At 34.8% G+C, this 72,089-nt stretch overlaps 6 protein-coding genes across 6 annotated transcripts; 1 reads left to right on the top strand and 5 right to left on the bottom strand.

Annotated features, from left to right (window-relative positions):
- Positions 1 to 3,267: 3,267 nt before the first annotated feature.
- LOC111879666 (proteasome subunit beta type-3-A) lies at positions 3,268 to 5,154 on the bottom strand. The gene is made up of 7 exons (XM_023876129.3): positions 5,003 to 5,154; positions 4,375 to 4,556; positions 4,121 to 4,228; positions 3,941 to 4,030; positions 3,714 to 3,798; positions 3,497 to 3,591; positions 3,268 to 3,394 (listed from the first exon to the last, which is right to left on the bottom strand). The coding sequence occupies exons 1-7, from the start codon at positions 5,006 to 5,008 to the stop codon at positions 3,346 to 3,348; spliced, it is 615 nt and encodes a 204-aa protein (XP_023731897.1). The 5' UTR covers positions 5,009 to 5,154; the 3' UTR covers positions 3,268 to 3,345.
- An 819-nt stretch (positions 5,155 to 5,973) lies between these two features.
- LOC128126678 (uncharacterized) lies at positions 5,974 to 7,428 on the top strand. The gene is made up of 3 exons (XM_052764509.1): positions 5,974 to 6,651; positions 6,926 to 7,102; positions 7,180 to 7,428. Exons 1-2 carry the CDS (start codon positions 6,269 to 6,271, stop codon positions 6,960 to 6,962), a joined length of 420 nt encoding a protein of 139 aa, XP_052620469.1. The 5' UTR covers positions 5,974 to 6,268; the 3' UTR covers positions 6,963 to 7,102; positions 7,180 to 7,428.
- A 6,603-nt stretch (positions 7,429 to 14,031) lies between these two features.
- Positions 14,032 to 14,783, bottom strand: LOC128126677 (uncharacterized). Its single transcript, XM_052764508.1, has 2 exons — positions 14,617 to 14,783; positions 14,032 to 14,516 (listed from the first exon to the last, which is right to left on the bottom strand). Exons 1-2 carry the CDS (start codon positions 14,767 to 14,769, stop codon positions 14,103 to 14,105), a joined length of 567 nt encoding a protein of 188 aa, XP_052620468.1. The 5' UTR covers positions 14,770 to 14,783; the 3' UTR covers positions 14,032 to 14,102.
- Positions 14,784 to 19,389: 4,606 nt separating this feature from the next.
- LOC111879632 (uncharacterized) lies at positions 19,390 to 22,971 on the bottom strand. Its single transcript, XM_052764813.1, has 14 exons — positions 22,824 to 22,971; positions 22,076 to 22,532; positions 21,943 to 21,977; positions 21,784 to 21,862; positions 21,613 to 21,688; positions 21,356 to 21,439; positions 21,142 to 21,263; positions 20,954 to 21,019; positions 20,682 to 20,841; positions 20,402 to 20,585; positions 20,229 to 20,312; positions 20,007 to 20,123; positions 19,865 to 19,916; positions 19,390 to 19,764 (listed from the first exon to the last, which is right to left on the bottom strand). Exons 2-14 carry the CDS (start codon positions 22,457 to 22,459, stop codon positions 19,612 to 19,614), a joined length of 1,596 nt encoding a protein of 531 aa, XP_052620773.1. The 5' UTR covers positions 22,460 to 22,532; positions 22,824 to 22,971; the 3' UTR covers positions 19,390 to 19,611.
- Positions 22,972 to 39,309: 16,338 nt separating this feature from the next.
- Positions 39,310 to 41,505, bottom strand: LOC111879634 (MADS-box protein FBP24). The gene is made up of 7 exons (XM_052765131.1): positions 41,318 to 41,505; positions 40,717 to 40,783; positions 40,452 to 40,616; positions 40,217 to 40,258; positions 40,054 to 40,095; positions 39,721 to 39,973; positions 39,310 to 39,314 (listed from the first exon to the last, which is right to left on the bottom strand). The coding sequence occupies exons 1-7, from the start codon at positions 41,503 to 41,505 to the stop codon at positions 39,310 to 39,312; spliced, it is 762 nt and encodes a 253-aa protein (XP_052621091.1).
- A 3,140-nt stretch (positions 41,506 to 44,645) lies between these two features.
- Positions 44,646 to 46,796, bottom strand: LOC111879635 (MADS-box protein defh21). The gene is made up of 7 exons (XM_042896173.1): positions 46,369 to 46,796; positions 45,764 to 45,830; positions 45,499 to 45,663; positions 45,264 to 45,305; positions 45,101 to 45,142; positions 44,768 to 45,020; positions 44,646 to 44,683 (listed from the first exon to the last, which is right to left on the bottom strand). Exons 1-7 carry the CDS (start codon positions 46,572 to 46,574, stop codon positions 44,646 to 44,648), a joined length of 813 nt encoding a protein of 270 aa, XP_042752107.1. The 5' UTR covers positions 46,575 to 46,796.
- Positions 46,797 to 72,089: the final 25,293 nt, after the last annotated feature.

Below are 72,089 nucleotides of genomic sequence, written 5' to 3'. Positions count from 1 at the left end.
ACCCACATGGATGACACCGTTCCGGGAATACCTCTAGAGAGGAGTGTTGCCGGATGACCATGATGAGGCCAGAAAAATACGTATAAAGGCGCCCTCATACGCAATGGTGAACGGGGAATTATATAAGAAGGGATTCACGTCTCCATGGCTAAAATGTGTAGTCAAGCCAGGGGGAGAGAGATATTGCAGGAAGCACACTCAGGGCAGGTAGGCGCACACGAAGGGGCAAGGGCTTTGACAAGAAAGGTGCTACGGATGGGGGTATACTGGCCGACGATACATCAAGACGCGGTAGAAGTAACCAAGAAATGTTGGGAGTGTCAGTCTTACGCCCCAGTCCAGGCGAAACCCCCGGCACCGCTAAGCAACATATCCAGCCCATGGCCTTTCTACCAGTGGGGCATAGACATAGTGGGTCCATTCCCAGAAGCACCAGGGAAGTTGAAGTATATGGTGGTAGCCGTGGATTACTTCACAAAGTGGATTGAAGCTGAGCCACTGGCATGCATATCTGGGAGGCACATGATAAAATTTGTGTGGAAAAACATCATGACAAGATTTGGAACACCTAAGGTTCTCATCAGCGACAATGGTTTGCAATTCGCTGAGAACCCATTTAGAGAATGGTGCACCGCCAAAGGGATAAGCCAACGCTTCACATCAGTGGCACACCCTCAAGCGAACGGTCAAACGGAGATGTCCAACCGAACCATTGTCAATGGGATCAAAAAGAGGTTGGGCAAAGCAAAAGGGAATTGGGCAGAGGAGATACCAATGGTGCTATGGTCATATAGGACTACACCACGGAAAAGCACAAAGGAAACCCCTTTCAGCTTGACATGTGGGACCGAAGCCATGCTCCCTATGGAAGTAGCAGTGAATACGCTAAGGGTGGCCAACCAAGATGAGGAAAGCAACACACAAGACCTGAGGATAAACTTAGATATCCTAGAGGAGAAACGTGAAGAGTCGGACAAGCTGCGTATAAACATGCAACATAAAGGTATTACAACCAAAGGGTAAAGGAGAAGGCCTTCAAAGTGGGCGAGTATGTCTTGAGGAAAAATGAGGCCAGTCGGGCACAACCCCAGGGAAAGCTGGGCCCAACGTGGGAAGGCCCATACAGGGTCACAGAGGCAAACAGGAACGGGGCATACTTGTTAGAGACGATGGAAGGAAGGCCCATTCCAAGAACATGGAATGCTAGGAACCTAAGGAAATATTTTTTTCTAAGGAAGAGGAAAGATGTAACCCTATTTGGTTGATGTTCCATTGAGTATGTTGCACCCTAGAGTACTTAGAGTACGTCTATCCATGCTAAGTGACATGAGAATTGATACTCAATGTATTTCTATGTTTAAAGACATGAGTTTAGTACTCGACATATATAGAATTTCATGCATAAGTGACATGAGCTTAATACTTAGTATATTTAAAAAACCCGTGGTTAAATAATAATGCAATTGCTGATCTCTCATACTTAGTGAATAAATGTTGAAAATTTAAGATATATACATAGTAATAATCACACGTGTGTGTGTGTTAAATAATAAATCGTTAAGTATATTATACACATTAATCACCAAGTTGACCGGGTTTTACAATACTGCTCAGTTCAGTAAGGGCCGACCGGGGAGTACTCGGGATTCTACAACGCGCCTCGGTAAGTGGAGAGTAGTGAGTACTCGGAGGAGTAATCGGAAAACTCAACGAGTTTTACAACACTGCTTGTTGGGATTGGTGTCCGGACATAGTTTGATTTACTTTTGTTGTTAAGCTTGGATATGGCGGATCGTTTTGTGATAATTTCAGTTAGGGTGGAGCTTGGGAAGCCCCAAAAAACTGTTGTTGATTGGACACTTGTCATTTCACAAATTTCTTGTGTAACACCCAGCTCTGGAAATGTATTGTCCAACAATGGAAGCAATGTGTCGATTGTGCCCTGATAAATTCCTTCGAATAAAATTCGTATGTTTTTTATACGTCCACGTGTACAGACCTCATGTTGGTGAAATCAATCATTACAAATGGAACATCAGAAGTGTAGGAGAGGCCCTCGAAGTCATGTCCCCCGCTTCTGATCTTGATCTCATAGCCATATTTCTTGGCGCAGAATAGAGTAGTTTGGATTAGTGTTACTTCCACAGGTGTCACGATGACAGAGGGTTTAGGAGTGGAGGGTTTAAGGAGCCTAATGTTTTGGACAGCGACTTGCCAAATGGGTAGGAAAGAAGCATTGATAGGGGTGAAAATGTGTTGAGAAATGGAGGTGACATTGGTTGAGTTGGATTGTATGCAACTTATGAAATCTTTTGAACCATTAAGGGAGGATATATAATGATGCCATTGAAACAGAAAAGGAAAGAGTTAGAACCAAGAGGAACATAGAAGAGCTTAGTTGAGACTTCATCATGTTTTGTTGGGCATATCTATGGTAATTAATAGAATATTTATACAGAGAGGAGAGATAATAGAGGTGTGTCCAAATGGGGGTTAATTATAGTTTTACCAAGTCCACGTTTGAAGATTGACTTACCGTTTAATTTGTCATTGTCGTTGTAAACAGAAGTTAATATTGAAAACATCGATTGCAAATATATATACGACAATTAATCTCATTTTCAAATAAATTTTAGCAATAAAATAAAACAAATGGTCAACTCATGGATTTACTACTAGGAAGTAAAAAAACGTATATATTATAAGCATTGTAATACTAGAAAAATCAATCTGTTGCAATATTTTTGGACATATCAGTCTGTTAAAATGTATAAATTATCAACATGATGAAGAAAATGTCTATACTTCTACTCTTTTAAATGCGATTCTTTAACCTCCATTTATATATAACTATTTCTCCACATTTACAAGCATAGATACTTTTATTATTTAAATACATATTTAGACTTTAAAGCCTTTATTAGTTTTATCAACCTATAAGTTTAAATTACTTTTATGTATTCATAAAATGAAAATAGATCTACACATTTATGCGTGTTACATAAACCGCGAACAAATCATATATGTTATTGTAGTGTCTGTGACTCTGTTCTAATCCTCTCATAGATATTTTAATACATTTCTAATTAAGATAAATAATAATCATCATATTTTCAAATAGCTAATTTGTTTAAACTTTAAACCCAATGACTGAATGAGAAATGCATATAAAATTGCACTTAAAAGAGCATATACTTGGAGAGGAATGAGAATGACTGAAGATAAGCGTTACACAACAATACCATAAAAGTCTGAATATCGATTAACTTTTAAAATAAGCCACCAAATACAATTGAAATCCAAAAAGTTCAAGGGCTAAATAGGATTTTTTTGATAAAGAAAACTCTAATCCATTCTTCCTTTCAAGATCCTTTCAGTCACTTCAGTTGGTGTACTGCACCAAAAACCATATCAATGTCTTACACTCTTATATTATAAAAATAAAAATAAATATAAATATATTTAATAAATAATATAAAAAGATGTAAGAACTTACACAAGGTACACATGTCCTCCCCAACCACTCAAACAATCACGGTCTACAGATGATAAAAGAGCTTGGGAGATGGTCTCAAACAGCTCTTCATGTTCCTGCATCATATAACAAACAATTACATCATATTTGAAAAATATAAAACACCATTTTCTCAAATAACTTTTAAATGTGAAACTTATTAACAGCATAAAGATATATAAAGAATAAAGAAATGTACCATGTCAGGCTTGAACATTGACTCACAAGCACCATAAAGAGACTCTGAAGCAGTTCCAGCCACCACAAAATCTTTTGCAAGCTCTCTATCATTCATTTCCCAAAAACAAATTAATGTGTGTCTCGATTTACCATTTCAAAGAAAAAGAAAATAACTTTTCAAGAGTCTTAACATTTACTATAAAAGTATGACTAAAAACAGATCAGATGTATAAAAAGTAGACCTACTTTGCTCCAATTGAGTCCATTGTGCAAATAAATGGCTTGTCATCATCTCCCAATCCAGCAATCACAGGTTGACAGAAATAAGGACCAAACCTACACATAATTTAAGCTTAAATAAATCCAATCAATCTAACAATTATATAATTTTAGTAATTAATTCATTTACAGTTATTATATTCTAACCTTTTCTCATACAGAACAGCAGAGACAAGACTAGCAAAAGTTTCAGGCTTCATATCTCTTTCTTCCCGAAGTTGATACAGTTTGTGGCGAAACACAAGTCGCTGATGACTACAATAAGAAAACATCATGAAAACATAAGCTTCGTATTATATCAGGTGTCATGATCAAAGGGCTAGGGTTTGAGAATAACAAGATCAGTTGTCATGATCTTGTTATTGAGAAACGCTAAATCAAGGACTTTGAAGAATGCTTACAGTGTTTGAGCATCAGAGCCAAGACCGGAGAGACCCAGAAAGAGCTTATCATGGATCTTGAAAATTCTTTGGAAATCAGTTGCGATAGTTTGAAGCTGGACCCCTAGTCTCCTATCACTGGCGATAGCAAAGCAATTTTTTCCGACCATGGCCACCAGGGCGCTTCCATTGTACTCAAAAATCTGGAACAACAAAATAGATTAACCTGTAAGTCGAATTTTAACAACCTAAGAAAATTAGGGCTTCAAAGCATTTGATCCATATTAGAGTAGTGAATGAGTCAACTTGAACAATTTTTTTTGGCTATACAAACATTTTCACAAATAACAGTAATGGCGGAATACCAATTCAAAATCGATGAAACTACATGACGGATACCAGGATGATTAAAAGCGAAGAACAGAGATAGAGTGACAGAGGTAAAAAAAAAGAAACGATTCATCATCTGTTACATCTACCGAATTGACAGACTCGTTATTTCAGATAAATTCAGAAGAAATTTCTGTGCATACATAAGAAGGAATCGAAGTGATTAATAGGACGATTTCCTACCCATGAGAATACGAGGCTTTTGTTCTGTAAATTACATATTGAAACAAGTAATGCGTTTGTAAAGAAGAGAGCTTACCGACATCGAAAGGGGAGAAGATGATTTGGTGAAATTGAAAGAGGATTTTGTGTAGCAGATCGGAGAGTTCTTCACCTCGGAGGCTTTATGAAAAAGTGAGTAGCTTGGAGGACCGGCTACCCTTCTGATTATAAGAAATTTACAAAAGAGACCCTTAGAATTTGAGTTATTATATGAGTAAATCAAAATAAAACAAAAATATTTACATTTAGAAATAAAAAATAGAGAAAATGATAAAAATAGCCATTTACACTAATTGCATTACAAAAATAGCCAAAAAAATTAAAATTACAAAAATAGCCACTAATTTCGCAGATGAGAAGGTCCCATCTGCGAAATGACCTTCTCATCTGCGAAAGTACAAGCACCTAAAGCACAGTTGTGCTTTAGGTGCTTGTACTTTCGCATATGAGAAGTTATTTTTTTTTTTAATATTTTTGCTGTATATATAGGGGTAATTTCGCAGATGGAATAGGTCCATCTGCGAAATCCTCTCACTCTATCTGCGAAATGCTGTTTTTTTTGTATTATTATTATTATTATTATTTTTTTTTAAGTTTGACTATGAAATGAATTGGTTTGACTACGAAATCATGTTGCTATATAAAAAGTTTTGTAGAAAAAATATCATTTTGGTTGTTATTTGTTGAGGAACTTTCTCTACAATTTGCTCAAAAAATGATTGAATATTTGGTTTGTCTTGTAACCGATGGGAGATGGCAAGTTAATGGAACTAATCTGGAATACATATGTCCACAAGGAGGTATTTCTGAACTTGCTTTGATATTTTCTGAGTATATTAGTTATAGTGATTTTGTATCTTTGGTAAGAAGCAAAATTGGTTTGTTAGACAAATATAAAATTAGTCTTCGTTTCCACCATCCAGAATTAAATTATTATATAGCTATAGTTGAAGACATGGATATTAGAATGTTGATAAACGTAATCAAATGTAGTGGAGGAAGGGCTGTGAAAGTGTTTGTGGTGGTTGATGAAGTTGAGGAGGTTAATGGGGGTGGTGAAATTAGAAACCAGCTTGTTGGTAATTTATGCAGTTATAAAGGGAGCAACGATCCGATAGGTACTTTCAATACTCCTAGTGTACCTCAGTTTCACAGTGTTGCTGAAAATGTTAATGTTAGTTGTTCACCTATTCACTATGTGGATCCCGAGAATTACAAGTCTGTTGGTGATGATGATGTTGGTACATATCTTAATCATGTGGGTGGTCGTTGTGATGATGTTGCCGAACAAGAAGTTAAACTTATGAATAGGCGTGTGGTAGATAAAACTAAAAAGAAAAAAAAATCAAGTCAAAAAAATGAAAAAAATCATGTTTACGGGCATTATGTTGATGTTGGTGATGTATGTTTAGATATAACCGAGCTACAAAGCAATTCCGATAGAGATAAGTTGGGTGATGAAGTTAAAGCTAAGTTTCTCGATAACCTTTTTCACGGTATGCCCCCTGTACCAGCATGGCCAGTTGATATTAATGAAGATATCCCAACACAGATGGTAGACATGAATCTTCAAAAGATTCAATGTGAGAGTATATTTAAGAACAAAGAACTTTTAAAGCGGTGTATTGGTAAAAAATGTCTTCGAGAAGGTTTCCAGACGAGGACAAGTAGATCCACCAAATCAAGGTATGAAGCTGTGTGTGTTTTGAAAAATTGTTCTTGGTTACTAAGAGCAAAAGCAATTAAAAATTCTGATGGACTTTTCCAAGTGAATAAATTTGTTGATGTACACACATGTTCTTCAACATTGTTGCAACCTAATCATCGACAAGCAAACAAATATGTTTTGGGTGAATATGTTGCTGATGTTTTGGCTGAAGACTATAGTAGAGTTTATCGGGGAAAAGAAATTGTTAATGATATGAATGCTCAATTGAATATCAATATCTCATACCATCAGGCATGGCGTGCGAAGCAATATGCATTGTTGTCGTTAAGGGGTACGAAAGAGGATTCTTTTACCAAACTTCCGGCGTATTGTCACAACTTGGCCAAACATAATCCGGGTACTGTCACACATATTAAAACAGATGCTGATGATCGCTTTGAGTTTTTGTACGTCGCACTCGGTTGCTCGGTTAGTATTATCATATCCTAATTTAATTTTTTAATATTTATTTTGGTGTATTTGAGTAGATATACAATGTATTGTAGGTACGAGCTTTTGTCAATTTTTGTAAGCCGACCCTAGTAGTAGATGGAGCTCACCTAAAGGGCGAGTTCAAAGGTACCATGCTACTTGCAGTTACTAAGGACGGACAAAACCAAATATTACCGGTTGCATATGGTATATGCAAAAATGAGTGTACCGATTCTTGGACATGGTTTTTTCAAAAACTACATGATTGCATAGGAAATATGCAGGAGCTTACAATTATATCTGATAGGTCTCCATCTATAGCAACATCCGTTGCCAAAATTTTTCCTCACGCTCATCATGGAATATGTGGTGTCCATTTGTATTTCAACATAGTATCTAGATTTGGCAAGAGTAAGACGGTTAAAGGAATTTTTTGGGAGGCGTGTAGGGCGTACACAGTTGATGCTTTTGATGCTGCCATGGATGTTATGAAAAAGACAAAAGAACCAGTATGGGAGTACTTAAAAAGTATAAATCCAGAAACCTGGTCAATGGCACATTTTAAAGGGAACCGATACAATCTTATGTCGTCCAACAGTGCGGAGTCTATAAATGCATTATCTAGACACGCACGTAAGGTGCCAATACTTATGTTGATTGATTTTTTTCGTGCTACAATGCAACAATGGTGGTTTCAAAGACGTAACTTTGCAGGTATTAAGTAAATTTGTAATATTAATGTTTTATTAGTTTTGATGTTATTGATCTTAACTTCTTCATTTTGGCTGTTTTTTTAGCGGAAGCAACAACAACACTTACCCCTTGGGTGGATGAAGTTGTAAAAGAAAACAAGAAAACTTTTACCAAATGGGATGTTCGCATGATCTCAAATACGAAATGCGAGGTCAAAAAGGGGGCACAAAATGTGATTGTTGATTTTCAACATATGACATGTACATGTAGGCATTGGCAACTTGATTGGATACCTTGTGGTCATGTCATAAGATGTTTAACAGTGAACAATTACCAAGACTGCTCGAGGTTTGCATTAAATGCTTACCTTACCGAAACACTGAGGAAAACATATGAGGAATCAATAAACCCTCTGCCGAAGCCATCCGAATGGGAGATCCCCGATGATTTGATGATTGTTAAGCCACCTATAATGGATAAACGTCAGCCAGGCAGGCCAAGAAACACAGACCGCATTCTATCCCAAGGCGAGGGTCCAATTATAAAAGAGTGTTCTACATGTGGTCAACTAGGACACACGAGAAATAATTGTACTGGAAGGGCGTCCGGTAGCAGAGCAGGTCACATAATTTCTACTGCAGAAATGGCATATAATATTGGTGGTTCAGCGGGTTGCTCACAAACCTATAACGCTGATTTTGATATAAAACAACCTTGAAATTAAGAGTAATGACGAGTTATTAGCTTATTATGTATTGTAATATTTTTATTAACTCTTACAAGACATTGCTATGCTTTCATATTTTAGTTAAGTTTGTTGATTATAACAATGAATGAAGCCTTTATATTATAAAATATAGTTTGCAGATTTATTTTAACAGTTACAACATGTTATTTAAAAAAACAACAAACGATCCTTTGACAACCTAATCTGTTTCATGATAATATTACAACAACTTTGTAACTAATTTTTAAACTCAGGGAACTGCAACGGGTACTTCTCTTTCTCCATTGTTATATAGTTATCCCTAATTCTCATTTTGTCTTCGAAACGATCCTTTTTTACCATAATGTGTATCAACTGCTCATCCTTCTCAGCAAGCCGTTTTTCAGTCGTTTTGATTGCCTTCTTACTCTTTTTTATCCAATCTTTATGCTCTTTGATTTTGTTTTTATTGAGGTCAATCCATTCTTGAGCTTGTTTGCATTCCGAATCTATATCATTAGCAAGTTGAGTGAGAAGTCGGGATGACTCTTTCTCCTCTTCTTGTTGTGCTTCAGCCTTCTTTAATTCTTCAAAATTTTCATGTAACATATATGGCCCGGCTGAAGAGGGTGTAAAAAAAGGGTCTACCGAATCACAGTAGTAACAATCTACTTCGTTGCATGAGCAAATTTCGAATTTGTGTGAGGAACTCATAATAAAGTCGATATTGTATTAAACTGGAGCAATAAGTGGTATTTATACATACTAGACAGTAATGAGAAGTCCAACTTTGAAATGACTAGACAGTAATGACAAGTCACTGTAGTAACCTGCACATCCTAGTGGGACCCTTAAGTGACAAGAGATAAATGACAGTTTGACATGACAAAACACTGCATAAAGCTGAAAATCGTAGTCCAAATATAACCATTTCGTAGTCAAAGTATTAATTCATAGTCTATTTATTTATATAAATAGATGTTTAAGATCTATAAAACCAAACACCCAAATCACCTAAACGAAATGAATTCCCATTATTAGAAATGTCGTCGAATGCAACAAGTTCTTCGAATGAAGTACCTGGTTCCAATTCTGAAAGGCCATGGACGACAAACGAGGTGTTAGTTCTAACACGATGCTGACTAAGTGTTAAGGATGGTGAAACGTTACTTGCTCCCCCGCCTTGCCTAATTGGTGATGAATGGAGTCGCATCACATCTTTGTTTAACCATGAGATGGGAAAAGGACAAAAAAGAGAAAAATCAGATGTTGTTACTAAGTGGACGGATGTAAAGGAAGAAGTGACATGGTTCAATCGAGCATGTAGTTATGCGAAACGTAACAATGTTCGTTATCGTGACGAAGAAGAGTTCTTAGAAGTTGTTACAGAGTTTTACATCTGTGAGCATGACGGCAGAGACTTCGAATATGAGGAAGTTTGGAAGGTTGTTAGAGATAAAGAGTATTTCAAGTAGACCGCTCTAATTTGTGTTAAGAATAACCCATGGACTTGTGTTTTACGTTAATGCTTTGTCCGTATTATGTCGTTGTTTTTCATGTAATTGTTGTGATGTTTTTAATGGTTCATGGAATCCTTGTTACTAATGTATTCTAATATATTGTGATAACTAATGCAATGGCCATTTATTAACTCAAGTTAATCATACGAGTTGCTCACATAATAAACTAAAATATATTTTAAACAAATGAAATACATACGAAATACATGAAAATAACCTAGTACTCACATAATAAACTAAAATAGATTTTAAACAAACGAAATACATACGAAATACATAAGAAATACATGAAAATAACCTAGTACATGAAAATAACATAGTACTCAAATAATAAACTAAAATAGATTTTAAACAAACGGGATATATTTCAAAATATTCCAAGGGGCTTCAAACTGGAATTCCAACCCGTTACTTAATGACTTGTATTCCTCCTTAGCAACTTCCAAGATGACATCCTTAGTAGCATTTAAACGGGTGTCGTCAATTTTGATATAAAGATCGTTGAATAATAGAACTTCAGTTTTCATTTCATACCATCTTGCTAAGATGTCTAGTTCGTCACGATCGTTTCTTGTAGCCATTCGGTTTTCAGCATTGAAAATATTAGTTAAACGGCTCCAAAACATTGGATCGTTCAATTTGCTTGTCTCGTACACATGAATATAAGCATGTGTAAGAACCAAGAACTCTTCATTGCTCCATGATATAGAACTCATTTTGATTGAAACAAAGAGAGTAGAATCTAAAAAACAATATTTGAACAACTTTATTGGTTAATTTAATAAAGTATTGCATGTAACTTAAGGTCAATTTATAGTAGTTTCTACACAAAATCGCAGTCCAATCTTCTAATATGTCTGCAATTCATAGTCAAAATTAACTGACGAATGCAGTGTACTATACTTATAACACAACAGATCACTGTTCGAGTTGACAATTCATCCCCGGTTGAATGACAACACAATACATTGTTGCTTGAGTTGACAAGTCATTGCACCAGGAAAGTAAGGAGTCGTTATAAATAGATTTCAATATCCGTTGTAATTGTATTGTATTACTTCCCTCCTTGCAATTATGGACTCACCACATATATGGAGGAACGCAGAGGAGGTCGCTTTGGTTCAAGCTTGGATTACAACTGTAGAGGTGGATTTTCCACCGGGTCCCCCACAAGTTCGTGCTGGATCATTTTGGTCTCGTGTCTGTCATTTGTTTCACCATTTAATGAACCGCACTCAATATCGAAGAAGAAGAGATGTCAAAGCGAAGTTTCTGGATATGAAAATGAAGGTGAAACAATTTCAACGTATTTATAACGAGTTGGATAACGAACATGCAAATACGGATGAAGACATTCTACGGCAGGTGGCTTTGGAACTATACCGTTTTGAATATGATGGTAGCGAGTTTACCCACTTAGATGCATGGAATCTTTTAAAGAATGTCCCTTATTTTTAATATGCATGTTGGTTAAGTTAATTGTTTTTCGTTATTTAAGTTACTTGTTGTTGTATGTGTCTAGTCGTTACTATTTAATAAACGTCCATTTCTTTTAATGTATGTTGTTTCGTCAATAGCCAATATATAGAACGCAATAAAATATAAATGGGGTACATAAATAACTAATACATAATACGACATAAAATATAAACTGGGTACATGGATAACTAATACATAACACACACTAAAATAAAAACGGGGTACATAAAAAACTAATACATAATACTACATAAAACATAAAGGTGCTACATGAATAACTACTGCATTGAGGGAGGTAACAGGACCACCGTTTCATTTGGTATTTCCCAATGCACATGTGATGGTATAGTATTCACCAACTCAGATCCATATGCAAGTCGATACACATAATTAGTGAACTTGTAATCAACCATTCTCTGAATGGACTCAGATGTACGGGTTCTTAGACATGCTATAGCGTGGCCACATGGTATACCGCTTTTTTGCCATTTACCACAACTACATACCCTTCGTTCAACTTGTACGTTGTTGGTGGCAAAAGTGTCATCGACTTCAAATGTATCCCCATACAAACGTCTTGCATTACAATTATAAGACTTGTTGAGACTTTTTTGAACCTTACTCTCAACGTAAGGGGTCAACCCACCAGACAACCTCCCTGTAAAATTTGATATTTTAATAAAAATAGTAGCACAATAAAAAAACTAAATATAACAATCTCCCTTACCAGCCAGTTCGGCCCGTTCAGCATACTTTGATTGTATCAACGTGGTGGTTAACTCAATTATCGTTGTTATAGGAAACTCACGTGAGGATATAATTTGCAAAATTTCAGGGACGTCAATCGATTTAACATTGTAACGTATTTTTGGGAAAAATGCTCTTGTCCATTTTGAAATCGGTATATCGTCAAGCCAGTAAATTGGACTCATAAGCAAGGTGCAGAAAGGTGGTTTCCTACATGTACTTTGCAACCTTTCCAAACACAAGTAAAAATCATCAACGCTATATGCATTGCATGACTTCCAAAACAACGATTCGACTTCCGTATTGTTATGTCTGACAGACTCACGTATCTTTCGAGCTATATCTTTAGGACAATATCCAGGATAGGAATCCGGGTGGGCACTCTGAACACCATAGTCTATGTTATCACACAGGTTGCTTATGAAACCAACCTCTATGTCCTCACCTAAACAATCTCTTAACCTCATCATGAACCATCTCCATGATTCTTCACACTGTAAGGTTCCCAAACCAATTGCTAAGAGTAGTGGTTCATGATTTCCATCTAAAGCCACTGCGAAGTACATTGTTGTCAGAAAGCTCCCAAGAAGGGGTAAATAACCCACATATATCAGCGGTATCATGCACCTAAGGAAGGTACGAATCTACATAAAAACGAACACATATTAGTGATAAGTAAAAACTAATCGAGATACATTACCATGAAATATTATATAACTCAATAAAAGAAGTATGTTATACCACGCAACCTAAAGCCACAAAACAGAATTGAAAGCGGTTGGTATCGGTTTTCTTAATGGCTGTGAAGGTATTAGGATTTGTTCTTTGAAGGTTATGCAAGAAAATTGGTAGTTGAGAAAAGGTTCTTTCGCTGTAACTACTCATTTTCAATACCGATGATAGTGCTCTACAATCATCACACAAATGCAATATGAAACAAATGCAATTATAAATAGAAAATATTGTATCTCTACTGATCAAAATTCATAGTTTAACCTTTTAAATTCATAGTTCAACTTTTTGAATTCATAGTCAAACCAGTTCATTTCATAGTCAAATTTCACTAACCGACATGACAATACTACAGAATGTACTTGTCTGCATTTCATAGTTCAACTTTTTGAATTCATAGTCAAACCAGTTCATTTCATAGTAAAAAAGAATTGTCTGTAATATGATTTATTCTATAAATGGGTGTCACTCATTATGAAAAATTTAACTGAGAAAGTAACTCCGATTTAAAAGAAAAAGAAGGCTAATGGCATACTGCAATTGCGGAGGAGAACGTATCGTTAGGATTTCGGGTACAGCTAAAAACCCAGGAAGATTGTTTTACGTTTGCCCATATTTGGTATCATGTTGTTAACGTCATTCAAATTTAAACCCTCGTGTTTACATCACAAAAATTTATTTTCTTATTGTGAATATTAAATTTAACAGGGACCAAAATGCGAGTTTATCAGTTAGGTTGATGAAGAGAAGGACCAATCTTCTATGGTAATAGCTAAAGTAGCTAACTCTAATAAGCTCTTTCAATCAGAAAATAAGAAGTTAAAGATAGCATTGGTTTGTAGTTGGGTGTTGTTCTTGGCAGTTCTTGTTTACAAGTTGTAAGCTTTTCAATATTGTTTTTATGGTTTTGAAGTTGTTAGGTCAATAATTGTTGTATTTGTAACGTTAAAACAAATGTTGTAGTCGTTCTTATGTTGTATGTATTGATAAGTAATTAGTAGGTCATTAATTTGTTGTAATTGTCGTAACGTTATATTTTTTGCCATCCGTTGAGTAAACTGTAAAAATAAACTAATAATGAAATCCAACATTAATTTATATATACATTTATATAATCCAACTACATAGGACCAAGACTAGACCCCCAAATAATTTTTGCCATCCGTAGACGGAACTCTAAAGCTGCGTTCTTTGGGTCAATAAGAACACGTATTGGTTGACCTGAAACCAATTGCTCCATAAACATACAAAGAAAAACACCGCAATCTCCCAAATGACTACTTTGTTGGGGAACATTTTCTTCATAAATGAATTGCATATTCAATGGAATCCTTGGGATGTTCCTCCGGGCCCAATACTTAATCTTGTCCAAATAATTTGCCACCCGACGTTCAAATTTGGAAAAGATTCCTTCAGATTTGAATTTTTCATAAGCCCCTCTACCAAGACTGTCATAAATATGCACTTCCATTGACGCTAATCGTAGTTCCCCAAATAGCCAATGATTAGGGGATGAATGAATCGGCAATAAGACCTGTATAAGGATCAGAAAATAAAATTATGTTTATTTACATCACAATACAAAAACATAACAAAAAAACGATATTATTTTCAATATAAACTATTAAGTTTACCGTATCAACATTCCACCAAGCAACCATGAAGTTGGGGTACGTAGCAATACCAGCCATAAACGCCCTCCAGTCCTGTCCTTCTTCCAAAACATGAGAAACAAAAAAATTTGGAGGCATTATTGTATGTCGGTCGCTCTCAAACCGTCTCTCCATCAATAGTCGGTACCAAATGGTTATATGTTGCACACATGATAGTTTTGTTATTGACTAAAAAACAATTAACTTTTAAAATAATTAATTAACAATTAATTTACCGCTGACTCCAACCATCCGTCGTGTGTATGCCCAAACAATGAGCTCCAAAAATCTCTATCTAACACGAAATTAAACAAACGATGCTGGACATCATATGAATGCAATACATAATTTTGGATGACATCCTCACCGCCTGCTACGTAAGGTTGCAGGCGCAACATGGAGAAGTCATGAGCAACACCAAAAACTGGAGCAGGAACGGGGCTTGTTGATTTGATATCAACCTTCTTTTTTGTTCTTCTTTTTTGTTTCGGTGTCGTGTGCAACTAAAAACAATATTCAAATGTTTAAATCTATATCTTTCAGATAATTCACATAAACATAAAATCATCAGTTTATAAATAAAACGAATACCTTGGTGTAAGGAGGGCACAAATATTGTGATGGTTTTCGACTCCTCGGTTTATCGGGTGTAACTTCTTTGTCATCATCATCATCAAAATAATCTGCAATTCCCGTTATTATTAGTTTGTCTTCGTCCGGCACATCATCATCAAATTTGTTCCCCGCATTGTCATTCCTCTCCTCCCACTCCTACATTAAAAATAATACTTTATACTTAATAACGAAATACACATAATTTAATAAGCAATAATATCTAAATAAACAAAATATTTATATTAATGTAACTATAAGAACCTCTTTAACTTCACTATAATCATTTACATCAAACATATCATCATCAAATTTGTTCCCCGCATACTCATTCCTCTCCTCCAACACCTACATTAAAAATATAACTTTTTACTTAATAACGAAAGACACTTTATTAAAAAGTAATTATTAAAATCGTAAAGGTAACATCTATAACAACCTTGTCGTCTTGAATATCACCAAAAACATTTTCAGTTGTATTGTTTTTATTCATCACTTCATCTTGCACAACCTATATTTTCAAATATAAAATATGAACACAGGTATTCATATATGTTAATAAAATTTAATAAATAATGTAGCGTGTAACTAACCTGTTCATCATAATTTCTTTGTGACACTGTCGGATCATCAAAAATAATGTCGTTCCAAAATTGTTCATTATTCACTTCTTCAACAAAAACCTCTGTAGGTTGTCGGTTCATAAACACATGTTGCTTCAGTGCATGTAGCCGTTTCAACATCTCGTCTAGCTTGTGTTTCCCACTGCCCCGACCTCTACCATGAGAGCGACCACTGGACGACATACTAGACGAAGATTCGTCTTGTCTCCTAAAATGGTCCCGTACTGGAGATGGAACTGCTTTCCCTTCACCATATACATACTCTTGAAATGACATATAATAAGAAGATGTCATCTCACCATCACCCGGTAACATGTTTTGTCTTGGTGGTAGCCCCTCCTAAAAAATTAAACATATTAAAAATGCATATAAAAGTATAATAATCAAGTTTATTAATAATAAACGAAATATTTTTAAACTTGCATCTTTGACCAAATATTGTTCACGTCAACCCATTTCAATTTTTTTGTTCCACTCCATCGTTTCATCCGAGGCAAGTCTTTATTTTTTCTCGATGCAAATCCACATGCACGAACAGTCGGAATCATCTCATATATCCATATCTACAATTTTTTACAATTACAGTAATAAAAGTTAAAATTAAAATAAAAAACATAACAATAAAACAATTTAAATATAAGAAAATTTTTATACCCTTATTGGAGCCATAAATCCTGAGACGGAGTACTTTAAAGTTTGACCACGTTCAGAAAGTGATAAATAATTATGTATTTTATTCCATGTATCCTCAAGGTCAACATAAGTAAAATCCCAGAGATAACTACCCCAAGCGAAGCTAACAAAACAAAAAAACAAAATTGATTATTATATAAATTATAACTTTAATAAAATAGAACTTTTAACGTAAACAAAATATATCTGTTCCAGAGATCCAAATTCTCAGCAAAAAAAAACCAATCTTGTGGCACCCGATCATTAACTTCTTTACCCAAAAAACTTTCACACAAAACGTATATCAAACATACTCTAACTGCATCAACGTCGTCAAGTGCTAGGAATGTTCGATTTAAAATTAAAAGTTTCAGGTCGCCGATTTTCACCGAACTATTAGTATGGTCCGGAAATAGCCGTTCACGCAATAAACATCTTTTTTTACTGCTTATTAATTTTTCCGACCCTTTTCTCCCAATGTTTTTTGGATACTCCCCAAAATTGAAGCCGGTAATCAAACAAAACTCTTCCGGCCCATAAACCATTTTCGTATTGCCTACTCGAAAATATAAACGTTTTATTCCATCTGGAGATAAAACAGGGTCCGGCCGGATCTGATGAAGGAACATTTTATGAAACAATAATGCGTCCCCTTGTAAACGAGGGACATCAATAAAATAACCAAAGACGGTATCTCTGAAAATAGCACGTCGGGCATCATCTAAAACTTCAAATACTTCCCATATGTTACCGCTAGAGCCTTTTGAGTTCGCAAAGGCTTTCGTATTCATTAAACTAAAATCATGCTGCAAAAAAAACACAAAAACAAATTAGATAACTAAATTTTTTTTTTTAAAATATATGATTACGAACTGCAAATACAATTTCTTAATTACTAATATATATATATTTCCGATAAAAAAACAATAACATACACATATATAAATAATTTTCCAAGTTATACAACAAATATATTTACGATAGAAAACAATATCATACATAATTATATAAACATTTTATTAAACAAATTTTCAACTTAAACGACAAATATATCAACGACAAATTTTCAACTTAAACAAATTTTCAACTTAAATGACAAATATATAAACAATTTTTATCTTTCTAATTAAAACTAACATTTTATAACCATATAAACAAAAAAATTTAAAAATAAAACGACAACCAAATTAACAATTTTGCAAGTTATACGACAACTTTATACAAATTTTCAACTTACACGACAAATACAAACAATTTCTAACAATATATATACGACAAATTTTCAATTTATACAAATGTTATACTTATACGACAAATACAAACAATTTCTAACAATATATATACGATAAATTTTCAACTTATACAAATGTTATACTTATACGACAAATATATATACAAACGACTATTTTGCACTTTATATAAACAATTATACGATAATAATATATAAGATTTCAGGTTATACAACAACTAAAAAAACAACAAAAATAACAAATTGTAAACATTATCTACGCAGTCTCTACTTGCATTTAAACTTCAAGTATACTAAAAAAATATTAAAACTATCAAACACAACAAAATTACCCTTTTTTAACACTAAATAATACAACAAATGATAAAATAAAGAGATTGTTGACATTAAAAGAGTTAAAATCTAACAATATTTGCGGGATTGTTGACATAATCCTCCATTTTCTTCAAAAACTAGCCAAAATTCCGAGAGAAGCCCAAAGTTAGAGAGAGTTTTTGTGTAGAGAAGGGTGAAAAATGGAGAAAAAAAAAAACGTTTTTATACTCAAAATCGAGGGCATTTCGCAGATGAGAGCCATTTCGCAGATGGACCTCTCATCTGCGAAAGTACAAGCACCTAAAGCACAACTGTGCTTTAGGTGCTTGTACTTTCGCAGATGAGAAGGTCATTTCGCAGATGAGACCTTCTCATTTGCGAAATGGGTGGCTATTTTTGTAATTTCGATTTTTTTTGGCTATTTTTGTAATGCAATTAGTGTAAATGGCTATTTTTGTCATTTTCTCTAAAAAATATTAGTATTGAATTATTATTATTGTTATTAATTAACTAAAGATATGGATGTAAACTAATTAAGAAAAAAAATTCTTAAGAACAATTGTTTTTAGTTAATTTAAAAATATATTAATAGCAAATTTATATGATTTAAATGTTTGATTGTAAAATTCAATCCAACAAATAATGATTAATCATCTTATATACTATATATTAATATATTTCTTTTTGATCAAATTGCTTATCATGTTTATGTTTGGATTATGTTTCATCATCTTTATATTTCCATCTTGTTTTCTTTTATCAAAACTAATTTAAAATGTCTCAAAATCATTTCAAACATAAAAACAAGTTCTCTTGAGATATCATGTAAAAGAATTGTGTACAGTTATAGTTGTAATTTTGGAAGGATGTTTGACTATAGTAATAAAGACCTATTTGCCCTTGCATTCTCATTACAAAATTACACAATGACATTTAACTTCCCATTGTTTAGAAAATTGTCGCCTTTTTTTTTTTTTTTCTTATATCACAATCAGTTGATTCATATGACTATCCATTCCCATCACTTTTTGCGATTCTTCATATGATCACAACTAAAAATTCCATTTTTTCAACAACACACAATGACATTCATCTTCTCATCCTCCCTTAATGTGTCATAATATACATCAAATATTGTTGTAAAAAGATAAGACATGAATTCTGTCCAATTATAACTGCAATATATTTATCGCTCTTCTCGTTTTGAAATTACCTTTTTTTTACTTATTTGTGCAGTAGATATTTTGACCTTTTGAACTTGTCAAAATAATTGCAATTTTCATCTTTTTAAATGGAACAAAAAAAGAAGCAATTTTCGCCTATTATGTCAAACACATTACAACCTATTGAAAAATACAGTTGATCTACAAGTATATCTACGGATTCAAGCTAAAAGAACCAGCCAGTTTAAAAAACTAAAAACCCAAAACTCATAAAAGTAAAGTTGCAAAATTGGATTTTACAATAAAAAAAAAAAAAATTCTATTTCAAAGTTTAATTTATTTTTCAATCAGCATCTCCAAGTCCATCACTCCCATCTCCTCTTTTGGATATTGGTGCATAATTAGAACCCGGTTTCTTCCTCTGTGAAGCTATTTCTGCATTTTTCCTTAACACAGCACCTGGTGATGGATAAGGTCGCTGCTGAAACAGAGGCCCCTGAAAATGAAATTTCATATTATTTATTTTATTCATTAAAAAATATGACAAATACTTCAGGGGCAAAAATGGAACAAACAAGTATATAACAAAACCATACTGTTGCAGTTGTATCTGCAGCTCTTGGCTGCACTCCTTTCAGCCCAACCACCCTAAAAATAAGCAACACAAATTATCAATATCATCATTATAATTATTTTTATTTTTATTTTAATTATTATTATAATTATAATTAATCATACCAGCCACCACGAGGGGCATCTGAATATGCACTTGGATCCATGGGATCCACCTCATCATCCTCAGCAAAACCACGTTTCTTTCCCTCTTTTTTATTCCCTTTTCCTGAAGGGGGTTTCCTACAAATCCAAAGATTTAAATATATATATATATATATAATTATCACTTAAATAAAAAAAAATACAATAAGCTAGAATTTGAGAAAGATATAAATAATATAATACCTTGACTTAGTTGCATCATTGGAAGCTTGATGTTGACTTGCTGCAATCATAGACAGGTATTGAGATTCCGGAAGGTTGAGAACCCTAATTACAAAAACAAATTATAATAATTATTATTATTATTATAAAAAATAGAAGTTTGAAATCAAACATGATAAATGTGAGACAAGTACCGTGTGCAATGACAACAATACCCCCATGACTGTACAAGCCCTACCCCCCACCCACCACATCCGCAGCATTTCTTTATATCTACTGACTCCACCACGTTGACTTGTTGACTTAAGTCTGCTGCTTTCTTCTGTGGGTGTTCCCACTGTGATACGTTGGTTTTTGAGTTGTAGTAATATTTACAACCTGTTTAAAACAAAATAAATAAAATAATAGTAATTTGTAATATTTAGAAAGTTTAAATAAAAGAAGGAAGATTTATTATTTTATCATATTACATACCACTTGTCTCATCAAGTACCTCTTGCCAATCTTCTAGAAGGAATGAAGGTGATGCTGGCTGTGAGTTTAAGGATGTTCCAACAGGTTTTTCCCATTGACTTTTTCCAGACTTTTCATTGTAATAAAAGACACAGCCACTTGTGGGGTCCCTAGATTCAATCTGCAAGAAATAGCAACGTATTTACATCCATTTGTTTATTTTAATAAAATGCAGAAATAGAAATATCTGAAAATTTCAAAGTACATTGCTATTTTTTGTATTTAACACTCACCCATCCTGGTGGCAATGTAGAAGGTGCCATGAGTTCAGGTGATTGCTTGACTTGATTCTTCAACTTCTGCAATATAAGGTAGGAAGAAGACAATAAGAATAAATCATAATATATATATATATATATATATATATATATATATATATATATATATATATATATAAAGAAAAAGATAGAGACCAAATTACATTATCAGACTCATCTTTGAGAATTCCCCTAGCTTTCAGCTTTTGCTTGAGGAACTCAGGCAAATCATTAGGTTGTTCAGAAATGTTTTGGCCTGATTCGTGTTTTTCATTGCCATTGCTTCCTGTGGTTAAAAAAGATAAGAAATTTGTAGAGGTAAATATATGAAAATGTTAAAAAAGATAAAATATTTCCTTATTTCCATCATTAGCTTACCAGATGATAAAGTGTCTGGCTTTAAAGCACCATAATAAGCACCACCACCAGGTACTCCATATCCATTCCCAATTTCCACATTACCTACAACCAATGTAAATACTTAGAGTTTATATGTTTATTTTTATAACTACAAGAATTGGTTTGAACATTAGGCACCACAAACTTTACTACAAAAGCAAACCTTCAATCCATAGAGTTTGAAAGAGTTAATTTTTACTATATTAGTAAGAAAATGGACAAAAAAATGAACTTACCTTCTGAAGAGGCTGGTTTTCCACGCTTTAATGACATCTGAGACCGATGATCTGTTGTTATCTTTAACAGATGTTCCTATGTAAAGAGGTTTGAATAAAAATTTTAGTGAATCATTTGCGTAGAATATTAGAATGATAGCTATAAAATCTTAATCTTGTTGATGTGAACACCTTTATAGCATTAGGATCATGGCGTCCTGTAAAGATGTCTGAGTTCTCTTCATGTGATCCACCTGCAGCCCTTGCTTCTCTAGTTCACAAAATACCATTTTAACATTATGATTCTTTCCACATGGTTATCACAAGTTAAAAGAACACAATAAATTATACCTTTGATCAACTATGACTTTCTGCATCACAATGTCCTGAAAATACAATCAAATTGCTCCAGAATCAGTTAAAGAACCATAGAATGATAATACGAAAAGAAGGGAGTAAAGTAAAAGTGTATATTTGGCAATACTTGTTCACGTAGCACAGCATCCTGGGCTGCAGTTTCGATGTCAGTGGGATTTCCCAAATGCTGCTCTCCATTTGAAGCTCCACTTATCTGAGAAGTTTCAGAGCCAATAGTGGCATTGAGGGGAGTGGGAAACTGAGAAGATAATGGAGGTGTATACAGTGCTTGTTGAGGTGAACTATACTGTGGATGGAAGTTTCCAGAGGGAGGAGTGTGGGCCACATTAGAAGGGTGAATAGGGTAACCATATTGCTGGTGACCATTAACAAAATTTTGGAAAGATGGAGGAGGATGATGAGCAGATTGATTTGAAGAGACTAACTGTGGTGAAGAATTCGGTAAGCACTGCACACCAGGTGGGAGAGGTTCTTCGTAGTTGTTAGCCATGAACTTCAGAGGTTAATATGAGTGTATGGCAGAGTTCTTCAGCACATTGAGGTAGCAATAAAGCAGAACTCACCTGAGAAACATCGTCAAGAAAAAGTTTATCACTTTCTTGCAGAAAACAAGAAATGCGTAAATATACTATAAGAGAAATATTCACAAAATACAAGCAACTCTAATTTCAATATCTAATTCATTCAACGTTACTACTCAATACCCCAGCATCAACCACAGTCCAAAACCCTAGGAGAGAAATAAACATTTGATGATTTTCAAATTAGTTCGTTAGGGAGTTATACTACGAGATTTCGAAACAATTATGAACGTAAACTAATGTTTATTGAAAGAGTTGATACGCAACACATACCTGGATGTCGATTGCCGGAAGCAAGAGAAATTCCGGTTGGAATTCTTCGGGTAATTTTGCGGCAGAATTTGTACTCAGAAATCGCCGACGAGACAATTTGTTCCTTTCGTAAATTCCAATATTGGCCCCTGTAAAATAACCAAAGTGCAAGATAAGCCTCCTTCTAAAGATTTCAATTTTTTGGTCCAAGATATATGTCAACACTTCCTACCTACGTAAAAATTTATTTAAAGGGTATCCGATAAATTGGTCATTAAAGTTTTTATCAATTCGGAATTAAAAAATGTTAAATTATACTTTATAAAAAAATAGACAAAACTTCAAAAATGGTCCCTGTGGTTTTCAAAAATATTAAGTTTAGTCCTTAATTTATAAAAATCTCACGGATGGTCCCTGTGGTTTCAAAACTTTTAATGTTTAGTCCTTGGGTCTAACTCCGTCAGCTTTCTACCGTTAAGTGAGGGGCATTTTCGTCATTTCAATACACAATGACCATTTATGAGGTTTTCTCTATTTAAAAAAAGAAAAAAAATATAATTATTTAATTAAAGGGCCCTATCCTCTCTCTCTGTCTCTCTCTCTCTCTCTCTCTCTCTCTCTCTCTTCATTTGCTTTTCTTTTTCGTCTCTCTAAAAAAACATTCAAGAAACACTTGATAGGTTCCTTTCTACCCCTCACAATTGAAGTCCTAACTTAGTTTAGCCTCACCTGCATTTCTCTCTTCATCAGTTACCGGCCAAATAGATTGAACCATTATAGCTGCCTTCAACCCCTTTTCTGCCTAGAAACTGTAAGCACATCAAACCCCCGCTCAATCCACAAAGCTTGAAGAACATAAACTGCTGCCAAGATTTGAAGAAATCCGAACGACCTTTGTCTGAATTTGTGAAGGCCTGAGAAAATTACTGTGAAGATCAGAGAGAATAATTGTGGATTACTTTTAAAAAATTACTTGAAATTTTGGGGTTTCGTATCCACAAATTATGCAGTGTAACTTGCGATTTTCTGTTGACCAATCGCGACCTAAATGTTTCTTAATTGAAGATTTGGCTTTATGAGATGATACAACAATCTTCCATGGACGATGCGATGGAATTGGTGGGATCTCCAGCGATGGTTGAGCCAATCACAAGGGGAGGGAGAGACACCAATTTGTGGTGACAGGAAAACGGAAGGGCCCAAGCGGAACGGTTGTCGATCAAGGGGGTCCACCACCGATGCTCAATCGGATTAAAGAATGAAGAAGAATGGAAGTGACAGCTGTCGTTGATTTCTTCTTTGACTTGGGCTGCTCCGACAATTCTCAATTATATTACTTCTATCCGACGATGAAACTCGAAAGGAGGGGGCAACTGCAGTCGCCGATCAAAGTAGGGTGTTTGGGGGTTGAGCTTCGACGGGAAAGGTGGAGAGGGGGTTAGATCAGAGGCGGCAGTCCCCATTATTCTGCTTCTTTTTTCCGGTGAGCCAAGGAAGAAAATAGGATTGGGGTTTTTAGCGGCTGTGAGGGGGTGTTTGGGTGGAGCCTCTTTGACATGAACAGTGGTGGAGAACGAGGGAGGTTGTTGCCTCTACTTGACCAGAAATACAACCTCATGTAGAGGTTTCTTCCACCATGAGAGAGAGGACGGGGCCCTTTAATTAAATAATTATATTGTATGAGAGAGTTATGATTTTTATACGGACTTTAATAGTTTAAACCTATAAAAATATAATTTTAACTATTAAAGGAGAAGGTTTTCCTTAGGGATACCCCCCTCCTTCGAAGGCTCTTCCGCATAGTCCTGCGATCCACAAATAGATGCCTGGGACTATGCCTTCCTAGCCGCATGCAAGGAATAATGTAAACGGGGTGGGTGAACCCTCATAGATATCAGGTGCCCACATATATAGAGTCAAAAGAGATATAGAATCTGAAGGGGAGGGGGTTTTCTTCGCTCGAGAGATGGAATAGATAACCCCCCACAAGTTTTGAATTCGCCTTGTGAATTGATATAAATTATGACATGCATCTCTGAGTAGAGTTGCATGGCCAAACATCATCCCAAAAACGAATCAGCTTACCATTACCCAACCAAAGTCTAGCCCAAGTTCTGGCTGAAAGTCTTTCTGTATCAAATAAGACCTTTCTAGATGCATGATATTTAAGAGGTGGGTTGGTCAATCCATTTTTTCCATTAGAGAGGTACTTAGCAGCCAAATATGAGCACCGTGGCTTTTTATTTTTATTTTTTATTAAAGTGAGAATTAGTCGATGAAGTCTAAATGAAACTTGTAGATATCGTCGATAGCTACGCGCAGGTATAAAGAACGTCAAAAACGGAGCTTGTATGAAAAACTACAAAATTTACAAAATCTGCATTTTGCACGATGCGCTTCTAGAAGGTGGCAACGCAGACCACATAGAAGCTGAAACGTGACACAAAAATGGATGGGGAAACGTCACCTTATGTGTGTGACGCGTAGCTTAAAAGACACAGTGCGTCCCCCAAAAATCGTCTATAAATAGGATGAAATCCCCCCTCATTTCTTCCACACCTCCAAAACTCTCTTTTGGAATTTTTACTTCTTTGGTCCAAGTTTTCCCTAGATTCTTGAAGTTTTAGCCGAGCCCTGAGTCATCGAAGAGATAGAAGTGTTCGGGTCGAAGTTCTGCCCACGACCTTTCTATTTTTCGCTAGAAACCCTTTGTAGTTAGGCTCACTTACTACGCGTTAAGTGTAACTTATATTTATATTTATAGTCATTGTTATGGATATATAAATAAGTTTTATCAGTAATTCCAGTTATAATGTTGATTGATCTACTTAATGTTAGGGTGTAAAGTTCTCCTTGGATGTGGCTTACCTTCTTGTAATGTGTAATGGGTTTAGCTTTTCCTATAAATAGGAAGTGAGTGACTCCCATTTTATGTACGACCCATTTGGAGAGTTTAGTTTAATGAGAGAAATAACAATACCCACTTGTACTCTTACTATTGTAATGGAGCATAAAATTATTTTATTTACTCTTTGTGTTCTTTATGTTTGATTGATTCACTTGATCTTTACTATTCCCCACATGTCATCATAATCCGGGTCACTACAATTGGTATCAAAGCGGGTATTCTTGAAGTTCTCAAGAATTGATCCATGATGAAAATTTTTGATTTGGTGAATCTCAAATGGGTGTACGTTCTTCATCTTTGAGAGAGTTTTTGTTTTAAAAATCGAAGTTATTCCTTGATTTGATTCAAATTTTGATTTTCCCTCTCTAGAATACTTGTTAATCTCACTTTCTCTCTCTAGAACTTGGTTCATGTTCACTTTCTCTAGAGATTTCATTCATAATCACTTTCTCTCTAGAAACATCAAAGTTCTTGTAACCATGGTGTATTTGGCTTATGGTTCTTGGATCGTGATGATTAAATATGTCAAATACAAAGTCAGTGAGAAACAATTTTATGGGTTATTATTGAAAGGCGAGTTGATTACATGGGAAACTTTGATTTCTTATGGAGACTTGAAAGATGATCATGGAAAGTTGATATTTCAACCTCTTTTGAAGATTGGAAGTTTGATTGAAATTTCCACGAATATGTTCTCTTGATCTGAAAATCAAAAGGAAGGAAAAGAAAGAGAATTATTCAAAAAGGAACGTGCTTCTCTTATTGAAGAATGAAGACCCAAATGATCTTCATGTTCTTAAATTTTTTGAAGTTCAAGAAATGGGAATTCAATGTGATTTTCATGAAGATTTGAAAGTTTTTCGTTCAATTGGAGTTCAAACCGAAGAATGCATGAATTCTTGTGATTCATTTCAAGGAATGGTGCCATATAGAAAGCCTTCAATCCAAGAAGTTCACATATATCAAACTCAAAAAGATTTGATTCAAAATTGCAAAGTTGAAGTTGTCAAGAATGATTTTGTTCTTAAATTCAAAACTTCAAGATCTAGAAAGATGAAAAGGAAGAAAAAGAAGAAGAAGATCAAAATCAAGAACAATTGGGTTTCTAAACATAAATCTTCAAAAGTTGTCTTGAAGCCGAAATCTATGAAACAAATTTGGGTTCCAAAGCAACAATCATCAAATGTTGCATTGAATTTGAATTCCAAACCCAAAGTTGTCGAAGATTCTCATGAAGATGATGTTAGATCTTGGAAAAATGAGAAGAACAGATTGTACAACATGCATCGTGGGTGGTACAATGTGAAGATTGGAGATTTTCTTGTTCCAACTAAAGAACTAAGATCTTCCATAATCGATTCGAGTATTGCAAATGGAAAAAAAAATTATCAAGACGGTTTCTCAAATTCTCAAATGGATTCCGAAAAATTCATGTTGAAATTGATACCTTGTTCTTGAAGATCCGTTGATGAACGGTCCAGGTTTTCTCCAAATTCAATCATAATTTTGATTCGTGCTTTCGTTTTTTATTTTTGATCGTCTTGACTCGTTGGATCAAAATTGTTTCAACCCCATTGATGATTCAATGAATTTCTTTTTAGATCAAATCCAAACATCAAATTTGATTCAATTAATTATTGAGCCCAAACAAATCAAATGATATGATTACTGTTCATCCAACCAAAATTAGACGAAATCTCATAATCTGTTACTACCCACTTAATCCAAAATATGAGCCCAAAAGTCATTCGATTTACTGTTCATCATTAAACACAATTCGAAATCCAGTTGATAAAAGATTGAGAGCGATGTTCATTCAAAGCTCGATTTTGATTGGAGTTGCATCAAATCAAATTGTGAGGTCTAATTCCGACTTCATATCGATTGGAATAGAATCGAGTTACTTGATGTTATTGTCTGATATCGAATGGGTTAAAATTGGATGAGTTTGACGAGAACGAGCTTTGTTCATATTTGGAAACTGATTTGGAGTCGAATTCTTCTACATGGTGAAATCGATTTCGATGGTGAAAGCCTTTAGCTTGGATTCAATATAAAAGTTAAGAATCGAGTTGATGAAGAGTCAGAATCAACTACTTGGAATTGAAAACGATTGGTGATTGAGAATTCGACTGGTATGATTGGAAGTTGAATTCGAAATCGAAAGTGAGTTGATTAGAGTCGATTGGAGTAGTTCAAGGTGTGAATCATAGTTTCGACTTATGTTGAATTGTATCAAGTGGATATGGTTAAATCGATGTCGACTGATGTTGGTTGTTAGTTCGAATCAAGAGAAATTAGAGTCAAAATTGAAATGGTGTTGTGTCAAGTCAACCAAGCTTTGTTTGGAGTTGAAATCCATTTTGACAGATGTTGGTTTTTTTAGAGTCCGAGTCATTTTGGGTTTGATAGCTGAATTTGCTGATGATTGGACTTGAACTTAAATTTGGCTGATGGATGATGGTAATGTTAATTTGCGTCGAATTCACTTTGGTATTAGCTTGTAAGTCAAAAGCAAACATTTCGAGTCAAATGACTTGAAGTCGAACTGACAAATGGCTTTGGAGCCGAACACCTTGAGGTCACTGTCAAATTCGTCTATATGGTGAAATCGATTTCGATGGTGATGGTCGAAATTGAGTTCGACTGCTATCGGCTGGTTGAGTCAAATTGAATTGAATTTAGTGAAATCGAAATCGAATTGGAGTTAAGTCGAACTGGTATTGCTTGGAGTTCGATGTGTTTGTTTGTTGGAGTAGTTCGAATCGTGTATTGGGGTGCTGTTTGGAGTAGATGTCGAATTCGACCCATGATGTAGTTCTTCGTTTCAATATGAAAAGCGAATTGGTGAATAACAAGTATTTTGATTCGAGTCCTTATACTTTCAACAAGTTGACATAAACTAAACAATTTCGATATGGGGACACTTTTTTGAGAAAAATGAAAAATTTTCATTTCGAATCCCTGAAGTTTCAGCAATTTGATAGATTTTACACAATTTCGACATTGGGGTATAATTCTGAGAAATGGGAAAATATTTTGAATCTGGTCCCTGCAGTTGATGCGAATTATCATTTTGTGCACAATTTCACAATTGGGGTAAGGTTTCGCAATGGAAGCTGTTTTGGTGCAATGTGTCACACCTCAAAACCGAGAACGGTGGAAACGTTCTGGGGTGGAGGACGTCATGTAATGTATCACAACAATGTAAAGTAGTAAACAAGCAACAACATCATCCATTGCATTAATAGTATAATTTTAATTACAAGTGTGTTCTTTCATAGTATAAGACAACATAATGACTAATCAAAATAAAAGAGGAGTCTTGGCTGTTCCGTCTTCATAAAACCTGGTCGTTGTACCTGTCTATTTGTGACCTGAGAATACGAGTTATTTTGAAAGCGAGTATCATCAATAAAGCTGGTGAATTCATAAGTATTAATGTGTCTTTGATTTGTAAAACTGTGAACTAAAGACTTGTAACATTTGGAGAAAAGTTTGTATAAGTATGAAAATGTTTGTAAGTAATTTTAAACGTTTGAAAACCCTAGAAAATCCCTATGATTCCTACTAGTATAAAAAGTAGTCTTCTACCAAGACCTAACTGTTTTGAAAGTAGTCTTCTACCAAGACCCAACTATTTTGAAAGTAGCCTTCTACCAAGACCCGACTGTTTTGAAAGTAGCCTTCTACCAAGACCCGACTGTACGACCATTATTATTATTATGTAATCTACCTCATCGATTATGTGAATATGACACATGGTAAAGGTATTAATAATTTATTAACTGAAGTTTTATCCTTTTGTAATTGTCGTATAAGTACTGTAGTATTTGTAATAAGTGACTACTTTTGTACTAATTTGCCTTAATTGAGGGTTAAGGCATAATGTGATGGCTAGATCCCATACTAAACGCTCCCTGTCAAGAGATTTTGGGAACCAAACGCGACCGCTGCATGATTGCAAGCCGTGAACATCCACATTACTATGATCATGTATACCTAATATAACTATCACAAAGTATTAGTGATTCATTGGTATAGTTAGATCTAGAACTTGTTCCATGCTATAGCACCTTGTTATGTCTGTTTTGTTATCGTGTATTGTAAGCGTATTTATGTAAGCGTATCTATGTAAACGTATTTATGTAAGCGTATCTATGTAAACGTATTTATGTGAGCGTATCTATGTAAACGTATTCATGTAAGCGTATTCATGTAACATGTAATGTATTAGTATAGACTCATGAATGAACTGACTCTTGTGTGATTCCTTGCACTATGAATGGTAAGTAGTATCTCCTAGCTATGCCTATTATAGTTACTAGTAATGTACGAGTATAATCGGACCTTTGCTAACCAAAGGTACTGAACTGACTAATGGTACCTTTATACCTATATATGTATACATGATATATAACTAATATTTAGACGACATTCGGACGAGCAACCGCTGCCCTAAGACCACATCCCAACGAGGAAAAGGAAATAAAGCGAGCTAGTCGTCCTAAGTCCTTTAAACATTATTTATATAACTATACATATCTAGGCATGCATTTTACAATTTAAAAACATAAATGAAGTTTTGTAAAACCTTTGAAAAGTTTAATACTAAGAAACGATGACTTGATGTCAGTTTATAAAACGATTTGAAAGTATTTTGTTTGATAAGACAGTTTAAGTATAAGGAAAACCTTTGTTTGAAAACACATTTGTAACAGAGTTTGAAAGGAAACTTACAGTATGTAAGACAGTTTGATAAAGAGTTTTAAACATGTAAAAACGTTTAAGAAAGTCATTTGAAGAAATCTGTTTGGTAAAACAGTTAACGTATAGTAAATCCATTTGCAGGCTAGTTATTAATCACATGTGATTGATATAATAACTAAACATGATTCAACTTGTATCCCCCCATAAAGCATTTATAAACATTTAAAAACGTTTAAAAACATATAAAAGGTTAATTAAGGGGTATGAACTCACATGCAGTGAGTGGTTTGTTCGGAAGTGTCGGACAAGGTGCTAGGTGTCAAGTGAGGACTTGAACACACACAATGGTCCCAATAACATATAAAGACATATGTATATATACAATTAGTGATTATAACACTAATTAGACAAGTATAAACACCCTAATGTGTGGAAAACACTTTGGTCAAAGTGTTAGGAGGCCATTGAGTTGCAAGAAAGGAGTGCAAGGCATTGTTATTGGTTTTATAATCCATGGACCATACTTAATGGAGTTTACGGCCCAGGGGAGTTTACTCCTAGCGATAAACTCTCTAAAGGGTCTCCATTTGAGGCTTAAAGCTATGATGTATTAAGTGGTTAAGTGTTTCAAGGCTAAACAAGAGGCTAGGTGAGTTTAAGGTCTAAGAATTGACCTCAACTTGAGTTTACGGCCTGGAGACCACTTCCCCATGAGTTTACGGCCGTAAAATCATGGTATGAAGTACCATTTCGATGTTTGAAGTCCCTAGTTCAATGGTGTATGGTTCTAGACTAAGTTCTGGGCATAAGGAAGGAGAAAAGGGCATCATTGCACCCTTATAGGGAGTTTACGACCTTGGGAGATCCTTGGCAGTAAACTCTCATTCATCCAATGATTCTTGATGTTTCTAAGCTCTAAACATGTTAAACCTAGTGTACAACAAGTTAGAACAAGAGTACTTACGATCTAGGAGCTTGAATGGTCGGTTTTGGCCAAGAACACTAGTGTGTGTTCTTGGTGTTCTTGGTGAAACTTGAGGATCTACACAATTGGAATGATTTCACAGATGAAATCATGTAAGATCACTAGTTCATGTAAGATATCAACTAGTTAGGGCAAGAAACTTACGAGTTTTGAAGATTGGGGATGAAGATCGGGATGATACTTGAGAGGATTTGGGAGGAAATCAGCCAAGGAAGTGAAAGAATGAAACAAATGGCCAAAAATTGACCATATAGTGTGAGTTTACGGCCCACATGGTGGTCGTGAACTCATGGTCAATGTGATTAAGGCTCGTTCTTTGTGTTATAGCTTTAGCAGATAAACCCTGACACTTATCCCTTAAGTGTACAAGGCTCAGAACGCTCAAATAAACTCCTAATTGTGCTAAAAGATAGCAGCAATGAGTTTGACTTTCAATGAAGTGTTAGACTGAACAGGATGGAAAATTTTAGGTTGTCACACAATGGGTCCCTGCAGAATTTGCAAAATTGACAGTTATTACCCAGTTTTTGAAATTATTGCAACTCTCACCCAAAAGTCGAAAATTTTCACAAAATTTGGAAAATTTTCTCGGCTTTTTGTGATTGCTTTTCATGCAAGATTTTCACATTTGCATGTTTGTCACACATCGAGGGCGAGTTTCGTCAAGTTTATTCCTCGAACGTCTCTCATCCTTTGTGGTTTTTATAATCATTTGTTGATTATAAAATGGGGGAGAATGTAGAAATAGGTATTCAAAGCTTCTCGGGTATTCAATTTGTGGATTTGAAGACCAGTGTTACTTCGAGGGGGAGTTGGTTTTGATCGCGCAAGCTCGTTTGGAAATTGAAGCCGAGACATCCAATCCTAACTTTGAGGGGGAGAATGTTAGGGTGCAAATTTCTCCTTGGATGTGGCTTACCTTCTTGTGATGTGTAATATGTTTAACATTTCCTACAAATAGGAAGTGAGTGGCTCCCATTTTACGTAAGACCCATTTGGAGAGTTTAGTTTAGTGAGAGAAATAACAAATACCCACTTGTACTCTTACTATTCTAATGGAGCTTAAAATGATTTTATTTACTCTTTGTGTTCTTCATGTTTGATTGATTCACTTGATCTTTACTATTCCACACATGTCATCATAATCTGGGTCACTACACTTACGAGAGAGGTGTCTAGAATGGTCATGTTGGCTTGGTTGGTGGATTCAGAAATGCTATATGCCAAAATGGTCCTGCCTTCCAACTTTCCTACTTGGCTGATGCTTATTTGATAGAATTCTCAATATTTATTAGGATTAGTGAAATATCTAGCTATCATTACTAGATTGTCATAGAAATTAATAAGTAATAGTATTATATGTTAATACTCGTTAGGTGCGTTACCTACCAGTTAGATCGCCAGTAGAATCACCTAGATAACTGTCAATCATCTGAGTAATTGTCCATGTGAGTTACCTCACTATACTATGTATTACGATACATATCCATGTATGTTAGGTTATAATAGCTAGTAGAGTAGAGACAATAGTATAGTATCTAGGTGCTCAATGTTAATGTACTCGAAGTTAGTAGAGTAGAAAGTATAACCTCTATGTGTCTGTATTAGTAGAGCTTAAAAGCATAGTCTCTATATGTGTAATATTATGTATGTATACCAGACGGGGCCTATTAGGTAGTTTGGGCGGGGCCCATTTATATGTTCATGGGCGGGGCTCATTTGTATGCTTATTGGGCGAAGCTCGATATATGTATTATGTGAAAGATCTAGTATGCTCAAGAATCATACTAAAGTGATATTTCTAATTAACATATGATACTAGTGGGCCACACTAACAACAAATTGATACAATTGATTATTTATTAGAAATTGATTTTAATAAATATTCAATAAACTCTTATTTTATTTCTAGGAAATAATTAATTTTCATTAGCAAGTAACATAATATATCATATTGTATGATTTATAAAGTCATGTATAACATTTTGGATCATAAGGACTTTTTGTCTTTTACCAAAAACAATTTATATTTTATAAACTTTGAGTTTATAAAATTTAAACAAATCTTCTTCTTTTAGAAAGCATGGGCCGAAAATTAGATGGAAGAATAGAGTGATGGTCTTTTGCATTCTTTAATCAAAAGAAATAGGTATGGGTGCATGCATGGGGAACAAGCTTGTCTAAAGGGCTTAATGGTTAAGGACCTTTAGATTAAGCCTTTACTTTAACTAGCTAGAGACTTGCATTCTTGCATTACTCTTTTGCATGCATATAACCGAAAGTTATAAGCTCTTTCTCATCTTCTCTTCTTTTGCTTTGAACACTTGAATAAATTGCTACTTGTTTATGCTCTCTTGAAGTTCATATTGGTTATGAACTTCAAGCTTAAGAGTTAAGAGTTTAGGACTATTATCTACATCAAGTTGAATCATTGTTGGTGTCTAAAAGCTTATCATTCTTCATCAACTTCCAAGTCTCCCGAGAAGACCCAAAGAATTACAAAGGTTGTTATTTCTTCATCTCTACTTCGGTTCACTACTAGAAAAAGGGGTATCAGCGACGGACAATTCCGTCGCTGATCCGTTGCTGAATGCTATCAGCGACGGATTAGCGACAAATTTTGGTAGTCAAAAAAACCCTTGTCGCTAATTGTCAGCGAAGCATTAGCGAGGGATTCAACTAGGGATTACCGACGGATTATCGACGCCACAATTGCTCATGGAACCTCTCAGATTCTGTCGCTAATCTGTCGTTGATGTCTGTCGCTCAGAAAACCAATGGATTTCGTTGCATTTCCGTCGTTGATTGTTAGTTATATCATTAGTTTTTCTGTTCTAAATCTATAACCAGAATTTACAAAATAAACTTAATGTAAATAATAAACTAAAATTAAAATTCAGCAACTAAATTAAATATTAATACTTGACTAGCAAAATGAAGATTAACATTCAATTTTAATGTATCGAAACTATATCACATTCAATGTGTCGAAACTAAATCACAAAAATGAAGTCTCAAAGTCTATCTCGATTTCAAAGTATTAAAACCAAGTTACAAAAATCAAGCATCAAAGTCTAACTAGTTGGGTAGGTTACTTCCTTGGGTGAATCATGTGAATGTCGTTATAAATCTTGACCACTTCTTGTTTTTTGGCAGCAATTTTTTTCCGCCCTAAGCTTATCCTTCATCTCTTCACAAATACGATCAACAATAATCTACAAAACGAACAATTTGTAGCAACGTACTTTCAAAAAGCTTATCCTTCATCCTTTAAAACTAATTTCGTTGCCAATTTTGTTTACTGTAATGGAAACAAAATTTCAATAACCACTCTAGGATAGCAATGTACTTCTGAGTCAGAAATACATTGTTATTATGTAGTGGGTATTGAAGGCTCATTGTCATTTTCTACATGCTTACACTTGAACTTTACCTGAACATGAACATACAGTCATATCAAGAAACTTATGTACCATGTCCTGTTTTGATTCTAAATCCAAGCACCCTGTTGTACCAAGAAACCGCCTCTTCAATTTCTAATATACATTATGCATCTTGATTATGTTTTTCTTCATTTTCTTTTAGACCTTTGAACCAAAGAGTAATATAAAGAATTATTAAGGAATCATCACTCCATTGTGATATAATATTACATGAAAAATTAATTAGAAAGTACATAATACAAAAAGAATACCTTCAAACGAGTCTAATATGATTGCTACAAATTCATCCTTTATGATTCTCTAACCAACCACAATTTTCTTATGTTCTTCAAGTCTAGCTTTTGTAACAGTAATGAGTCTGTTATGGCCATTTTTTTGCCTTTTTCCGGTAGCTCACTACATATCCATTAACAAATCGAACAAAAAATTAGTTTAGCTTTGTTACTTTAACCTGTCCATCATTTAACCACTTATATAACTGAAGGGAAATAGTAGAAGGAAATCACATTAAACATTAAATAAAATATAATTCTTTGTAAGGTTCATTTTTTATTTCCTAAAAATAGAAAACTGAATAAAAAGTAATTACCAAGGGAGGATTAAAGATTGAACCGGTCAAAGGTAATATCAAGTCATCATATGTTGAAGACAACAATTTTCCATATCAATCAAGTTGTTGTTAGTCCCTTTTAAAACCAGTTAATTTCTATATCATCTTTTAAGGTTCACCAATAAAAATATCTTGAAAGAAAAGGGTGAAATCACCATTTATTGCATCAAAAGTCAACATGCTCTCCACATCATCCGTCCATTTCAATAAAATAGTTACAATTTAGAAGCAAAATATATAAACACAACTAAAATACAATATATTATCTTAGTAAAGAGAACTAAGATATTTCATTATATCATTGAATAATGATGAACGTAAACCATGTAAAGAGTTAACAACCCTTTGTAGGTGAACACATTGAGATAAAATAATCAATAGCTCCATCGAAGAAACAAATAACATCTAAAAAGGGGGAATGGTCAAATGTCAATATACCATAAATAAAGATTAAATACTTTTGAAAAAACCAACCTTTAGTATTGCCCTGTGATCTTTCGGAATATGTTTCACAGATTTCACCAAGAACAAATTATGACTTTTTATACCCATATAATGTGAAGATGTTGAAATAATTGCTCAGCCCTTGTTTAACCCTGTTTAATATCAGAACTTCAACAATCAACACTCATATTTAGGTTCAACAATCAACATTCATATTTAGGTTAAGAGAATGTATGATTGGGGAATAGAGACACTAGTATTTTCTGTGTATTTGAAAGAGAAACCAGTCGCCTTCTCGAAGTAAAATAGGTACCTGAAATCGTAAAGTGACGGTGTTGGCCGGAATCGGTGATGTTAGGGTATGAAAATAATTTCTTCGACGCCTTATCTTGTACTCATTTGAAATCGGAACTTCATCGGTCAAAGTGCATATTTAGGGATATAGATTAAACCAACCTTGAAAGTGAATGTTGAAAACATACCTGGATTCATGAATCGACGATATTTGGGGTGGGAATGGCCATAATCGACGAGGTTGAGGTTGGGGGTGGGGGTAGCGGTGGTGAGTTGAGATTAGGGTAAAATCTTTTAGTACGAGAATTTGGGAGGGAGGCATAGGGGGAAACGAAAATATTGGGAGGGAATGAAAATCGGCGAAAAATATTGAGAGGGAATGAAAATCAGCGACAGATCTATTTTGATTTACCAAGTAGAATTTAGGGTTTATGGAGTCTAGTAATTTCCGTCGGTGATCCCTAGTAAATCCGTCCCTAATTCGCTACGGATATTTTCCGTCGCTAATTCCGTCGCTGAAACCTCATTTTCTAGCAGTGGTTGATGTTTAATCTTTCTACAACCTGTAAGATGCTCCTTGGTTGGTTTAAATTATTTATGTTATTCAAAACTTATAAGTCTTCCGTTGCCTTAATATTATGTTTTCGAAACTAATTTTTTGAATAACAACCAAACATTGTGATATATTGTCTTTTAGGGAACTCATTAAGCTTCGTGCTTACCTAGTTGAATATAAATGTTTTTAGCTACTTCATTGACTCATGTGAACGACAAGGTTTGACTGTACACACGCGCATTCGCAACATGTTTCCGCATAATGTAATTATACTATGATATATTGAATAAATAAAAATGAAAATTTGGGTTGAAATTCAGAACGTTACAAAGAGACAAGAGTATGAGGATTCATTGAGAAAATAGAGAAGGAGGGAACAACTACGACGACGATGGTGGAACAATGTAACCATCGATAAGGGGTGGCCGGAATTTAGGGTCAGCCTAGGAAAAGCTCTAATACCATAACAAGGTTAGTATTTTCCCATAACTGGAATGATTTTATTTAAAAAAAATATATACAAGTATAAATATATTGACCTAATTAACATGCTAAACTAATACAACATATAATACAACATATAATACAACATGTATACACTAATAACACGTATATATAATCTTTGGGTTGGTAAGGCACCCAATGATTATCTTGAGATAGTTTTCCTTATTATATGGTGGCAAATTTAAATTTTTAGGAACAAGATGCTTTTTGATAAGGTTCCTCATAAAAGTACTCTTTTTGATAATACTGTCACTCAAGGGTACTCCTGGTATAAGAGGTGTGATTGCCTTCTTTGGTTGGGTAATCTTCGATTATGCAAGGCTCCTAAGGATTATCTTGAGGCGGTCTTCCTTATTACCAGGTGTCAAATTTGGAATTTTAGAAACAATAAGATGCTTTTGATAAGGTTCCTCCTAAAAGAAGTACACTTTTTGATAATATTGTCACTCAAAGGTATTCTTGGTGTCATAATAGGTGTAAGGGTTCCTTTAGTTAGGTTGGTTGGTTGCAAAATCTTTCGTTTGTTGTGATGTAATTGTTGTATTATGTTTTCTCCAACGTCTTGCTAGTTTGGTTTTATATTGTTTCTGCCGTTCTAAATAAAAATAAGACGTGTATGTAAAAACAACTTTGAATCACTTGATGGCATGAACCTTGTATAATCGTCCACCTTACACCCCTCATATGGTTTTGGCCCAAACTACCTATAATTTAGTACATGGATATAATTTTATCTCAAAACAAACCATTAACCACATACTAAATTGAGTCTTTTGTCAAAATTAAAATAAATTAAGATGGTAATATTACGTAATGCATCAACGAAATGGCCCTAAAAGGAACAAAAGTAAAGGGAAGCAAAAATAACTTTTGACAAAAAATGGACTTGGACTTTTGAGCAACTAAAGGCCAACTAAAGACATGGTAAAAACCGATTGAAGGCTGAAAATGTGGACCGACCGGTGAAGACGGCGCCTCTAGACTCGACTTGGACTGCTCGGTCCTAGATGGGTCCATTCTTGGTCTAAAATTCAAAACTGGTGCAGACCAATCCAAGGGTTCACGTTGATCTACCTCTAAGTCAAGGACATGAAACTTGATGGGTTTCTTATTGCACCTAGTTATGTGCCAAATGAAGTGAGAATAATGTGTTTAGTATCAAATGAAATGAAAGGGAACATATTGGGATCAAGAAGATATATGTATATAAATATAATGGTAGGAAAATTTTATGGGCTTTGAGCAGACATTGATCAAGATTATGATGGAATTTAAAGGACTGGAAGGCGATAAAGTAGACAAAGTAGAAGCTCAAACTTTATTGTGATTGATATATGGATAAAAGTTTTGGACGTTTGGCTTGAAGACAATGTGTCATTTTTTTGTTGAGAAAAGTAATGTTTGAAATTAGAATTACCCACGGGAGAGTTACTCTAGGGTCATTTTTAGTACAATAACTATCAACGTATATCCTAGCAAGTTTATATTTTCTGAACTAAGAAATCGGGTAAACAGCCCTAGAGATCCTAGGAACTTACTCTCTATTAAACCACTATATATAACCTAAGGACCCAAAACATTTTTTTTTTTTTTTTTTTCAGATAGAACTTTGTGTATCAAAATATTCATACATCCTTTTAATTTAGGGAAGTCTTCATATAAACCATGGACACATAAAAGGTAGACTTTTAGTTTTGGAGTCTCATATTGTTCCTACGAGTGAACACCTCGTATCCCTACGGGTTGCAATTTCTCAACATATCTATATAGACAACTAGCTAGTGGATTATTTGGAATGTTGGAATTTTTTTAACCAAAAGCGTTTTGACATAGACAATTAACTAGCTTATATAGTTCTTCATCACACAATTATATATACCCTAGCTTCATATATTTCAAGTCCATCAAAGTATAAACGTTTAGATCTTTCAAAACACACATGAAACTAATACGTACTTTATGTATAATGCATGCGTATATATAAGCTAATTAAGTTTTTTATTTATTACCAAGCACACACATATTAATAGGTTTCTTTCTCCTTGTAGCGCAATCAGTCTGCAAAAAGAGCCAAAGAAATCTTATGAGTTTCAAAAATATGACTTAATTACTGTATTAAATATTTGCATATATCTAAGAAGTTTCTCTATAAAGAATTAGGAGAACCACATTTACATGTGAATTGTTACATATGTTCGTTGATGTAGAATTCACATGAGAGTGATATCCATATTTAGATTCAGACTTCGTACTTGTATGTTACACAACGCCCCATGGCGTGCATGCAACATCATAATATTCTTAATCAGTAGTTTTAAATCTTGTTCTTATAACTAATGTCATTAATCTAAATATCCACATGGGACCACATCATTAAATGCTAATCGATTTGAAAATGAAAAATTAATTAACAACAACAAAAATATTATTTGATAATTAAGAATTAATTAATATTTTTAATTACCATAGATGTGATATTGTGCACTAGTCGATTCTTGATGAAGGTTGGGATGAGTGGGCTGAAGACGATGATACTGGTATGAATGAAGTTGAAGGTCAGGGAGATTCGCAGCGAGTTGCAGAACACTGTTGGGCTGCTCTTCTGATCCATAAAATGGAAACTGTTCGAATAATTGATGTTCTTGTCCAACAAGCTTGAGCTCAGTCATTGCTGCTGCTTCTTGTTGGTTTATCTCCACTTGTCGTTTACTCATCAACTGTTTCAAAATCAAGTTAATATATTGATTAATCATTAATGCGATTAAATTATTAGACCATGTATTATAAAATTACTTACCCAGTTATGCATTTCTTCATTTTCCCTCTCCAGCAATTTTTCCTGCATATATATTATAAATATATAAATACGTTCGAAATTTTAATACATAATATATACATACATATATATACACCCTTGGCTTTGGAATTTGGATGATGTGTAGTATAGCGATGAAGACTACCTTCCTTTGAAGATTGTCCACCTGTTGTTGCCAGAGTTGGAACTGCAAAAAGTATTAAACTGGTGATCAATCTTTTGAGTTTTGATACTTATAACATTTGTAGCATTAATATGATATGTTTACTAAATTTATTCTTGGCGATAGATTTATATATGATCCATAAGCTCTTTATAATATTAAAAAGAGAGATGGGTTTTTATTTCTATCAAACCTGAAACCATATATTAATATATACCTTTCTAGCTCGGACCTTCTGGATGGAGTATTCCAACTGCTGTTCGAGTTGATTGAGCTCATCAAGCTGTGCGGAGCTCAAGTCATCACCTTTGTATCGTTGAAGACTTAGCTGAAGATTCGATGTCTCCTTCTTTATCCTTGTCAACTCACTATGCAGATGTTCCTTCAATTTCAGATCAGAAAATTATGCAAGTGATTAAGGGCGAAATCAATAAATAATATTGGGTTGTAGTAAAAAAAATGAATCTAATCCAAGATCTTACCCTGTTATTGTAGTCAGGAATACGAGAACCAGTTGTTTTCAAATATCTGTCTATGATTTGGGACATGCTGTAATATTTCACATGTTAACATAACATGACAATATATATCTGGTTACGTTTATTTATAATTCAATAGAAAATTTTAAGCTTAAGATTTCTGACAAATTCAAGAAACCCTAATAAAGCTAACTAAAAATAATGAGTATATATATACAAATTAAGGAATTAAATTGATTAATTTAATAGAAAACCAACTCGCAGATGAGAGATCTAGAGAGAGAGAGAGAGAGAGAGAGAGAGTTTTAGTGTTATACAATTAATTTATGACATTCATTCAACTCCTAAAACCCATTCATACACCGGTTATATGAGTTGATCTCTACAACTTTTATGACATACATTCAAATCTCTTTACACATATCGACATATTAGTTGTAAACAAAGAGATTGAGCTATAGCTAGGGGAAAGAAACCAAATTAACTCTAAATGAATTGTTGAAAAAAATGTTAAGATAAAATTAATAATAATACCATGAAGATTTCATTGGTGAGTATTCAAAAAGTAATGGAAGAAGAGATGAACACGAAGGTAGTTATCAACCTGAGAGGGTGAGTTGTGTATTCAAACAGTTTCCCTTTGCTAGAGAAGACGATGAGACCAATCTGGGCATCACAAAGCACAGACAGCTCATGTGTCTTCTTTAAAAGCCCAGTTCGCCTCTTTGAAAAAGTCACTTGCCTGCTTGTATGGTTCTCAATTCTCTTCACTTCGATCTTTCCTCGTCCCATTAATGTATGATAACTCATACAAACAAAATTTAACCAATTTTAAACTTCTCCAAAGATGTGCCAAAAACCCTAGCTAGCTAGCTAGAAAACCATTAAAAGCAAGGAATGTGTATAGATAGATGTATGGGTATGTGATTTCTAGAAAAGAATGAGGGTGTGATCATATGGAGTGTCATAATTGGAATGTTAGACTCCAGTGAAAGAAATCCTCAAATGGCAAACATATATACAAGTTGAGTGTTGTAGGAGAATGAAAAAGGAAAAAAATGAGGTTTTATTTTGAGACGCTGAGAACTTGAATTTACCTATGATCGACTTAATTCTTTTGCGCTTTTTTTTTTCTTACTTGGATTAGGGTTTGGACAAAGAAGAATACTTCTAACCATTTCAGAAAATGTTAAATATATATGCATTTATGTTACCGCCTGACATGCTATTAAAATAGTTAAATGTTAATAATATTATGGACATAAACGTCAATGCATAGTTTTTTTTTTTTTTGAACAACAAAAAAAGAAATAAATTAAATATATAGCGACAGAAAAACGTAACCAACCAATCAGACACTTGATCACAAACAACCAATCGAAGTATAAATTTTTTGAAAAATATATACAATTGTAACATTGCAGTTTGAATATTTTAATTATTAAAATATTAGAACGATATAAAAATCTAGCAACATTCAAAAAGTAAAAATTATTTTATATTTAAACCATGTTTCTGTAATCTGATATATTTTTTTTCAAATACTATCTTATTATCCCATAAAAAGAAAATAAAGTGTGATATTCAAAAAAACAACGCAAGGGCCTCACTATTATTTACATATACTCAAAAATTTAATTCTTAAGTTTTTGTGTTCTATAATTATCAAGATGAAATTAAAATTTTAATCATCAAAATCAAATAACAATATATAGATTTTTTACATAAATTAATTAAATGAAAAAAGATATATTAATCTGAAGAGAGGGGAGAAAGGGGGAAGAGTAAGAAATGGTAAGAGCGGTGTGCAGAAATTTGGCTTTCATATACATTTTTGGTACCTCTATTAATGCTTCTGTGATTCCTACCAGTCAATCATTACAAACGAAAAATATTGCGTTAAGACATATTCTTTGATGCTTAGATACATACTACGTTAAGTGATATACAACTTCAGCATATACATATACGCGCGCGTATATATATATATATATATATATATATATATATATATATATATATATATATATATATATATATATATATATATATATATATATATATATAGGTTCAAATGTTTCCCATTTCTATTGTGTGTTAGAATCTACCAATAACAATTGAGTAAACATTAAATGTATATTTAATGATATCCATACTTATAATTTCTTTTTTATGGAAACTAATTTAATTCCTAATTAATGTCAATAATAATATTATTTCAGAATAAATTCATATATAAAATAATAAGAGTATATTCTAGGAGAACGAGGGTATATTATACTAGAATACATCCTCATTCTTCATATTCCATACAACTTTATTTTATTTTAAATAAGTGAGTCCTGAAATAATGTTATTGCTAACATAAAAACCTAGATACGAATTCATTCTGAAATAATATTATTGCTGACATTAATGACAGATTTAATTGATTTCCATAAAGAGAAAATTATAATTATAGATATCATTTAATATATATAAACTTATGGAAACCATTTAATATCTATCATTATTTAATTAAATAATAATATAATTTTACTAAATTTCTATTGGTGCATTCTAGCACACAATAAATGTAAAAAACACTTTAACCTAGCCCTATATATATATATATATATATATATATATATATATATATATATATATATATATATATATATATATATATATATATATATGTTTAGGTTCATTTGAGACCATTCTAATTTTGTGAGACCGTGAGACTAAATCTAAATATAATTTTAAAATGCAAAAATTCTTTTTTTAAATATTATTTTTGGAACTTGAATTAACTAAAAAAAATAAAAAAAAATTCCGTTTTTTTTGAAAAATACGTGAAATTATTTAGTAGAATATTACACTGTACATATAATCTAAAAAATAATTTTAAAATGCAAAATAAATGGAAAAATCCAAAAATTCTTTTTTTAAATATTATTTTCGGAACTTGAATTAACTAAAAAAAATAAAAAATAAAAAAAATAAAAAAAATTCTGTTTTTTTTTTAAAATACGTGAAATATTCTAATAGAATACTATACTGACATATTTTAAAAAATAATTTTAAAATTCAGAATAAATGGAAAAATCTAAAAATTCTTTTTTTTAAATATTATTTTCGGAACTTGAATTAACTAAAAAAAATAAAAAAATAAAAATAAATTCCATTTTTTTTGAAAAATACGTGAAATATTCTAGTAGAATATTATACCGTACATATTCTAAAAAATAATTTAGGGAAGTCTTCATATAAACCATGGACACATAAAAGGTAGACTTTTAGTTTTGGAGTCTCATATTGTTCCTACGAGTGAACACCTCGTATCCCTACGGGTTGCAATTTCTCAACATATCTATATAGACAACTAGCTAGTGGATTATTTGGAATGTTGGAATTTTTTTAACCAAAAACGTTTTGACATAGACAATTAACTAGCTTATATAGTTCTTCATCACACAATTATATATACCCTAGCTTCATATATTTCAAGTCCATCAAAGTATAAACGTTTAGATCTTTCAAAACACACATGAAACTAATACGTACTTTATGTATAATGCATGCGTATATATAAGCTAATTAAGTTTTTTATTTATTACCAAGCACACACATATTAATAGGTTTCTTTCTCCTTGTAGCGCAATCAGTCTGCAAAAAGAGCCAAAGAAATCTTATGAGTTTCAAAAATATGACTTAATTACTGTATTAAATATTTGCATATATCTAAGAAGTTTCTCTATAAAGAATTAGGAGAACCACATTTACATGTGAATTGTTACATATGTTCGTTGATGTAGAATTCACATGAGAGTGATATCCATATTTAGATTCAGACTTCGTACTTGTATGTTACACAACGCCCCATGGCGTGCATGCAACATCATAATATTCTTAATCAGTAGTTTTAAATCTTGTTCTTATAACTAATGTCATTAATCTAAATATCCACATGGGACCACATCATTAAATGCTAATCGATTTGAAAATGAAAAATTAATTAACAACAACAAAAATATTATTTGATAATTAAGAATTAATTAATATTTTTAATTACCATAGATGTGATATTGTGCACTAGTCGATTCTTGATGAAGGTTGGGATGAGTGGGCTGAAGACGATGATACTGGTATGAATGAAGTTGAAGGTCAGGGAGATTCGCAGCGAGTTGCAGAACACTGTTGGGCTGCTCTTCTGATCCATAAAATGGAAACTGTTCGAATAATTGATGTTCTTGTCCAACAAGCTTGAGCTCAGTCATTGCTGCTGCTTCTTGTTGGTTTATCTCCACTTGTCGTTTACTCATCAACTGTTTCAAAATCAAGTTAATATATTGATTAATCATTAATGCGATTAAATTATTAGACCATGTATTATAAAATTACTTACCCAGTTATGCATTTCTTCATTTTCCCTCTCCAGCAATTTTTCCTGCATATATATTATAAATATATAAATACGTTCGAAATTTTAATACATAATATATACATACATATATATACACCCTTGGCTTTGGAATTTGGATGATGTGTAGTATAGCGATGAAGACTACCTTCCTTTGAAGATTGTCCACCTGTTGTTGCCAGAGTTGGAACTGCAAAAAGTATTAAACTGGTGATCAATCTTTTGAGTTTTGATACTTATAACATTTGTAGCATTAATATGATATGTTTACTAAATTTATTCTTGGCGATAGATTTATATATGATCCATAAGCTCTTTATAATATTAAAAAGAGAGATGGGTTTTTATTTCTATCAAACCTGAAACCATATATTAATATATACCTTTCTAGCTCGGACCTTCTGGATGGAGTATTCCAACTGCTGTTCGAGTTGATTGAGCTCATCAAGCTGTGCGGAGCTCAAGTCATCACCTTTGTATCGTTGAAGACTTAGCTGAAGATTCGATGTCTCCTTCTTTATCCTTGTCAACTCACTATGCAGATGTTCCTTCAATTTCAGATCAGAAAATTATGCAAGTGATTAAGGGCGAAATCAATAAATAATATTGGGTTGTAGTAAAAAAAATGAATCTAATCCAAGATCTTACCCTGTTATTGTAGTCAGGAATACGAGAACCAGTTGTTTTCAAATATCTGTCTATGATTTGGGACATGCTGTAATATTTCACATGTTAACATAACATGACAATATATATCTGGTTACGTTTATTTATAATTCAATAGAAAATTTTAAGCTTAAGATTTCTGACAAATTCAAGAAACCCTAATAAAGCTAACTAAAAATAATGAGTATATATATACAAATTAAGGAATTAAATTGATTAATTTAATAGAAAACCAACTCGCAGATGAGAGATCTAGAGAGAGAGAGAGAGAGAGAGAGAGAGAGAGTTTTAGTGTTATACAATTAATTTATGACATTCATTCACCTCCTAAAACCCATTCATACACCGGTTATATGAGTTGATCTCTACAACTTTTATGACATACATTCAAATCTCTTTACACATATCGACATATTAGTTGTAAACAAAGAGATTGAGCTATAGCTAGGGGAAAGAAACCAAATTAACTCTAAATGAATTGTTGAAAAAAATGTTAAGATAAAATTAATAATAATACCATGAAGATTTCATTGGTGAGTATTCAAAAAGTAATGGAAGAAGAGATGAACACGAAGGTAGTTATCAACCTGAGAGGGTGAGTTGTGTATTCAAACAGTTTCCCTTTGCTAGAGAAGACGATGAGACCAATCTGGGCATCACAAAGCACAGACAGCTCATGTGTCTTCTTTAAAAGCCCAGTTCGCCTCTTTGAAAAAGTCACTTGCCTGCTTGTATGGTTCTCAATTCTCTTCACTTCGATCTTTCCTCGTCCCATTACTGTATGATAACTCATACAAACAAAATTTAACCAATTTTAAACTTCTCCAAAGATGTGCCAAAAACCCTAGCTAGCTAGCTAGAAAACCATTAAAAGCAAGGAATGTGTATAGATAGATGTATGGGTATGTGATTTCTAGAAAAGAATGAGGGTGTGATCATATGGAGTGTCATAATTGGAATGTTAGACTCCAGTGAAAGAAATCCTCAAATGGCAAACATATATACAAGTTGAGTGTTGTAGGAGAATGAAAAAGGAAAAAAATGAGGTTTTATTTTGAGACGCTGAGAACTTGAATTTACCTATGATCGACTTAATTCTTTTGCGCTTTTTTTTTTCTTACTTGGATTAGGGTTTGGACAAAGAAGAATACTTCTAACCATTTCAGAAAATGTTAAATATATATGCATTTATGTTACCGCCTGACATGCTATTAAAATAGTTAAATGTTAATAATATTATGGACATAAACGTCAATGCATAGTTTTTTTTTTTTTGAACAACAAAAAAAGAAATAAATTAAATATATAGCGACAGAAAAACGTAACCAACCAATCAGACACTTGATCACAAACAACCAATCGAAGTATAAATTTTTTGAAAAATATATACAATTGTAACATTGCAGTTTGAATATTTTAATTATTAAAATATTAGAACGATATAAAAATCTAGCAACATTCAAAAAGTAAAAATTATTTTATATTTAAACCATGTTTCTGTAATCTGATATATTTTTTTTCAAATACTATCTTATTATCCCATAAAAAGAAAATAAAGTGTGATATTCAAAAAAACAACGCAAGGGCCTCACTATTATTTACATATACTCAAAAATTTAATTCTTAAGTTTTTGTGTTCTGTAATTATCAAGATGAAATTAAAATTTTAATCATCAAAATCAAATAACAATATATAGATTTTTTACATAAATTAATTAAATGAAAAAAGATATATTAATCTGAAGAGAGGGGAGAAAGGGGGAAGAGTAAGAAATGGTAAGAGCGGTGTGCAGAAATTTGGCTTTCATATACATTTTTGGTACCTCTATTAATGCTTCTGTGATTCCTACCAGTCAATCATTACAAACGAAAAATATTGCGTTAAGACATATTCTTTGATGCTTAGATACATACTACGTTAAGTGATATACAACTTCAGCATATACATATACGCGCGCGTATATATATATATATATATATATATATATATATATATATATATATATATATATATATATATATATATATATATATATATATATATATATATATATATATATATATATATATATATAGGTTCAAATGTTTCCCATTTCTATTGTGTGTTAGAATCCACCAATAACAATTGAGTAAACATTAAATGTATATTTAATGATATCCATACTTATAATTTCTTTTTTATGGAAACTAATTTAATTCCTAATTAATGTCAATAATAATATTATTTCAGAATAAATTCATATATAAAATAATAATAGTATTTTTTTTGAAAAATACATGAAATATTCTAATAAAATATTACAATGTAAATATTCTAATTGATTTTTAGAATGTTAGAATTTTATATACTAGATTTCTCAGATATCTAGAATATTCTATTTATTCTAGTAGAATATGTAAAAATGTATTTTTTTTTTTATATTTTTTTGGTATTTTTTTTATTTATTTTGGAAAATGTAAATTCCGAAAATAAAATTTGAAATTTTTTTTCGAAAATTTTAAATTATTTCGCATTTTAAAAATATTTTTTGTTTTATCTACCAAATGAATGGCTAGGATTGTATCTTACGGTCTCACAAAATTAGACCGTCTCACATGAAACTAACCACATATATATATATATATATATATATATATATATATATATATATATATATATATATATATATTAAGAGAGAAAGAACACAAACAAAACTCACTTTTAGCGACGACAAATGTAGGACCACGATTCATCCTCTTCAACGTCACACGAATCACCGATAGGAAATATTAGCGACAACGTCTTTAATTAGTGGTGACACGCACGCTTTAGCGACAACATCAAGCGTATGTCCGATCTTCGGTCTGATGACTATAAACCCTACCTGTTGGATCAACGTACAAATGTAGGGCCACAATTCATCATTGTTAACGTCACATGTATCGCGGTAGAAAACATTAGTCACGATAGCTTTAGTGGCGACGCACACTTTAGCTTTACACCAGACGTATCAGATCTGATGTCACTGCTAAAACTGGCGTTATTAATGCCGAGTTTTCTTGTTGTGATATACATGCACATAGAGATTTATGCAAAGAAAGTTTGTGTTGGAAACATTGTACAAGAAAAAATAATAATACCAATAAAAAATTTGGAATTCAATCTACACATGACAGCTACGACCCTAAGGCACGTTCGACATGAATCATCCAAAGGCTATGTTTACCCATTTTTAGATATTCTTAGGCACACATTAGTGATATTCTTTTTGATGATGACCCTTATGTAGGGGTAATGACTTATAAGTGTAATAAACTTTATTCGGTGTACATATTTAGTTATTTACATATATATATATATATATATATATATATATATATATATATATATATATATATATATATATATATATATATATATATTTGTTGTATACATATGACAAATAAACTTATTTACGATGTTCAAAAAATACAATTATGACCTAATATTATTTTTGTATGTTAATCGATATCTGATTGAATTCATTAATAAAGAGAATTATCTTGTAACAATCCCTTTCAATATTGTTTGTATTCTTAGAGAAGTATATTTTCTAAAATCATTATAGTGCACAATAATTCTATACTACAAATCTTTTCTTTGTTGAGAATTTCTGACCTCGTTGTCGGTAAAAATAGTTACCAAAGCACTTGCCAATAGCTCCTCTTCTTCATTGGACCATTTTTCACTTTTTTTCGTTACGTTTTATTGCTTATTGATACTTTATGATAGATTCCTTCCAAAGACTCCTGGGTGCAAAAAAGAAGAATTATGGTTGGAATAAGGTTGAAAGGGTAAGGATTGATGTCATTTAGAAAAGGGTTGAAAGTAATCAGACGATAATTGTAACTTTTAAACGTAATTGATTGTTGTGGACATTAGTATTGTATAAAAGCACCTGGTGTTCCATATGTTAACTTTTGAATAACAACTGTAAATTTATGTAACGACAAAAGACCTCTACTCCTAGTTGCATCCTCCTTTAATCTAAAATAATCTGAATGATTGGGTAGTGAGTCGAAAATTCTGATGATACTTCTTTATTCATTTGAAACCTCCGCCCAAAGATGTTTGGTGGGAAAAACAATTGATTTGAAGTGTAATTGATTTATCATCTTCTTCTTTCTCTGCGACCAACAATAACAAATTTTCATATGTGTAACCTTGCAATTCATTTATGATGAACTCACTCACTTGTATGATAAGCTGCTCTGTGGCATCGTCAGATATAGCTGGAAACGTTGTATGCTTTTTATATGGTGAGAATGTGGTTTTATATGTGGATAATGTAAATTTTTTTATACGGGTGAGTTTGTATGTGGTGTCTCTTTTATACATTTAATGCCAAGAAAAAAATAACAAAAAAGTTTTTGTCATTTTTCCTGAAACTATAAAGATAATAAAACTCACATATGTAGTTAAAAAATGAGAAAAAATTATGTGACCATAATGTTTTATAATATCCAATATTTATTAATTTTAAAAGTTTTGACATATATATATATATATATATATATATATATATATATATATATATATATATATATATATATATATATATATAAAGGTTGCAAAAAACGCTTGACGTTATCTAGTCGGTGGACTGAGGTCAAAGGATTAATCGATTTGACGAAGATTAATCGGGGGATTAATCAGGTACCATTAATTGCTAATTTGTTGAATTTAAAAAAAATAAATATGACTAATATCATATCAAAGTTTGTAAATACCATTAATATGATAACAAAATAGGTTAATATGATTAATACAACACTAATCATGCCTCAAATAATTTCCATTAAGATAAAACTTCTTCAAAATGTTAAAAGTTTATCGTTTGATAATTTTTCACTTATTATGTATGCAAAGATTAATCGCTAGGCGCCCTCTAATTGGTCGTGTAGCGCCTAAGGATTAATCGGAGATTAATCAGGACCTAGTCGGGATTTTTACAACATTTATATATATATATATATATATATATATATATATATATATATATATATATATATATCAAATTTTATTTTTTTTATTAAATCAATTAATTAAGTAAATATAAAGCCTAAAAGAAATCTAATAACTAAATATAATTAAAGTATAAAATAAAATATACTTAATACCACAAAGGTGATTATATATACAATCTTGTTCCGTTTAACCACTTTTTTTAGTTATTTATTTGCAAATATATTTTAGAAAACTTTTTATTTTTTAGCCCTTGATTGGTGACCAACATGTCATGATGATGTGTCGATTTTGGCTTACATAAAATATTATTCTCAGTTTGCCTTTAACCCCAACATTTATGTATGAGTTTGCATTTCGCCCCAACATTTTATTTGTTCTCTATTTCCATCATTTTTTACAATATTTTTTTGTTTTAACTATTGACCTGTCATGAATATGTATTTTAAAACTTACTAGCTTAAAATGAAAAAGGAAAAGACGAAAACAAGAGTCAAATTGTGACTTCTCCTTAAGGGGTGTGATGCGTTAACTAGTAAGCCAATAACTTTTGTTTTGTTTTTGTTTTGTATTATCGAGATTTGGTGTATTTAATGTATATATGTATTTTAAAATGAAGGAAAAAACCTAATGAAAGCCTCAAATTTGAGATATTTAATAAACAATGCGATATGCCAATCTTTGAGCCAATCAAAATTGTTAATCGGCTATTTCTAATGATATACTTGTTGAGAAATCAAATAAATGAGATGTCCGTACGTATAATTTTAGGGTTAAATACAAGAAATACCATTGAATGTTATTTTTTTCCTTATTATAGCCTTTTTACTTTCATATTTTCTTATTACAACATATACTTTCAAATTAATTTCTATTGATGTACTGCACTTTGATAAATATACTTATTATAGCAATATGTAACCAGCTAATTGAAATTATGATGGTTTGATATAATTTAATAGGTTTTCATGTAATAATAAAGATGCAACACCTCAAATTTTAGACCAAAATTTTCATTTATAAATTACCAAAATCAGAGTTTCACAACCGAGTTATCAAATACATAATTATCCCAAAACAACTAGTATCATAATTATTAGAGTTCATAAACATGTCCCAATAGTAAATCCCCCAGCGCGTGTGTACAATCAGACATTCTCCTTCCCGTGGTTATGTGAAGTACCTGCCACATATAAATCAACAACTATAAGCACAAAGCTTAGTAAGTTCCCCAAGATACCACATACATCACATTATACATAAACAACTATGGGTTATCAGCAACCTTAAGGACTATCAGCAGTCCTGATGAGCTAACAGCATTCCCGGTGGGTTATCAACAACCCTGGTTGGCTATCATCAACCCCAATCACATAAAAATAGCATAACATAATCATAACAGCTAGACCCACTTAGTCATCATAAATATGACTATCCTACCATATAGGTAAGAGTAAGTGAAGAGACTCACCTGGTACTGTCGAAACGAAAAAACCTAGCACCTGAACTGCCGGATCTAGATTCCGCCTAGTCAACAAAATAATTAAGACAAAAGTACACAAATGGTCCCTATGATATGTTGAAAATTGTCACTTTGGTCCAAAAAGGTTTGGACTAGTACCAGAGATCCAAAATTTTCATTTTGTTGTAAGTTTAGTTAAATTTGTTTTGATTTTTTTAAAAATGCCGATTTTGCCCTTCGTATTTTCTTTTTTCGTTTTTTATTAAATTTATTTATTAAAAAAATAAAAAAAGAAAAAAAGAAAATGTAAACATCATCCCCTTCATTTGCATTTTTTATTTTTGTGAATATCCCTTTATCACTTAACATAACATCACCGGTGAAGCACAATCACTACCACTACCACCAGAAGCCACCATCGGTAGCACAACCACCACCACCACCACCTGAAGTTGAAGTTGTCGCTAGTAGGAAGGAGATGTAAAAACATAACTGAAACTAAGGAGATGAAGAGAGCATATATTGAAGATGAAGAGACACAAATCCGACAAAGAAAGAAACACTCGGATCCACATCTTCATCGTGGTCGATTTTCAAATCGATGCTTCGCCGCCTCGCAACTAGTCGCTCAATCCTTCACAAATGCATATCAAATCTAGAAAATCGAGACACATAAGTCAGCAACGCTGCAACGGCCCTAGCCAGACCCTTATCACCAGTGAAGAACAGATCTGGCGCCGTTAGAAAACCTTTCGTTGACCAACACTTCGTCGGAGAAGAACGGAGGCATGTCTCTAGTGGTGGACATTGCCATCGTCTTAGTCGTTTGGGATGGAGGACAACGCCATCCTCTTTTTACGATGAACAAATCTAGATTCCACCATGATCTTTTAGTCCTATTCCGATGGTCATAGTTCGTTCGATGCTTTTCTCGGTTTGTCCACCATCGGAGACGTCCTTCATTTTCTCTATTTCCCAAATCTGTAAATACCACCACCACCACCGTCCGATTATGGTTTTCTGACGGTAGATATGAAACCCTCCATACTTTCGACGAGCATTTTGAGTGCTCTGACGATTATAGAAGTATAAGAGACACAAAGAGATAAAGAAGGTGTGCGAAGCAACAGAAAAAAAGAGAGAAAGGGTGGCACCGAAATGCGGGTGACAGTGGTTTCCGGTGAAAAGAGATGGGTAGTATGTATGTTAAAGAGATAATGGGTGGGTGTGGTAGTAGGGGTGGGTTTTATTTTCTTTTTTATTTTCTTGTTTTTTTTTAAATCTAAAAATCAGAAAAATAATTAAGAAAAAAAGATAAAACCATATTAATACGGGCAAATCCGTCATTATAAAAAGTTCTAAAATTTTTGGACCAAACTCACTACAAAATAAAAACTTTGGACCTTTGGGCTAGTCCAAACATTTTTGGACCAAAGTGGAAATTTTCAACATACCACAGGGACCATTTGTGCAGTTTTGTCAATAATTAAACCTAATTAACAATTAAGGTCCAAAACTCACTCGCGAGTCCAAATCCCATGACTAAACCTTATAAGGGAATGGACCATATTGCCATTCTCATGGTCCAAAAAACCTTAAATCTTGACCAATTGTCAAAGTCAACAAAAGTCAACACTCAGCGAGTACGCTGAGTGTACCATAACCTACGCGAGGCGTACAAATCGAATCTACGTAATGACGGGGTAGGGACCGGCTACCCGGATTGTAGCTAGGAGTACGCCCAACGTATTCCGTCTGATCCCATTTCTACCAACTTGTGTCTTAAACCCTTAAGACAATTACTCCCTAACACAGATATGGCTATTCTAATACGTCTAATATAACACCCGGAATATTGGGGAACAATTGTTGGGATTATATCCCATTTTGAGGAGTGGACATGATGTGTTGGAGGAACCAACACGTCATGTCTAGATAAAAAAACCATGGCTTTCAATAAGGTCAACACGATGTGTTGCCTCTTGGAACACGACATATTGACGGCAGGAAATAAAACCCTAATCTTCCGAGTTTTTGCTCCTTATTTAAAAGAATAAGATGGCTAGGGTTTGTTCATCCTCAACCTCTCAAGACCTGAAAGAAACCCTAATCACCTTTCCCTCCCATTTTGAGCTAGTTATGTGTTTTTGAAGCTAAAAAAGGAAGAAGGTGGAGGTAGGAAGCAAGGATCCAACAAGCAAGCCCTCATTCTTTAGTTTGACACTTTTCTAGACCCTTTTAAGTGTCTAAGACTCGATTTTTATCATTCAAAGTTGTTAGATCTTGAGTTTTGTTCCTTTAGCTTCTTATTCTTGAATGATGGAATGGTTAGACCTCATAAAGTTGACAACTTTATGAATCTCTAGGTCAAGAGGAGTTAGTAGTGTTTTGGATCTGTAATATAATCGAGTTTTGATGTCTTGCATAGAGATTAGGTCATGAATCCCCATTTTGACCTAATATGGGTTCAAGGCATGCATTGGACATGTATGCTTAAAAAGCACCAACCTTTGAGAAGGTTTGGGTGTTAAAATCACTTTTGGAAAGGATTAACTTCGAACTTTAAGGATTAAGTGCTTATTGGTTAATCCCTTGCATTATCAAGCTTTATGGTTTGGGTTTTGGACCCTTTTGGTAGTCCCAATGGATAAAATTGGAAACTTTGCCTTTATAAATCTCATTTTGGCCTAGATCTGAGCTTTGGAGCTCTTGGAGTCGAAGAAAGCAACTTAGTGTATTAAGCTATTGGAACACAGGCAAACACGACGTGTTTGCAAGCCAGGATGGCGTGTTGGCCGAGGTTTTACCGATTATTTGGATGATGGTGAAACACGGCGTGTTTGCAAGTTAACGCAACGTGTTTGGTCAACATGGACTGTTGACTTTGACTTTGACTGAAGTTTGATCTGGGTTGACCATGGGATGTCTTGGGCTATGTTTGGGTCTTTAGGATTGTTGAATTGGGCCTTGGCTTTGGGGCCAAGTTATAAAGAGGGTAAAAAGGTCGTTTACCCTAGTTTGGACAGTTAGTGTGGGTCAGAATCTGATTATTGATGGATGTTTTCAGGCTCAGATTTGGAGTGATTGAATCTGCAAGATTCTCCATATTTGCAATGACCAATTTGGTAAAACTGCAACATAGTTGGATAAGCATGTACATACAATATGGATACAAAATAGTGAAAGAAGATAATATCAATAAAACAAGAGGCAGATACTAGCAATACAAGTTTGTAGGTCCATTAAGTATACTAATTTAATCTATAGGTTTCCAAACTATCCCTACAGATGGGATGTGGAGCCAAAAACACTGTCATGGAGACTTCCTATTGGGTCATGAGACTCACATGTCTCTTGCTACCCATGACATACATTGGATTGATATGGACACTATCTTACCACCATTTTTCTTCTTTTTTCCTATCTGCTGCTAGATAGATCATCCTGTAACCTAATAAAATGGATTCATAAAATTCATATGAAATCTAAACATGACAGCCTTTATATATTAGTAAAACTTGTTGCTCTATACATTAGTAAAATTCATAAACTGTTTAAAGAATGCTTAATGTCCAGAAAGATAGTTTGAAATGAAAGATTACATACTTGACTTCATGAGAAACTAAAGTTATGTCAGGCATCCTTGTTAGAAAAGTATAATGGTGTAGAAACAGAGGTCGATGTCTTACCTTTCATGGCTGGATTTTCTTCCAGAGCGGTGATGACGGTGGCTACGTAATAGGAAAGCGCGACTTGTGATCGTTGGGTGACGATCTCCACAACATCGTGTTCTTCCCCCTTGAAGTCCAACAACGATAATGGTGCCTTAGGGATCCCGATGACAATTTTATCAATCTGATCAGAGAACTTTGTATCTGTCTCCCTTAGAACTGCCAAAACCCTAGGTTTAATGAGGAATAGAGTATACTGTTGGGGTTGATCACCAGAGGAAACATCGACGTCTGTAGTAGACCAATAGCACAACTTCGATTTAACCTCCCATTGGTGTTGCTTTCCTTAAGATTCTTGGGATCAATGTATCATCTTCTCAATAGATTGAGGCATATCATTGAGTAGCTCTTTCATGGCTCTCGAGAGGTCCTTTATCTGCTTATCTTGAGCATAATTTAGTTACCGATATATTTTACACAACCCTAAACCTTCAATTGCTTTTTTTGGTGGTTTGGTGTTTTCTATAGCTACCGCCGGTTTTGATGGAACCCTAGCTTTATGTCGATTCTTTCATGGTTGAAGAAGGAAATGAAAAGAGTTAATTAGGTCATGGAAAAGAGAAGAGAGTTTTTGGATGTAGAAGATGAGAACAAGGCTTTATGGTCTCATGGCTGATGGATCGTACCTATAAACAATGTGTCGAATGAACATTCGATTCCGTTTTGACTTTATGGTCAAATGAACACTCGATTTAAAGTCTCAGAATAGTGAGGCTGTTGGTGAATGGTGACCTAAAATAGTGATGGGGGTTTTGTTATCGGTGTAGTATGATAGGAGAGAATGGTTGGAGAAGATGGTTGGAGACACTTGGTGATGCGAGATCGGAGGTTGGGTGGTGGTGCGATGCTGCTATGAAGATGAAGGCCTAGGGCCTTTTCTTGCTAATTGGAAGAGGCGGGGGGTTTAATTTTTAGGATTCAACAGGCGGGTGAAATCCCGCCTTAAAAACGCGTGTTTCATTAAAATGATATAAAGCGACACATTTAGATGACACACATTTTATGAAAGGCGCCCTATGCATTTCCTTTTTTTCTTTTCTGACACTAATTTTAGGACACGCACAAATGCGTGTCCTCTATCCTTCAAATTTTGCAAAAATGACATTATTTTTTAGGGCACGCACAAATGCACGTCCTCTATCAGCGTGTGTCATTGTTTGCGCGTCATTAAAGGGCTGTTTTCTAGTAGTGAGGTTGTGTAAGTGGGAGTTCAATGAAATCCCAACAACTGGTCGGCGTCTTCTTATTTTGCATAACAGGTTTATGGATGGATCTAGGTTGAGGGTTGTGTTAGAGCCTTGCTTCTTTTTCTCGTTTGATGAAGGCTTTGGGGTTCAAAGCATGACCCAATCACCTGATTGGATGAAGTCAAATGTAGGTTGCGGCTCAGGATGTATGAGATTGTGATGGTTAGGGTGTGGTAAGGCCATAGGTGGCAACGATGGTTGGTTAGAAGTGTTGTAAGACTGCGATGGGATCATAACATTCACCAGTTCGAGGTACACTATCATTGGAGGTGTTCATGAGCGTAAAGGGGAAAATCAGTTCATGCCTTGGGCACGTCATTCATGATTTTCAAGGAGTATCTCTCTGTTTTGGGTTGAGGACCATTGGGTTCGGGGCGGAGTCGGGCTTGTGTAGCTCTAGATGGGTGGGACCTGTGGGTGAGGCCGCTCAATGGCATAGTTTGGGTCGGACCCGTGGGCGTGACCCGTATGATTATGGAAATATAGATGGTACCTGGTAGAGACCGTTGGGTCAAGGTTTGAATCTGGAGTTGCAGGATCATGTGGGTGGTCAGTGTGTGATGCAGAGGGGTTTATAGGCTGGGTAGCCTTGTTATTTAGACTCTTGGGAATCTGCTGGTTGGACCAGGTGCGAGACTGGTAGTCTCAAAGATGGTTTGGGAACCTTCATATCCCGGTCTAGCGAGGGGTTATCGTGAATCAGAAGGTTATGGGTAAGATGCAAGTGTAGATCTGTGGATCTCGGGTTATGAGTTGAGTATCGGGTTGGTTTTTTTTGTGAGATTTCGAGTTGGGAATCGTGAGTGTTTTTGTGCATGATTTTCTTTCTAGTGAGATAAGAATAAGGGAATCTATCTACCGAGGGCATCATTCAAAGGGTTCAAGGGTAAGGAATGGATTCAGTTTAGTTGGTAGATTAGTCTCTTGTGTTTTGGGTTGGTTCTATCTGTGTGGGGGCCAGGGAAGTATGGGATTTCAAATTTTCATATGGATTTCATTATATGATTGGTCATGGATTTCTTCAGACGCTTTAGGCTAGGGTGGGCTAGTTCGTAAGGATATGAGAAGACCACAACATGCATATAACTAGGAAATGGTAGGTCATTGGAGGCCGGTTGTGATATAAGACTAAAATTGGTCTTGTAGCATTCACTTTTAGCATTGGACTTGGTGGTGTCAGGTTTGTCGGGCTGCTATGATCGGTTGGAGCCATAAGTGGCGAGATAACTTGGGCAATTATTTACAGATGAGGCTTTCATTCAGAACTCGCATGGGGTGGTTGTGTGTGTCTTTTAACTCAACAACTAGGCAAGAATCTAGTGTTTCAGTTAGTGGCAGACAAGTTGGGACCAGGGAGGTCTCAACTGCTTTTGAAAAACAGCTAGGGGGCATCAAGATAAGTAAAGGCGATATTAGTGATTTGGGAATTGTGTGTGGAGACGCTTGTTATTCAAAGGATATGTTAGGGCACTTGCATTTTGGATTAAATAATCTAATAGTAAATGATTTGACCATGTTGTGCAACTCTCGCCCGAGTCTAACCGTTGTAGGGATAAGTCATCTACTCGAAGGATTATCTGAGCCTTCTGTCAAGTATAAGTTTTCAACAACAATAATTTGTATGTGATTCTGTTTGCTAGTAGGAACCTCGAGTTATCAGAAGTTGAGTAGTCATTTGGGAGATAAGTGGAATGGATTCAGTGATGTTTCAATATGGGCGGTCTGTCAGGGAGTCAGACCAACTTGAGACTTCAGATTTCGGGTTTTGAGTAAGGTAGAAGTGGTTTTATGAAAGGGAGTGAGGATTTTTTCATCATTGGGGATGGAAAGTTATTCTAAGGTTGGGTTCAGTAGCCTTGGGAAGGCCGTTGTATGCTTGGGGTTGTGGTTACATTCTACAGGCAGTTTGGCGTGCCTGGGATGGTAAGGAATGATTTTGAGGATGAAATTTAATTTAAGTTGGGGACAGTTGTAACACCCAGAATCTTGAGGAACAATTGTTGGGATTATATACCATTTTGAGGGGTGGACATGACGTTTTTAGGAACCCACATGACGTGTCTAGATAAGAAAATTGTGACTTTCATTAAGGTCAACACGACGTGTTGCCTCTTGGAACACGACGTGTTGACGACATGAAATAAAACCTTTCTGGGTTTTTGCTCCCTATTTAAAGGAATAAGATGGCTAGGGTTTGTTCATCCTCAACCCCTCAAGACCTAAAAGAAACCCTAATCACCTTTCCCTCTTATTTTGAGCTAGTTATGTGTTTTTGAAGTAAAAAGAATGAAGAAGGTATAGGTAGGAAGCAATGATCCAACAAGCAATCCATCATTCTTAAGTTTGGCACTTTTTTGGACCCTTGTAAGTGTCCAAGACTCAATTTTGTATCATTATAAGTTGTTAGATGTTGAGTTTTGTTCCTTTAGCTTATTATTCTTGAATGATGGAATTGATAAACCTAAAAAAGTTGGCAACTTTATGAATCTCCAAGTCAATAGGAGTTAGTAGTGTTTTGGATATGGATTATATATGTATAGAGATTATAGGTCATAAACCCTCATTTTGACCTAATATGGGTTCAAGACATGCATTGGACATGTATGTCTAAAAACCACCAACCTTTAAGAAGGTTTGGCTATGAGAATCACTTCTAGAAAGCATGGACTTAAGAATTAATGGATTAAGTGCTTATTGGTTAAGCCCTTCCATTATCAAGCTTTATGGTTTGGTTTTTGGACCCTTTTGGTAGTCCCAATGGATAAAGTTGGAAACTTTGCCCTTCTAAATCTCATTTTGGTCTAGATCTGAGCTTTGGAGCTCTTGGAGTCGAAGAAAGCAACTTAATGTATTAAGTTGTTGGAACTCAGGAAAACACGACGTGTTTGCAAGTCAACACGTTGGTCAACATGGACTGTTGACTTTGAATTTGACCAGAAGATTGATTAGGGTTGACCATAGGATGTTTTGGGCCATGTTTGGGCCTTGGATTTGGGGCCAAGTTGTAAAGAGGGTAAAAAGGTCTTTTACCCTAGTTTGGACACTTAGTGTGGGTTGGAATCCGATTATTGATGGATGTTTAACTTGTGATTGATAGCGCGAGGATTTGTTTGAGCCAACAGCCAGTGATTCTTTCTGTGAGATTCGACAGTGCAAGGTGAGTTTCCTTGCCATGTTTAGCGGGCCGAAGTCACTAATACCGAACCATGGTTTATTATGTTAGGATGCTATATGTCTACATGACTCCAACATGTGTATGTACTGGTATGTATGCCGAACAAGGCTCGATGTTGGCCAGAACCCGACGACTATATTGTATGCTGTTATCTTTGTGATTATCGCATGTGTTGGTAGGATTATGTGTTCGTATGCTGTGCGGGTCCCATTATATGAATGTTGACGGGGCCCGTATCTCAGTGGGCGGGGCCCGATATGAGAGTGTGGGTGGGGCTCGTATCTTATTGGGGCGGGGCCCATTATGTGCTTAGTTATGTGCGGTATGAGGTATCTTGGGGAGATCACTAAGCTTTGTGGTTACAGTTTTCAATTTATGTTTCAGGTACTTCGGTTTTCAATTCGAAGAGCTTAGATGATTGCAGAGCACAAACACCACATGGTTTCCGCATTTCGTGATTTACTCTGATTTGATGATGTTTTGATAAATCTTGATTACCTTTGTTTTATGGAAATGATATGTAATAACGATTATTAATCTAAAAATTAAAAATTTTATGTAAGTATTTTTGGTAGGTTACATCTAAAACCATAAAGTTATCAACTTTAAGCCTTTGCATGGTTAGACAAGTCCCGAAGCAACATTCATAAACTCCCAACACATCCTAAGCTATTTTGCTCATGCATGAACCATAAGAAGTGATCAAGTTACCATTTTTATGAATATCAAGTCCCATAATACATGAAAGGATAGCTACAAACCCCTGGAGTGCCCCAAACTCATAAATGTCCAGTCTTTAGGGACAAAACTCTTAAAACTTCAAACATGGAGATCTAATCAAACATTTGTCAGGGTACAAACTTTATCCATTAAAATTATGCACAATGAGGGAAGTTTTCTAGATCTACAAGCTTTCTAATACCCACTTCTTCTTCTTTAGCTTCCTTTTTCAACTAAATGCACCAAAAACATCTAAATGAACTTGCAAGGCTCACTCAAACACTCTAAATCTGGATTAGGGTTTAAGGAAGGTTTGGAGTCTGATAAGGGTGACCAAAAGAGGACTTAATGTTATTTATATAGGGAGCAACTAAGCAATTAGGGTTTTGTAGTCTGGGCTAGTACGCTCGACGTACTACACATACGCCCAATGTACTAGCTAGCCACCCGTAATCCTCACTCTGCATGGGTACTATACGCGTACCCTTACGTATGCCGAACGTATGACCAAAATTTTGAATCTTTTCTTCCAAGGGACCAAAAGAGCCATAAATGATAAATATGCAAAGAATATTAAAATACCTGAAAATTCGGGATGTTACAATTTTCCCCCACTAGAATCCGACTTCGCCCTCGAAGTCATCCTTAGGAAACAGCTCCGGGTATTACTCCCACATCTCGGACTTAGGTTCCCACGTCCACTCCGAACCTTTCCGATTCTGCCACTGAACTTTGACCAAGTTCACAACCGTGTTCCTCAAGGTTTTCACTTTCCGATCTAAGATAGCTACATTCTTCTCCACATAATTCAGCCGATCGTCGACCTGAATGTCATCCAATGGGACCACAACTGTCTCATTAGCTATACACTTCCTAAACTGGGAAACATGAAAGGTATCATGGATTTGACTCAGCTCCTCCGGTAGATCCAACCAGTAGGCCATCTTGCCCACACTGGCCAAAACTCAAAAAGGGCCAATAAATCTAGGGCCTAGCTTGCTCCGATTTCTGAAGTAGATAACACCCTTCCAGGTTGTTACCTTCAGGAGCACAAGATCCCCCACCCAAAACTCCAGCTTAGAGCATCGCCAATCTACATAACTCTTTTGGTGGCTTTGCGCTATCATCAATCTCTGTCGAACTTGTTGTATAAGCTCAGTCATCTTCAGCATTACCTCCGTGTTCCCCATGAACCTTTACCCCACCTCACCCCAACAAATAGAGTCCGACATATCCGACCATAAAAGAGCTTGAATGGGGACATAATGATACTGACATGATGGTTGTTGTTATACAAAAACCCAACCAATGAAAAAAATCAATAACACAAGAACACAATATATCATCGAGCGTCTAAATCATCTGCTTGCTCTGCTTATCCGTCCGCGGATGGTACGCGATACTAAAGTGTAGTCGGGTACCCAAATCCTCATGAAATCTCTTCTAAAACCTAGAAGTAAACCACACATCCCGGTCAGACACAGTAGACGTCGACACCCTATGCAAAGCTACTACCTCTCGAATGTAAATCTCATCCAACTTCTTTGCAAAAGATTTCTCACTAATGGATAAAAAGTGAGCACTCTTCGTCAAACGATCCACTATCACCTTGATATTGTCAACACCCCTCGCAGTCCTTCGTAACTTTGTAATGAAATCCATAGTAATATGCTCCCACTTCCATAGGGGAACCTTTAGAGGCTACAACTTACCATGAGGGCACTGGTGCTCAACCTTGACCTTCCGGCAGGTCAAACATCGCTCCACTAAACATACCACATCTCTTTTCATACATGGCCACCAATAATTATGCCTCAAGTCGAGATACATCTTGGTAGCCCATGGGTGGATGGAGAATATCGATTTGTGGGCCTCCTCCATCAAAATTCATCAGGCCCCACCCGCATATGGTTACTATACCCGCCCATTAAGGGTCAAAAGCCCTCGACTATCAATATCAAAAGCTGAAATCTGACCGATCACCCACTAACTTTTCTGATTTTCATATTTTATGGCCCCCGAGTGCGCTTCCTTGATGATCTCTAAGACTAGAGGCATCACATTCATCCTCATGTACACATCCAGAATCGGGGCACTTGCCGCACTTTAGCTCAAGGCGTCGACCACCATATTGGCCTTGCCCGGATGATACAAGATCTCGCAATCATAGTCTTTCGCTACATCCAACCACCTCCTTGGCCTCATATTCAAGTTAGGCCGATCCATAAGGTATCTCAGACTCTTATGGTCCATGTAGATGGTACACCAAACTCCATAGAGATAGTGGCGACAAATCTTGAGGGCGAAAACCACCGCCCCCAACTCCAGATCATGAGTGAGATATCTCGCTTCGTGAGGCTTCAACTGCCTTGAAGCGTATGCTATCAGATGCCTTCTCTGCACCAACACATCGCCGAATCCCGGTATAGAGGCATCACACTAGACCACAAAATCCTCAACTCCCTCAGGGAGGGCAAGTATTGGTGCCTCACACAATCTCCAACGAAGAGTCTCAAATGATGCTTGTTGCTTAGGCCCCCAACTAAAAGCAACACCTTTATTTGTCAACCTGGTGAGAGGAACAACAATCTTGGAGAAGTCTCTGATGAATCTCTGATAATAAACTGCCAAACCGAGGAAGCTTCGAATCTCAGACAGAGATCTCGACACTTCCCACTGCATCACCACCTCAATTTTGGCTGGGTCGACCAAGATACCATTCTGATTGACGAGGTGTCCCAAAAACTAAACCTCGCGCAACCATAAGTCACATTTGGAGAACTTGGCATAAAGCCTCTCCATCCCCAAAACCCCGAGAATCTCTCGTAGATGCTCCTCATGTTGTTCCCCAGTCTTCAAATATACCAGAATTTCATCGATAAAAGCGATCACTGATCGATATGAACGCCGACAATGTATTGGTGAGCCCAAAAGGCATCACCACAAACTCGTAATGCCCATAGCGATTTCAGAAGGCTGTCTTCTAAATATCCTCCTCCCGTATCCTTATCTGATGATAGACAGACCGTAAATCGATCTTGCAAAACCAAGATGCTCCCTGAAGCTGGTAACAATGATCATCAATCATCGGAAAAGGATAATGGTTTTTCACCGTCAGCTTGTTTAGTTCCTGGTAATCAATGCACATCTGGTGTGAAACATTCTTCTTCCTGACAAAGAGGATCAGGGATCCCTAAGGAGAACTGCTCGGACAAATAAACCCTTTTCCTAATTACTCCTGCAGCCGAGAGGATAACTCCTACATATCAGGAGGTGCAATACGGTACAGTGCCTTGGCTATTGGCATCGCACCCGAAATCAGATCGATCCGGAACTCCACTTTCCTCTCCGGAGGCACACCCGGTAACTCCTTGGGAAAAACATCAGGAAAATCACATACCACCGGAACATCAGAAACAGAGGTTGATCCCTTCTTCTCTACCCTAGTATCCATTACGTACACCAAATAACCCATACACCGATGCTGCAAACTCAGCTTTACCCTGGCGGCAGAACAAAAAGTTGATCCTGATCTAGTACCCTCACTGTAGATAGTTATCACTCCCCAACTAGGGTCTCGAACTATCACCAGATGATGCTCACAGTCAATCAGATCCCCGAACCGACTTAACCAATCGATAACCACAATCACAAAACATCTCCCATCACGATAGGGATGAGATCTATCTGATATCCAACACCGAAGATCTCTAATACACAACCACGGTAGACATCAGTAGCAGAGACTGAATGCTCATCAAGTATCAATACTCTCAAACGCCTACTCAAGGTCTCTTGCGGAATACTAAAACTACGACAAAATGATCGAATTGCACTCGAGTCAAACAACACAAGCACATGCACAAAATTTACAAGAAAAGTACCTACACAATTGATAATATAAGTAATATAAATAAATCAATAGAAATATAAAGAACACATACCAGCTACGACGTCTGGAGCTCCTCTGCTATCAACTGAAATGCTCTCCCTCGATCCCTCAGTGCCTCGACCTTCCCCTGTCGGCCATCCGTAATACGTAGGGTCGTGGGGGTCGGAGTCTGAAACGCCCTAGATGCAATCTGAGGACAATCTTCCTTCACGTGGCCCATTTTGTTACACCTGAAACAAACTCGAAATCCCTTGGGGTAATCCCTAGCCATATACCCTTCCTTGCCACACCAGTATCAAGTTGACACGGACCGATAGGGTCCCTCGTGTCCCTTGCCGCACTTCTCGCAAGTGTGGCCCTTCTGGACTCTTACTCTTTGATCAATGGGATTGGGCTGCTTAATTGTCGACTGCGACTACACTGGCCTCCTATCTCCCCGTGGGTCTTTAACTCGATCTCTCTCCTCCTGACATTGGTTTGCAGCTCAACCAACATCCCTCAATATTAGAGATCCATCTTATAGAGGCAATCGGATCCTGGGTCCCATCTAACTTGGGTGGCTTCGTGTTGGTGAACTCCTGTTACCACAACGAATCACCTCCCTGCGGTCTCGCAGCAGCAAGAACTGCGGTGGCTGTCGGAGTAGCAGTCTTAGTGACAACGGCATAGGGATCATCTAAAGTCTCAATCAACGTGCTCTTGATAGACCCAAACATCTTAGGGATAGCCTCTCTAATTGTTGTGACCACCTATGAAACAACAATCCTGCAGATCTCATCATCCCTGACACTCGGCCTCTTGGGGTCGCTAGAGCATGAAACTCGGGTAACCACCATACTGAAACACATAAGAAAATTATCAACAAATAGGCTAAAGTGCATATATCGAATCTCACGCCCCTACACGCTCGTTAGTCCCTTGAGGTTATTCGTCAAGCCGCGAATAGACCAAGTGCTTCCAGTAATACGGGCCCAATACTACCTTCCACACCAACCTGTATTTGTCTCGAGTCGGTACCTCAAGACCCCAAGAACTCTACATTCTCAAATCATCTATGGACTCGCTTTATTGGTTCCTTAGAACCATTTTCAGCACTGCTCTGCCTCAAATGATTTTCGCTGTCCTCGCTATTTGCTTCGCATATGCCAATTGTACATAGTACGAGACTCAATAGACATTCGAAAAAATGATCCTACCTCAAATCCACAACAAAACAAGGAACGAGAAGAAAGGCTAAATCAGACATTCTAAGGCTATAAAATCCTAACTATGTACAACTATGTAGCATACATTAAGCAAATACTAAAGACAAATTCAATCTTATAAGAATGAACTCCTAGGCTAAGGCATCACAAATCAGCTAACATTTCACACTAACTCTGCAAGATTCCTTAGGCTACCTCTTTCTAGCAGGCAATCCTATCAACTCATAATATAAACATATTTGCTCTGCATTACTCAAAATATAAATTGAGGTATTTTAAGAAACTACCGCTTGAGCGCTGGTCGATTGTACACACTACTTCTCTGGGTTCTTCTCTTGTAAAAGTCTTCATTTCTTATTAAGTTATTAAACTTTTTTCAGATCCTTATCAACTTTAATCCTTTGCATGGCTAGACTAGTCCCAAAGCAACATTCATAAAATCCCAATACATCCTAAGATATTTTGCTCATGTATGAACCATAAGAAGTGATCAAGTTACCATTTTTATGAATCTAAAATTTCCATAATACATGAAAGGACAACTACAAACCCCTAGAGTGCCCTGAACTCATAAAGGTCCAATCTTTAGGGACAAAACTCTTAAGACTTCAAACATAGAGATCTAATTAAAGACTTGTCAAGGTATAAACTTTATACTTGAAAATGATGCACAAGCAAGGAAGTTTTCTGGATCTACAAGCTTGCTAACACCCACTTCTTCTTCTATAGCTTCCTTTTTCAACTAAATGCACCAAAAACACCCAAATGAACTTGCAAGGCTCACTCAAACACTCAAACCCGGGATTAGGGATTAGGGAAGGTTTGGAGGCTGATAAGGGTGACCAAAAGAGGACTTAATGTTCTTTATATAGGGAGCAACTAAGAAATTAGGGTTTTGGAGTTTGGGCTAGTATGCCCGCCGTACTACATGTACGCCCAACGTACTAGCTGGCCACCCACAATCCTCACTCTGTATGGGTACGCTGCGCGTACCCTTTCGTACACCCAACGTATGACCAAAATTGTGAAACTTTTCTTCCAAGGGACCAAAAGAGCCATAAATGATAAAGATGCAAAGAATATTAAAATACCTGAAAATTCGGGATGTTACAAAAGAGAGCCATTGACTCAGCAACTGACACACCCCGCCACTCAATCATTTTAAGTTATTATGTTTTTAAGTACCTGTTAGTGAGTCGGTAATGTCTAAAATAAAAAAGCTGCAAAAAGTAATTGAAAATGGGGAACAAAGAAATTTTTGGAGCTAGATACAAACTCAAACGTAAATAATGGAACTAAATGCAAACTGAGAAAAAAAATTCATGTCAGTTAAACTGCTACGTCATCATAATTTGTCGGTGACCGTCTAATGGCCCAAAAATATTTTTTTTTGAAAATATAATGACATATGAAGACAAAAAAAAGAAGTTGAAAGTTAAGACAAAACAAAACTATATATATATTCCAGTGGCGGATTCATGATCAAAGTAAAAATGTATCTCCGACAAATAAAAGGATATCGCAAACAAAAAAAATCGTGTGATACAAAATAAGAAAAAAAAATTCTGAAAAAAATTACACAATTAAACTTTTTTTGAGAGGTATCCCATGCTATCCGAGTTCGAGATATATACTAGATCCGCCTATTATGATTTTTATGGTATTAACCTAAGGTTTTTCAAATAATAAAAATATTTAGAAAAAACCACCGTATAAGATGCTCTTAGTCAATGATTATAATACCATTCAGTCCAAATTTTTGAACTTAACTCTAACCTTAAACCATAAGCCTAACTAAACATACTTAGCTATAATTAACTAGAATCTTATTATTATGATCGTTCCTACCAAATCAAATACAATTATGAGATAAATCTAACTTTATAACTTTAATAATCAAATTATATTATTAAATTATTTTTATTCAAACAACACAATTTCCGTTTCCTGTTACAAATTAATAGCACTTGTGAAATTCGCTTAGTTTGGAAAAGGTCATAAAATGGGGGATATAGGAAAGTGCCAACTTGTTTAATCATTGTAGTGTGGGAGTGGGAAGAAATTAAAGGAAAGGAAAAAAATAGAAAGCGTTGGTGTTGACGTATAACAACTGGTTTTGTGTTCTTCCGAGCCTTAAAGGTTTTAAGGTTTCTAGAAACGGCCACGACAACATGCAATCATCCCCCTGCCACTCTCACCAAAAGTCTTCACAGTCTGGTCCTTCACAAATTTATTCTAGAGAAAATTACGGTTTTGATCCCTGTGGTTTACATTTGTCCGTAGGTTTACTCCAAGTTTAAAATTCTTGATACGCATAGTCCTTGTGGTTTAATATCTTTTGCAGGGATGATCCTTCCAACATTAAATCTAACTTTGTCACTATTATATTTTTTAATATGACAAATTTCCCTCAAAACGAAATATATAAGCCAAATAAGAAAATGTAAAATATAGTTGCCAAATAAATTAAAAACATCAAGAGGGTGTTCAGAGAGAGAGAGAGGGGGGGGGGGGGGGGGGTGTTGGAAAAAAAAAAGTAAATTTCATCATGGAGAAGGAAAAAAAAGTAAATTGAACAATATAATGTAAGAAGATGATATATAAAAACTATACTGCCTGCCAATAACAACTTTGAAATAGTAGCCAAGTAACAAGCAATTGTAAGTAGTTGTTATAACGGGGAAGTTTGAAAGTATAATTGTATGATTGGATGGATTTTTTATAGTGCAAGTTTGTATAAGGAAATTCTGAAAGTACAATGCCTTATATAGAAAGAAATAGGTTGCTATGATATAAAAGTAAATGAAAATACGTTTGTTTTTGTTTTTGTTTTTTTTTTGCAAACAAGCATCATTCATGAAAAAATGCTAAATTTTGCCGCCGGTGATTTGAAGATATCAATTTCATTACAACCATAATACACATCTAGCGCTTTTTGATATCATCATTCCTGGGGTAGTTTGGACCATTCTACCATTTTCATGATCTTCTCTTCATAGCTTTAGTTCTTAGCTTGTTTTTTTCTTCGTTAGTCGATGTACTTTGTTTTCCAGCTTCCTGATGGTTTTGTATAATAACTTTGCTGTTCAAAAAAATGAAAATTTTAATAAAACATCAAAATGAATAATTTTTAACAAAGAAGTGCAATGGTTCACATTTCCATAATTTGTCTAGAAAACTACTCATTCTCAGGGAACAATGAAGTTTTGAATTTTTGTAAGAATTATGGTTAATTTGAAATTGAAATGCAAAATCACTTTGACTAAAATAGTAACTTAATTAGCTTTCAATTAATTCCTCTTATAAACTATATCATCCATCTACACACAATTATGATCATTGAACACCTTACGTGCATTACCAACAATAGTCGTTCCAAATTCCAACTTCTCATAAAAGTCGGCTTAGATTTAAGGTCATTCCTTTCTATTACTCATCTTCATCTTGTAATCCAGATTGTAGAAGAATGATCGTCAGCATACTGCATACCCAATGTATATGAGATTTTCCACACCATGAACTCGGACTAAAATTATCACGACAACCAACTACAACCACAATATTAAACTATTATTCAATTAATATATTCCATTCAAAATGAAACTAAAAATGGAGTATTTAGTATACATGTGATAAGAACCCATTTAATACATTCTTTTCAACTTTAATGCAATTTAGTATTATTATTATTATTATTATCATATTAAAATCATAAAAATAATGCAAGGCAACGTGTTTACCTTTTTTCGGATATTGTTGTCACATAAAAAAATTGATAATTGTATTGTTTCACACAACATATTTTGAACTGTCTCTTAAATATTAAATTTCATTTTAGATGGTAAACATGTTGCATACATAAGAATTGAAGGTCCCTCAACCCACATACTATTAGTTGTAGTAAATTATAATGCTTTTATCTCATTAAATCTTTCATCCTAAATTAACCAATATATTAAAATAATAAACATCCTTTAAAATCATGATCTCTTGGCAAATAATAAAAACATTTAGAAAGTTGTCCCTGATTTGTGCTACTTGAACATATAAAGTGACTAATAGAAGAACCCCCATTATGTAACCATCTCTAAAGAGCATGAACAGTCAGAATTTGGAAAAGATGAGACACTTCAGACATGTGTAGCATGCAACCATCCCATGAAGCAAGCTTCCAATAATTGCCAAATTCTCCACTCGATCAAGACTCCAAGACTAAAACTTCCACTCGGTGGCAAGATTTCTGTATATATGGCAAAAACACTATCAAAGAGCCAAAACGAACCTGTAAACAAGGGGAAAATTATTAAATGAAGAGAGGGTAAAAGGGAATTATCGCAACAAAACACATCAGAACCAGACATGCCAATATCACAACATAAACAGTTCGGTAGAAGATCAAGTCTTCAAAAAAAAAAAAAAAATTATATATATATATATATATATATATATATATATATATATATATATATATATATATATATATATATATATATATATATATATATATATATATATATATATATATATAACGCAGTAAATTTTCAAACAAATTTTTTTTTTCATTTTTAAAATCACGTAATTCTCATAACATAGTTCACAAAACCCCAAATATATGACGATATTTTCAAAACACATATTCAGAAAATGTTTTAAATACTATCCAGGATCCTCTAAATGTGACTTTGCCTCGTGTGTACAATCAAGCCGGCACCTTCCCGTGATCCTGAGAAGTACCTGAAACACATAACACATAACACGGTAAGCACGAAGCTTAGTGAGTTACCCAAAATACCACACACATCACATTAGCCACTCGAGGCTAACTTAATGTGACCCTCCGGTCAATGTGTCTCAGTGGAGACCCGCCGGTCCCATAACTCGGGTGGACCCTCCGGTCCTAACTCAATAAGGTCATAATAATAGTACTCAGTATAAATCACAAAGACATAATGCAGGATATCACAATACATAAGTAAGCACATAAGGCACATCGGTCACACAAAGATACCACTCATGGTAAGTATAGTGAACACATAAGGCACATCGGTCACACAAAGATACCACTCATGGTAAGTATAGTGAGAATACTCACCTCGCAAGAAATCAACCTCGAACTCAAATCATCGGTCTAGCCTCCGCCTAACACATACGATAATTATTTCTAATTAATAACGACTCTCGAAGAAGCTAGACTAACCCTTCTACAAACTCATAGAAGGATAAACGACCATTTTACCCTTCCATGGCCTTAATAGTCCACAATTTGACCAAACACTAAAAGTCAACGGCAACGCGTACGACGCGCGTACCAGCCTTCTACGCTGGGCGTACTCCATCGCCATGCACGTATCGGGGATTCGCGACCCTACGCTGCGCGTACTGGGATTGCTTGAGTTTGTTATGGTTAGATTTTCCCTTGTCTGAATGCTGCTTGCTTTGTGCATCGTGGGATTCTGAGTGATGGGAGTTAGCCATTAGGTGAATACGTCACGTCACATGTGATCAGGGTTGAATAATCTCAGAGTGCTGGATTTGGCCCTATTGCGCATCTCTTGTCTGAGTCCAACCGTTGTAGGGATGAGTCTTTTACTCGAAGGATTATCTGAGCCTCGTCACATGTGATGGTATTCACGTGATGGCTAATTGGCATCACAAGGAGGCCTTCAGCGGCTGAGGATTGGTTTGGTTGAAGTCAGAAGTTTCCCTAGGGTAAGCCTAGGATGAGATAGTGTTGGGAGCAGTAGTAGTAGAGAAAGGGGCCCGGTGGAGTCGAAGCAGTTCTTGAGGAAAGTATGGATAGATGTGGAAGGTAGTATGGGCCCGTACTACTGAAAGCAGAGGATCCGTACTCGATTCGGGAAAGGCCGAGATGAGACCGGGGAACTTGTAGTG

This window comes from Lactuca sativa, chromosome 6, assembly GCF_002870075.4.
Source record: "Lactuca sativa cultivar Salinas chromosome 6, Lsat_Salinas_v11, whole genome shotgun sequence".
Classification (NCBI taxonomy): Eukaryota; Viridiplantae; Streptophyta; class Magnoliopsida; order Asterales; family Asteraceae; genus Lactuca; species Lactuca sativa.
The sequence above is the reverse complement of the archived record's forward strand: the minus strand, read 5'-3'. Positions and strand labels throughout refer to the sequence as shown.

Excerpts from the sequence above, each read along its gene's own strand:
- LOC111879666 (XM_023876129.3), bottom strand. Across the intron at positions 4,229-4,374 it reads GGCTCTGATGCTCAAACACT|TCATCAGCGACTTGTGTTTC; the intron begins GTAAGCATTCTT and ends TTCTTATTGTAG. Across the intron at positions 3,799-3,940 it reads ATGGACTCAATTGGAGCAAA|AGAGCTTGCAAAAGATTTTG; the intron begins GTAGGTCTACTT and ends AATGAATGATAG.
- LOC128126678 (XM_052764509.1), top strand. The coding sequence starts at position 6,269 with ATGAATAGGCGTGTGGTAGATAAAACTAAAAAGAAAAAAAAATCAAGT. Across the intron at positions 6,652-6,925 it reads AGTAGATCCACCAAATCAAG|GCATGGCGTGCGAAGCAATA; the intron begins GTATGAAGCTGT and ends TCATACCATCAG.
- LOC128126677 (XM_052764508.1), bottom strand. The coding sequence starts at position 14,769 with ATGGAGAGACGGTTTGAGAGCGACCGACATACAATAATGCCTCCAAAT. Across the intron at positions 14,517-14,616 it reads CTTGGTGGAATGTTGATACG|GTCTTATTGCCGATTCATTC; the intron begins GTAAACTTAATA and ends ATCCTTATACAG.
- LOC111879632 (XM_052764813.1), bottom strand. The coding sequence starts at position 22,459 with ATGGCTAACAACTACGAAGAACCTCTCCCACCTGGTGTGCAGTGCTTA. Across the intron at positions 21,978-22,075 it reads ATGCTGTGCTACGTGAACAA|GACATTGTGATGCAGAAAGT; the intron begins GTATTGCCAAAT and ends TTGTATTTTCAG. Across the intron at positions 21,264-21,355 it reads GCCAGACACTTTATCATCTG|GAAGCAATGGCAATGAAAAA; the intron begins GTAAGCTAATGA and ends TTTTAACCACAG.
- LOC111879634 (XM_052765131.1), bottom strand. The coding sequence starts at position 41,505 with ATGGGACGAGGAAAGATCGAAGTGAAGAGAATTGAGAACCATACAAGC. Across the intron at positions 40,784-41,317 it reads TACACAACTCACCCTCTCAG|CATGTCCCAAATCATAGACA; the intron begins GTTGATAACTAC and ends GAAATATTACAG. Across the intron at positions 39,974-40,053 it reads ATGAAGAAATGCATAACTGG|TTGATGAGTAAACGACAAGT; the intron begins GTAAGTAATTTT and ends ATTTTGAAACAG.
- LOC111879635 (XM_042896173.1), bottom strand. The coding sequence starts at position 46,574 with ATGAGTTATCATACAGTAATGGGACGAGGAAAGATCGAAGTGAAGAGA. Across the intron at positions 45,831-46,368 it reads TACACAACTCACCCTCTCAG|CATGTCCCAAATCATAGACA; the intron begins GTTGATAACTAC and ends GAAATATTACAG. Across the intron at positions 45,143-45,263 it reads TGGACAATCTTCAAAGGAAG|GAAAAATTGCTGGAGAGGGA; the intron begins GTAGTCTTCATC and ends ATATATATGCAG.